Source organism: Capsicum annuum, chromosome 11 (assembly GCF_002878395.1).
Source record: "Capsicum annuum cultivar UCD-10X-F1 chromosome 11, UCD10Xv1.1, whole genome shotgun sequence".
NCBI classification, from domain to species: domain Eukaryota; kingdom Viridiplantae; phylum Streptophyta; class Magnoliopsida; order Solanales; family Solanaceae; genus Capsicum; species Capsicum annuum.
Window position 1 is genome coordinate 44,016,094 of NC_061121.1, and position 72,089 is coordinate 44,088,182.

Consider the following 72,089-nt stretch of genomic DNA (forward strand, 5'->3'; position numbering starts at 1 on the left):
GTACTCCTTAACAGTCATGGAACCTTCCTCAAGTTCATAAACTCCTCAATCTTGGCTTCCCTTATCTCAAGAGGAAATAACTTGTCAAATAATGCATCTTGGAACACCTGCCAAGTCATAGGAGCAACATCCTCATCTCTACCCTTCATCCATGATACAATCCAGTTATAAGCTATGTCCTTCAACCTGTAAGATGCCAACTTAACACTTTCTTCATCAAAAATATGCATCAAATATGTGATATTTCTCACCTCATTAAGGTACAATTGTGGGTCCTCACCAGTCTTGGACCCACAAAACTCTGGTAGATTTATCCTCATAAAATCACAAATTCTAGCTGTAGCTACGTCCCCTCCCTACTGATTAGCAACTGTGGCCTGGTTACTGGCCCGAACATTGGCAGTGACTGCTTGCGCTAATGCCTGAAAGGCTGCTCAAAACTCAACATGAGACACCATCTCATTCAAAGGGTCAACAGATGGGGGTTGCTTATCATTGTTTCTGCGGGCATTCGCTTTTCGGAGGGGCATTTTCTAAAATAGAAGAGCAAGAATTATTAGATGAGAGGGACAACTGTAGGCATGATAGAATTTGAAAGAAGAAACAACTTTTCCCTAAAACATCTTGTAGCCTTTTGCTCATAGATGTGGCGTGTAACACACCGATGGTCAAGACTCTACTCAACGTGTTTTGTCAGACTACCTACGAATCCTTAAAAACTTTAGGCTCTGATACCAAATTTTTAACGACCCGAAACCACCTCCCAGGACATAACACAGTGCTTAAGGCTACAAGTATCCCTAAACTAACTCTTTGATCCTGTTTCTACTAATAACACTCATTTCAAGATGAAATAATTCAAACACTAGCATAGTCATATCATATGAAAGTAAATACGGAGAAAATACTTGGTCTAAATGACCAAGCAATACCGGAAACCTCAACAAAACTACAATCTGATATCTAGTCTGACAAAGCCTCTACTAATCTATGAACTAGAGAGCCGTTGGGAAAGGTCCCCAACTGACTTGAAATTAACTAGAAATAACAACATATTCTCTCAAAATATGGAGATGTCTAAATATAGGTCCTCAAACCATAAGGACTCACCATTGTAGGAATGTAGATAGAGGTACTCAAAAATCACTGACGAGGTTGGGACTGAGCACCAGAACCTACATTATAAGACAATGTAGCACATAGACATATATGTGGATGAACACCTGATAATGTACTGAGTATGTGGGGATGCTTGCTTTTATATAAAACAACATCAGTACTCTTTAATCAAATCATGCATGTAATAAGTAATGACTCATATGGCTTGAATAAGTATAAAATACAAAGCTCATGAATCATGTAAAATGGTACATATAACACAATCTCGTGAGTCATTATACTTATATCTTTAAAATTTGTACTCTTCTCTTATTCTCATTACTCAAGGCTAAAGGAAACTTTAAGCAATACTTTCAACTCATGCATATGTGTCATGGAGAGTAAAACTTCTTTAATGCTCAAGAACTCATAACTCTTTTGAACTCAAATACTTGGAATTCAGAATCATATAACCTTGGAACATACTTAAAGGCTTTCATTCATTATAGGAAAATATCTCCTTTCAAGCTTTATGGAAAAATACTCATATCAAGGAAAAGTATTTTAGTTTTAAAGAAAAATATCTTATCTCAAATCTTTAGTTTTTAAGGAAAAATATTATATCTCAATGGAAAATACTTTAGTTTAGGGAGTTTCTCTTAACCGACATAAACCATGCGAGCTACATGGAGTGCAACGTTTTGTCCTCCTAAGAGACCTCACGTTAGGGAGAGGCATCATACTCTTTCCAGGGAGTATAACCTAGGTTTAGTGATCACTAAACAAACTCGTCCTTGGGCCCAATATCAACTTGGCCTTAGGCCCAATGATAATCATAAATTCGGCCTCAGGCCCAACCTATGGTGGCATGTATTTTTGGGGTAAGAAACCATAGTAAATTACCCACTCGGTGCTAAATACTACTCACTTTAGATTATCTACGCTTATCTCATAAAAATTCACTTTTAGAAATAATCCCATGGTTCACCACGAACCCAATAATCAAATTTTTACTCTCATGTAGGAAAGTAGATTTCAAAGCTCAATGACCATTAGGTCAAAAAATTTCTCAACAATCTCAGAATACTCAAATCATGGGTGCCTATAGCACAATAGTTCATAAAAATGCAAGTCTCAAGTAAGGTTTAGTAACCCACAATTCAATCTCAAGTTAAAACTCATCAAAAGCATAATAGATAGCATATAGATTCATAACCCATGTAGAAATCAAGAAATTTCAGCAATTTGTCTCAAAATCTCAACATACTTCTATACTTCAATATCTCAAATATTTCAACTATTAACTTCTCAAAGATTAAAATCATGGGGTATAGACCCAGCTATAATTTCTCAAGAAAATATGTAAAAATCATGCCACTAGACTCTCAATTCAAGGGAAATATCAAAAGCTTGCAACCAATAACAATGGGTGAAAAACCCTAATTCAATTTCATGTAAAATCTCATAAATTGCAAAGAATTATAGTTTAAATAAGCCTTTGGGCACAAGGGTGAAAGGATTACCCTTGTTCAAAACTCCATATACTCTTGAATGAGGGTTCTTGAAGACCTTGACTTGGGAACCTTGAATCTTGACTCAATTTAGAAAATCTATGGTGGAATTTTGAGATTCTTGGAAAAGATTTTGGATGCTTAGGGTTTTTGTTGAGAGAAAACATGAGAGAGACTTCATAAAATTCTTGTAAATGACTTTGATTTGGTGTTTGCACGGTTTAAGAGGCTTGGAAAAATTCCAAAGTGCCCTTTTTAACATCTGTACGAAGCTGGAAAAAAATTGAATTGGGAACCCAATTTTATGGGCCACCGTGACACGCCACTATCAGGGTGGCTCACTAGAAATTCACAAATGGGAATCTGGTAGTCACCGCTACGCAGAGCCATCGCGTTATCCCATTAGTTAGGACCTGTACTTCAGCGCGATGCATCACAATTGCGCCAGGCCACTGGAAATTGACTATTGGGAAATTGGAGTCCTCCACGACATGCCAGTATCACGGAGTTCCACTGGAATTTGACAATTCTCAAATAGACCCTCTCCGCGATGCGCCAAACACTAAATTGATGCTGTTTTATCAATAGGAGTTAAATTAGCCATAACTTCTTACCCGGGTATCGGATTTGGGAAAATCTTATATAGATGGAAAGCTTATCAAGTTTTCCATGTGATAAAAAGTCAAAATTAGGGAATTTCTATATGCTTCACATAATACTCACTTAGGAAGTCACTTATCAATCTTTTAGGGCTGAAATCACACCTTACTTGACATGCCCTAAGGCTCATTCTACGAGAGAATTTTTGTGCGGTCTTACACTAGTGAAGAATCTATTCCTGTAATAATAGTGTCAAATACATATACCAAAATAAATACAACATGTAGATGTATTTCAAAGAAACAAAGATTAGTCACATTTTCTTTGCTAGTAAGAGAATTTTAGCAAAGTAGACTGAAATTTGTCAAACCAAATTCTGGGGGCTTGTTTTAATCCATACAAAGACCTCTTCAATTTGTATGCATGTAATGTAGGCGGTGAGAACAAACCTAGTGGATGTTTCATATAAATATATTCTTTGAGTTCACCATGAAAGACATATTTTTGATATTCATTTGATAAAGCATCAAATTTTGTGAAGCAACAATGACAAAATAGTTTGCACCATAATCACTTTTGCTATTATTTACAATTTTCCTCATAGTTCACACCATACTCCCGTATGTTATCAAGAACAACCAACCGAGCTTTGTAACGATCAAAAGTTCCATTTAAATAAAGTTTAATTGAATAAACCCATTTACATCTAATTGGACGGACATATGAAGGGAAATATCCCACGTGTCATTTTCTTTGAGAGCCAAAAGTTCTTCCTCTATTGTCTTCTGCTAACATTTATGCTTGAAAGCGTGGGAGTAAAAAGTTAGAACAAAAATGGTGGATAAAGTAGATGAAAATCCATATCAACTAATAGTACGAGATACTCTGGTAGATCACTGAGTTGGCTCAAGAAGAGCAGGCCTTGAAGAATTCTCTGATTTAGTTATGGAGCAGTTTCAGGGGGTGGATCAATATAAGGAGGGGGTAAAGTTAGAACCTATCATTCATATACAAATCCAGGTTTGAACTTCTTAAAATAAGATGACAAATCCTCACAAGTAGGAATAAAAGGAGAAATAGGAGATGACTCAACATGAGTAGGAAAGAAATACTGATCTCATAGAAAACAACATTTCTAGAATCACAAAATTTATTGGAACATGGACCATAATAGACAAAACCTTTCTGTGGAGTACTGTAACCCATCAAAGCACATTTAGCGGATTGAACATAATGTTATTACATTGAGAAGGACGTACATACACAAAACAAATACAACCAAATGTATGAAAATTATCATAACTAAGATTTTTGTAATAAAGATAAAAATATAGAGGTTGAAGATTTAACACTTTAGATGGTAGTCTATTAATTAAGTAAACAACAGTAGACAAAGCTTCCACCCAATATTTAAATTAAATAGAGAGCTCAATCAATAAAGTACGAGTGACATCTAAAAGATGACTATTTTTACCTTCAACAACCCCATTTTGTTATTGTGTATATGGTCAAGAGCATTGTGAGATAATTCTTTTTTCAAGTAATTTTTTTTTGAATTCATAAGATATATTCTCCACCAAAATCAAATCTTAATAATTTGAGCAAGTAGAAAATTGAGTCTCAACATAAACCAAAAATGTCTTGAATATGAAAAATACCTCAAATTTGATATGAAAAAATACACCCATATAAATCGACTATAATCATCTATAAATGTCACAAAGTACTTGAAATGAGAATGAAAAACAATTGGTGAAATGTCTTAAACATCACTATGAATAACTTCAAAACACTTTGTAGCACGACAATCAAAATTAGGAAAAGGAAGAATTTTACTTTTTTCCAATTTATACGTAGAATAATCAAAGGAAGCGGTGAAAAATTATTTTTTATTTCTCAATAAATAAGAATTTGATAATGAGACAACACAATAGAATTTGGATGTCCTAAGTGCTTATGCCATACCTTAGTCTTATTAGGTGTAGAAGTATAAGCAACAGATAGAAAACGAGGAATGAAAAAGTATATAGGAAATAATCGTCTAACTTTAGGCCCCTTCACAATTAACATTCCCGACACCTGATCCTACACAAGACATCCATTACAAGAAAAATTCACAGCACAATTGTTATCTACCAATTGTCCAGCTGAAATAAGACTAGTAGAGAGCTTTGGTGAAACAAAACTATTGTTGAAAGTTTTAGTAATATCTCCAACTTGGTAATGGATAAATTACTACCATTGGCAACTTGAATTTGTGATGGACCATGATACTTAAAAATCTTTTTTAGCATACTAGTTGATTTTTTCATATGAAAAAATTAGATGCAAGATCATTCCTTCGAAGCCTCAAAGCTGAAAAGGCTGATATGATCATTTGTCTTACCATTTTAGGAGTAAGAACCTGTCCAAAAAATGAGTTCTCATTAGTAAAACTATTTATCTCAACTTGAAAAGCATTAACCTTATAGTTTTGAGGACATGTGGGACACTCTTTGATAATGCATTCTTGTTTTTTGCAATAATTACAAAACTTCCTGCCATAATTACTAGCAATATGACCATATTCCTTGCATTTATAGCATTGAGTTCTAGTTATATCCCTACCCTTTCCTTTACCTTGGGCAACAAATTCAACAACAACATCATTAACTTGCTTAAAAGCATTTTGTATTACAAACCGTTGTTCTTCAGACATCCAAAGAGGAGACGAGTAACAATTCATCAAGTTAGAGTGAACAATCTCAAACTCAAAATGTAACTTCATCAAAAATTTGTCTCGTATGCTTTGCTCATCAACTGCCTAAATTATAAAAAGAGATTTGGAAGATATTTTGACATAAATAATATCTATAAAATCATCCCGTAAATTTTGAAATCTAGAAAATAATCTTGAATGGATTGATCTCCTTGAGATTAATTAGCAATTTTATACTCTAACTAAAAATGTCTTGCTCTATTGTCTTGGTTGTAAACATTTTATAAATAATCTCACATGCCCTTAGCAGTTTTGTAAGGTCCGAGATTAAGAAATCTAAGAGGTTCAATTGACCCCAAAGCCATGTCATCATCCGAGCATTCTTAATCTTCCATTCACCTAACTTTGTAGGATTAGTAGGAGTAGGGTCACTTCCATCTATATGCCCTAATAGTTCTTTTTCGATGACACATAATCAAAATTGAAATTCCCAGGTGGAACATTGAAGGAATCAAATTGATGTGAAGCCACGTTCTTGAATAGATATAAATACTAAAAACACTATGACTAAAAAAAACAACCAGAATAAATAAGATCAAAAGTCTAAGATGTTGATGAACCGTCAACACAACCAAAATTTTCAACAAAATTGAAATGAACTAAGATGGGCACTGTGAAACTAGACACCATTTGTAGGGGGGTGCAGATATGTAATAGATTTAATAGATTTATTAGGTTTCTAGTGAATCTATTTTTATTTCTGCGTGGATATTCCTTAAATTTTGTTTCAATATCTTTTAGTGATTTACTTTTTTCTTAAGATATATTCATTAATTTGTTTATTATTTTATCCTGTAGTAATTGCAGAGTTACAAATTTCTGTATAATAATTTATCCTATCTGTACTGTGGTATATATCTAATTCTAGATTTTCAATGTTATTTATTATCTTGTGTTGTTCTTCTCGTAGTGAGTTTTTTAAATTATATAAACTATCACATGTACTTTTTTCTAAATTTTCTAAGGTTTTTTCTATCCACATTAATTTTTCTTTTAGTTTTTCCATTATTTTTCTAATTCGGTTTCTATAATTAATTTCATTATTTAGATTTTCTTGATTTTCTCTTGTTCTTCTAATATATTCTAACATCTCTTAATCTGTATAATATCCTTCTGGGTAAATTTCTTCGTATAACTGTTCTAGCCAATTTATAGTTTCAATTTCGTAGTCTATTACTTTTTCTAATATTATTTTCTTAATATCTATTATTTCTATATTTTTAAGTATATATAAGATTAAAACTTTAAGATAATCTAGGTGATCTATTTTTTTAGAATTGGTTTTATTATAATATTTTGTAGTTGTTTGTTTTATCCTTAGTAGTTCTTGCATATTTTTATTAAGAAATTCTATGTATTTTATATCTTTATTTTCCATGTATTTGTCTATATTTATTTTTATCTGTTTTTCTAGTAACTGTATGTTTCTTATATCTTTTTCTAAAAATTCTATGTAACTTATCATGGTAAGTATTTGTAAGAGTAATTAGGTAGGTATGGTATATAATTTACTCTAGTCATGTAATATTTACCAAATGCTTTTTCTAATATGATTTTTCTTATATCTGCTACTTTTATATCTCTAAGTGCATACAAAATAAGTATTTTAAATTTATCTACCATCACATCAGATAAATAATTATTCATTTTCATAAAATTGCTTTTTTCAAAATATTCCTTTCAACCATGTACATAACAAAATATGGTCATCTTAGATTACTATATACTAGATTATTCTTAAATAATATGTTCTTCGGTCACTATTAACATGGTAATCCAGATACTTTTTCCCTTAAACAGCGCCTCTACTCTGGTTACTCCCCGCCACGGCTTCTTGCCTCATTGGTTTCACCTTTAGGATGACATAGTTCTTTGGGATCTTTCTCCATTTCCGCTTTGTTAATAAACTTCTTAACATATTATTCTTCGAATAATTCTACTATAAAGTAACTAATATGAATTTATTTTATCATATCATGATTGTTGGGAATTATGAATTTAGCTATTCATAATCATAAATAAATATACCTGTTCGGGTAGTTTTGATATTTCTGAAGTTTGTTTCTCCATAGCTTTTTCCATTGAAATATGTCTGTTTAATTAACTGACTAAAATATTTGTTGTGGAATGGAGAGAGTGTTTTCTTCAACGCATGAATGCTTGCCTTTGCAATGCCTTCGGCTTTCTTTATTTATAGAATGAAAAGAAACTTTACAATCTAATCTTCACACGTTTTTAAAATTGTAAAACTAAAAAGTCAAAAAGGGAGGCTAGGCTACTAACTAGCCTACTAGCCTTTAATTTCTTACAAACCTACAAATCTACAATTATTACATCTTACGTAAAGTCTAAACAATAATTCAAGACTTTGTACAATAATTCAACAATATCTTGTCTCCATTGATTTTGTCGTATCTGCTATATCTCCATTATTGCTTCTTATCTTATCTTTCCAGTTGGCATTTTGTCTTCTTTTATTCTAGATGTACTTCTGGAATAATATTATCTTTTTCATTACACCTTGAACATTGGTGATCTGGATATTTGTGTCCAATTATTTTACAATATCTTGTCAATAGTCTGTCTGAAATAAATCCTTTTTTAATTGCTTTTGCGGTAGATTGTTTTTCTGGGTTGAGTAGTGTCATTATCCATTGTCTGACATCTTCCATATCTGCTTGTCGTAGCTCTTTTGAATTAGAGTAAATCATTTGATGATCTCTCGAATAATAGCTCCATATTGGGTTTCCATGAGTATAATTATTTGCTAGTTCTTGGATAATCGTAGCTAGTCCAATAAGTCGTTTGTTTGCGTAGAAGTCTGGTATCTCAATTCTGGGTATCTCTGGTTGCTGTGTAATATCTTCTGGTATGATCATATCTCTAGTTAGTCCTATCTTTACAACTTGTACAACTGGTTTTATTTCGTCATATAGTATCTCTGCCGGTGCAGTATAACACTTTATATAAAATAAATTTCCTTTCGTTATCCTTTTGTAGGTGGTGAATATCTTGTATAATTCTTCCATAGCTGTTAATTCTTCTCCGTCTTGGGTATATATGGTGTTTAATAGTCCATAGTCAAAACAGGTTTTTACTAGGCTTGGTTTAGTTTTGGGTAGTCCAATTAGTTTGTTATATCCTTGTAATTTTTGGGTTATATAGTTGGTGTTTGGTTCTTTGATGTTTGTAGCTCGGGGGTTATGGTTTAGAAAAGTTTGTACTCTGTATATATTTTCTATGTATTTCTGGGCGGTGTAGTTGTAAACTTTTTTATCTTGGTTTAGGCTATCTCGGTATGTGCTAACTTGTGGGGGTATGAATAAGTGGTCTTTTTGTGTTTTTGGTGTAAATGGATTTTCAAATATTTTATTCATATTTACATTCTGGTATCTTGGTCGATTAACTCCTTTGCTTGTACCTGCAGAAGTAGATTGATAAATGTTATGGGTTTTATGGAGTGTCCCAACGTCTCCTTCTAGCTCTGGAACTTTAATGTCTTCCGATCGACATAGCTCTGCACACTGCTGAGTTAGCTGATTTGTATCTATAGACTTCAGTTTATCTTCATTAGTCTTTAGCTTTTCTATCTCATTACCTATACTGTCCACTTTCATTGAAAGCGTAGTTAGGGTGTTAAGTATTTTTTCTAGAGTATCTTCTTCTATTATTTCAGTCTGTGTAGCTTTGTCTTGATATGTAATCTGCAATAACATTTTTGTTAGTACTGATCACTTCAATTGTAAATGTGAAGTTTAATATATTCAAAACTAGTCTCCGAATCTCTTTTGTTGTAACTGAATTTTGTATTTTCTTTGTTAACCACCAGCGTACCTGTGTATTATCTGTTCGTACAATAAATTTGTTATATACAATATATGGCTCAAATGCTAATAAACATTTATATAATGAACATAATTCTTTCCTATTTATTTCCTATTTTATTTCTGTCTCGTTGAACGTACCTGAGTAGTATCTACAATGGTGTTCTATTTTTTCTGCTTCATATCGATATTTAAGTACTCCTCCGTAACTATATTCACTAGCATCTGCTTCTACTATATATATACATTTTCTATTTTCATCTGGAAATTGTAATTTTGGTAATTCTTTACAAAGTAATTTTATTTTTTGAACTTGTTTTTTATCTTCTTCATTATAGTTATATTCTACATCCTTTTTTAATTTTTTCTGTAGTGGTTTTAAAGTTTCTGCTAATTTTGGAATATATTCTCTTACTTGGTTTACTAGTCCTAAAAATGATTGTAATTTCTTTTTTGTATCTAATTCTTCTTTTGAATTTATTATTTTTTGTACTATATGTTGTTGCATTTTTACTCCACTTTTATCTATTTGTATTCCTAAAAATTCTATCTGATTTTTCATAATTTCAGCTCTCTTTTCGCTTAGACTTATTCCCGATTTTTCTATTATATCTGTAAACTGTTCTAATAATTTTAAATGTTCTTCTTTGGTTTTTGTATATAATAATATATCATCTATGTATACTATATAATTAGATAATTGTTTAAAATAATTATCCATAAAATGTTGATATCTACCTGGTGCATTTTTATATCCAAATGGTAACACATTCCATTCATAAAATCCTTGTGGTACCGTAAATGCGGTTAATTCTTTAGATTCTTCTTCTAGCTTTAGGTGGTAAAATCCTGATTTACAATCGAATTTGCTAAAATAATTATATCCTTGTATTTGTCTTATTTTTAATATCTTATTTGGTATTGGATAATTATATGTTATAGTTTTTGCATTTAAATTTCTATAGTCAATAACCATCCTACTTTTTCCTCTTTTTTGTTCACTATGTTTATTTACTATAAATGCAGGACTATTATGTTTACTATTACTTTTTTGTATATATTGCTTTTCTAATAATTCATCTATATGCATTTTAAATTCTTTTAAATCGTCAAAATTATATGTTAATGGTTTTTGTGTTATTATGCTATTTTTATCTATTAATTCAATTTTTATAGTAGTTTTATGTTTTTCCCATCCTTTTAATGGATCTTCACTATATAATTGTTCTAATTTTTTCTTAATTATTTCTATTCTATTTATTGAAAATATAGTTATTTCTGTTTTATTTATCGAAAATACTACTAGTTCTATTGTATCTTCAGTATTTTTTATATTTTCTAACTTTTGTGTAATTTTTTCACTTCCTTTTATCCAATCAGTTTTCTTTCTTATTTTATTATTAACCCTTTTTGCTCTTACTTTCTGTTTACATGGTGTTGTAAACCACCAGTCTGTTTTGGTTATTATATGTGGGTATAATTTATCTAAGAATGACATTCCTAAAAGTATATCTTTTGATGTTAATTAATAATTATAAATTTCTTCTATTGTTAATATCTTATCCCATACTTGTATTTTTACATTCCTAGCTTTATAAGTAATTAAGCTTCCTTCATTATTAAATCCTTTAACTATTATTGGTGTTTTTAATTTATCCCATTTACTTTCTGGTAAGCAATTATATCTACATAAATTAGCTTCTGCTCCTGTATCTATCATAGGCGTATAATATCTACTGTAATATCCTTCTACTACTATCTTCATTAATACATATATCTTCATTTCATGTTAAGGCTCTTTTTAAGAATAACTTTTCTTTGTTATGTGTTAAGATTAATTGTGTATGTTCTATATTATATGGTTTTACCTGTTCTAACCATTTTATTCCTAATATTATATCTGCTTTTTGCATTTCTTCCTTTACTTCGAATTCTATTTTTATTTTTCTAACTCCTATTATTATTTCTTTTTCTGCTATATTTTTACTATTTATTAAACTTCTTGGTAGATCTGGGCACATATCATTATCAGTCTTTATTTCTTCATTTTTTACTAGATATTTTGCTATATAATTTTCTTCTTGTCCTGTATTCAAAAGTATTAGATATTCTTTTTCATTTATTTTTTCTGTTATGTAATATTGGTTTAAATTACTTATTGAATTTGTTTCATAACTTGTTCTTTTTGATGAGCTTGATGATTCTGGTTTTTCATTAGCTATTCTTTTCGTTGTACTTATTCTATCATTTACTATTTCTAAATTTTCTTCTGTATCTATATCTCTATAGCTATAATCATTATAATACATTGTTTTTACAATTTGTTCGAATGGGCTTTCTATTTGTATTTTGTTAATCTTATTTTTTCCTGTTATTTTATGTTTTGTTGTTAATACATATAGATTTTTGCATCTTGCTGTAAATATTTTACTTCCTGGGGTTAATTCTGTTCCTGATATTTTCCAATATAATACGAGTGATTTATCTATATTTCTATCTGTTACCGCTACTTAATAATTTGCACTTATTATAAATTTAAATTTTTGATATATTAGATTTCCTTTTACGGCAGTTATTATGCTTTTTTCTATAGGTTTTATAATTCTATCATCTGCTAAATATAATTCTATTGGTGTATCTATTCCTTCTCTAAAACATGTTTTTATTAATATCTCTGTACCTCCAAGGTGTACATATTTTATTGGATCTCCTTTACTTTTTATATCATTTATCTCTTTATTAATTATTCTTTTTTTTACTAGTGGTATACTAGCTTTGCCTTTTGCATATCTGCATTCTATTACATGTTCTTTTTGGCATACTACATAATATTCATCCTTTTTCCTAGTAAAAATATTTTTTATTGTTGGTATTTTAAATATTTTCTCTACACTTAAATCTAATTCTTTTCCTTTTATTTCATCAAATATGTTACTATCAAATATTATTTTTTGTTCCGTTCCTTCATCATTTAAATATTCTTCCTTTGTTATTATTTTTATATCTTCTTCAGTCATTTGATTCATCTATTTCACTATCTATTTCATTATCTGTTTCGTTTTCTGAAATTTCATATATACTATCCTCACTTTCTAATTTATAATCTATATAATCTATCTGCATATATTCTGTATTATCTATTTTTATTTCTGATATTTGTTTATTTTTTGGATTTTTAGGTAATTTACAATCTCTAGCTAAATGGCCTATTTTTCCACAGTTATAACAAGTACATTCTTTTATAGATTTCTTCTTTCTATATGGTCTTTTGTATTTATAATTTTTTACATAATATCTTTTTCTTGGTTTCTTATATTTATATTTTGATTTTTTATATTTCTTATATTTCTTATGTCTTTTTCTTTTCTTATAATATCTTTCTTCACATCCAAATTGGGGTGCTATTTTATTTTTGCAACATGCTAAATTTCTTATTAATGTTTTTTTCATTTTTAATTCTTCTCTATATTTTTCACATAAGTTTCTATACCATTGTTGTAAAAATTTTATTCTTGCTCCTAACGTATCTAATATTTTTGCTTCTTCCCAATTTTTTATTATTTTTGAACTAAATGGCTCGGGTAATTTAGTAAAATATAATTTTCTTATTTCTTTACTTTCTTCTATACTATATGCTCCTTTGTAATAATATTCTTTAAATGCACAAGTATATTCATCTATATAACACATATTACATATTGCTAATTTTAACATTAAATTTCTATTTGTATCTTTTTCTTCGTCTTGTTCTTCTTCTATTGTTCGTACTACCAAATTCATCTTTTATAGCTATTTCATATTTTTTTAATAATTCTATAGGGGTTAGTTTAGTTGTTGTTGATGATGTTCCTTCTATAGGTTTATTAGTTCTCAATACTTTCTTGCTATTTTCGGTTAAATTTGAAAACCATAGTTTTACTGATCCTATTAATGTTCTTTCTATATATTCTGGTGCATCTGTTATATTTATATTATTATCTAATAATTGTTTTGTCATATATCCTATCCATAATTGTATTGTTTTTTCTGTATCTATTACACAGTCTAGGTCTAAAAAGTTATAATTTTTATTAATTATTTGTTTTGGTATCCATTTGTCATATTCATTATATTTTTTAAAATTATTCTTATAATACATAGGTTTTCTTATTTCTGTTGTTTTAGGTATTATATTTTTATCTTATTTTTTATCAAGAGTATTTATTTCTGTGTGGGTACTTTCTAAGTTTTCCTCATTAATTTCTTTTTGTTTTTCATTGATTTCTAAATTTTTTGTATTTGTTAATATTTCTGTATATGTTTCACTATCTTCGGAATCATAATTATCTGTCTCTGTATCCAACATCTATATTATTTATTTCTAAGTCTTTGTTTTTTATTTCCAATTTTTTCTTAAATTGATTTATCTCGTTCAGTAATTTTTGTTCTCTATCTTTTTCTTCTTTTTCTTTTTGCCTTTGTTCATACAGCTCTTTTAACATTTGTAATTCTTTTTCTAATTCAGCAATCCTACTATTTTTAGTTTCTTCTATTTGTCGTATTTCTTCCGTAGTTTGTTGTTTTATTTTCTCTATTTCCTTTTTCCTATCTATCTCTTCATTTTCTCTTTCTATTCTTATCATTGTTGTCAATTTATCTTCTAATTTTAATTCTTCTTTTTCTAACATTAGATATAAATGTTCACCTATTTTCTTATATCTTCTTCCTAGATTAGAAAATACTATTTTTTTTTTTGATCTTTCGTGATTTTCATATATTTTTTAATCTATTATAAATTCTTCTTTGTTCATTTTATTGTGAATAGTTCATGTTGATATATATATTCTAAACTATCTATTTGTGATTCTAATTTTGATATTTCATCTTTTTGTGTATCTATTGAGTTTTTACTAACTCCGGCAAATATATTATAATGTAGTCTTTTTATTCTTATTTTTAATTCTTTACGTTTTTCAGAAATAATTTGTTTTAATTCTTTGTATTGTTGTACTTTATTCATTTTAAATTATATTTATAATATATTGGCGGATATCTAAATCTAATTTTATCATAATTAGGTAGTATGTATTTCATTCTCCTTGATTTTAAATGGATTATTAATTTTGATTCAATACTAGATATTGATGTAATTAAGTAGGCTAATCTTTGTGGGTTTTCTTTTGTTTTATTTAGACTTATATATTCTGAATAATTACTAATTAAAGATTCTTTGATTTTTCTAAAAGCTTTTCTATTTTTAAATGGTCTTCGCATAATTAATTTAATAATTTATAGGTAAATCTAATAATTCTAACTCTAATTCTAATTCTATAAATCTAATAATTCTAACTCTAATTCTAATTCTAACTCTAGCATATATCTCACTTCCGTATTTTTTGAATTACTGGGCTCTGATACCATTTGTAGGGGGGTGCGGATATGTAATAGATTTAATAGATTCACTAGAAAATTTGTGCTAAAATGTCTCTCAATATTGAGAGTCTTTCTATTAAATAGAAAGTACTCAAAGATTACATCTCTAAAAATCCTCCTTTCCTATCCCTAAAGATCAACTATTCTATCCTTTTGAATCCGCTATTGTATCCCTCCTAATATACTTTTCTATCTCTTTGATTACTACATCATATCTATATAATTACACATATACAAAAATATATAATTACATTAATGTATACAATACTCACTATAATTCATGATCGTTGAGTTATCCATCATGCAAACAACTTATTGAATATGATGTATGGATTAATGTATATTGAATATTGAATGTCTTATCCTACATTTGAGAATAAAGAAAAAGTGCAAAAAGAGTATAACAAGCTAAAAAAACTAGAGCTCACATAAGTAATCAACTTCGTGATGACTCTGGGGTTTCATGGATATGATGTTTCCCGTCAGATATCAAAAGGGGATCAACAAGGCTTTCTTTCCGCAGGAGTGCATCCCTCGATATCAATAGTGTGCCTTAGTTATCTGTGGAACCATCAGATATCATGACAAATTGGGGAACCAAATATAAAATCTTACCCTTATTTGACTCACAAAAATATTTAGAGAATGCAAAAAAGCATAATGATTACATATATCGCCTAACATTTTGAGGATGTTTGACGGTGAGCAATTTTTTCCAAGACATTAATTCCACAATCCTTCAGAATGCATATGTCAGAAGTACTTTTACTTGGATTACATGTATAAAGTAGAGAGAGATCATTTTCCACGATTCCTAGTCTGAAACAAGAATTGTCTTCTCCTGAAATGGGAAGATCCAACCTTTCCCATGTCTTATCTGCTCCATTAAAAGGAATGTGTTAGACATATGTAATTACCAATCACAGCAGATAAAGCCCAATAAAGCTTCTTAATGACTAATATACCAAAAGAATTTAATAGAATGCTCTAAAGCTGGTCACGTAGTGTTCTCCAAGAAACAGTCCTCAAACTGTAAATGTGGACCACATTCCTCATAGTGGGATCATCATAATAGTACGAATTATGACAATAATATATAGATAAAACTTTATAATCATCATGTGACTCATCATATCCAAAACCATCTCTGGTTAAGTAAGAGGAATCCCATGTGGAACTAACTAAGTACTTTAATTTTCTAATAGCGGGGTTCCATATATGTGTACATATATATATATATGTATATATGTCTATCTTTGATTGACCAGACAAATTAACCAATTGACAGACCCCAAAATGGAAGTAGATGAAGTGGTATTTTTGAAGGGAGAATCCATGCCAAATAGCTCAATACGTTGTTGTTTGATATACAGGGGAGGGAGAGAACAAAACATGAAGTTTCTTCCCAAGCATTAAAATATGACCCTACGATGTCTTTTTAATTTGAGATGTATGTAGACACATAAAACTTATTGGATCAAATTCATCCAACATTTGAATTGGATTCATTTTGTTTGGGTTAAAATTAGTTTGGTCTTTACAAAGTTAATAAGTCTATTAAATTCAGTTTAAGGTCCATAGTGAAGCCCAAACTCATACCACGTGCTAAGTGATGTGACATCCCAGTCAAATTAAAGACCAAAAAGACAAGGCCACACACTCAAATGATGTGGAAAGCCAAGTCAAGTTCAACAACCAATGAAACATCACCAAGTGTCCCACCTAACATGTTTTTGACTAATCACAAGTCTCTATTATCACCGCGAATTTAAACGCCTTGTTCATGATCAATCCTTCCATGAGGAGATCGTGGATGATCACTTGCAGTTCCTGGACTTGAGATACAACAAACTTGCTGTCAATCATTTTAAACGTGAGTAATCATGCAGTGAAGAACTTCTTGGTTCTAGCATCCTCAGTCTTGTATTTTCTTTCTAGTGTACCCAACAACTCTTTTACCATCTTTATTCCACTATACACATTGTACAGTTCATCTTAGAGGCCATTTAGAATGTAATTCCTACATAGAAAATCAGAGTGTTTCCACGCCTCCATAACGACAAATTTCTCATAGTCCGAAGTTCTCTCGGGCACCTCTAGAGCTTCTTCAGATGTGAATTTTTGAAGGCATAGAGTTGTAAGGTAGAAGAACATCTTTTGTTCTCACCTTTTGAAATCAACACCTGTGAATTTTCTAAGTTTCTACGCTAGTCCCATTACCTGCGGAGCACTCATACGACTCATTGTGGCAACATTAGTTGCTACCACAGTTATTATAGCATCATTCACTTGACTTTCAGAAGTCATTTTCCTATCAGAACAAAAAAGTAAATTTGGTATATCAAAATACTACTTATAAAGTTGTATCAACTTTAAACACCTCTTGTTTCTAGCTTAACGATGGAGTTTTTATAAATTCCAATCGTCAATCGAGTGATCTTGAACTTGTGATGAAGATTTTATTTCTTCAAACCACTAGTTAAGTTCAATCATAGTAGAAAGCTTAAAGCTTTAATCTCCAGAAATCAAGCAATACAAATTCCAAAATTTATTTCCTTGATATTGTTGTCTTTGGTACACAAAATCTGTATTTAGGAACAAAAACTTAAAAACAAGTTTAAATATAAAACAAGAACACTTATGAATCTATGTAATACCCTTAACACAAGATCAAAAAGACCTTTCATAGAAGTGTGTTTTTTCAGAAAATTAGATGAAACAGAAAAAAAAGGCCAAGTCCTCCGATTTCACAGGGTGTCCTTAAGGAAATAATTCCCCTCATGTACCCGAGGTTATGGAATTTTTCTCTTGGGATAAGATGGCCTAACAATCCGACTGTAGTGGTACCTCAAATAATCGGATTCTCTTCAAACTCACTCAACGATTAGATGATCACACGAAGTATTTCAGAAAGCAAGAAGTGTTTTTAATGCAGAACATTTTTTCGTACCTAAAACTATGAAAAAATTCAAGTTTATATAGCCATTAGGTGTCTCTTTTGAAAAGAGGCAATGGTTCATTCGTAAAGATGTATCCTCTTGAATAGTCATGTCTATTCATCCAAACAGTCATGTCTGTTCAACGAATCAGTGTCTTTTTACTGGATAGTCACAACCATATGGAACTCATCTCTTTTACTGAATTAGTGTGTTATTTCACTGAAGAGTTGCGTCCCTTCTGAAGCAAGATTTCACATATCTGCAGTTTCTATACAACATGCATGCATATTAATGGAGGAGCAAAACTGTTGCATTATTTCCCTTTGGATCAGACTGGAAATTCCTATGTTTTAAATAAATTTTTTCCAAAAATACAGATCTCATAGATCGATCATTTGAAAAATCTAAATCCTAATTCAAAACTGAAGCCAAGACGAGCCGAACCGAGCGAGAGATGACGACGGCGCGAGGCACCTCTTGATTCTTGCCTCACTTACCATATGGAGTAAGTTCTTCATAATATAAACACTTGAAAGTTTCCTTCTCTCACCAATGTAGGAGAATTAGTAAACTTTTCACTTTTTGAGTACACTTTCCATTTTTGAGTGTTATCTTAATTCTTTCCCTCCACTTGGTTCCCTCTATTTTTCATTCACACTTTTGATCTAGAATCCAACAATCCCCCATATGAATGGGGAATGACTACTTGTTTTTGTAAAACTTTACGGACAAGTATGTGATCATCGTGCATATACTGATTGAATCTGGATAAGTGGGTTTTCTTTTGAACTTTCTATAGTGAACATGCATTGTATGCACTCGGTCAATCGGTAGATTTAATATCTTTAAATCATTAAGATTTAATGTAAACCTAGATAACATATGTCACACTACCAATATTTTATCTTGTGTGGGGAAGCTAAGTAGAGATTTTCATCGATGATTCAAACTCTGACTCAAACTTTGAATGCTAATGATGAAAAGCTGTAAGAGTAAGGAAAGTGTAATCGAAAACTATAAAACGGAGTAAACTTAGTGAGTGAAAGAGTATGGTAAGCTTAAGAAATTCTCCAATTTTCTACCACTTGATCCATGTTTAGAGAGGTAAAAAGAAGCCACTTTTATAGGCAAAATTGCAACGATGTAATACCTCGAGAAATTTTTCATTGAAATTTTGTGCATAAATGTGTTGGGTTCTATCTTTTAGAATGAATTATAAATTTTTTATGTGGAATGTATTATATTATGACCCAACATTGCATAGAGTATCGAATAAGATTTCCAACAAAATGTGGATCATCCAAAATAGATACCCGAGCGATGAGTTATGAACATTCCGATCAAATCGTGAATAGTAGTGAACAGTAAAACATGCAGGAAAAAGTAATAAGGCCTGGTGTATTTTTGCTCAAACTTTAAATGATCATAACTTCTTGTACATAATGATCTGGGTGATTTAATATATATTAGTGGCAAGATCTGCGAGTCCTCTTTTCAATGAAATTGGTTTTATCTAATTTGTCTATCGGAGCAAAAAGTTATGGTCGATCTACTTCAACCTATCAAAAGAGAATTTTTGGGTCAACTTCAAACAATCATAACACCTCGTACACAATAATCTGGGTGAGATACTATATATCAATGGAAAGATATAAGAGTCCTCTTTCTAATGAAATTAGTTTCATCCAATTTGGATATCGGAGTAAAACGTTATGGTTGATGTACTTCAAACTATCAAAACAGTCCACCAAAGAACATATTCGAGAATTATTTGATTTTTAGGGGCGTTTTGGTCATTCCACCTAACCCAAAATCCATCCAAACCCAATATTAAAGAATATTAGAAGCATTATATTCTATATTTCATCAAATTCCCTAAAAAAAAATCCTAAGCTTCTACATCCAACTTCAAGAACCTCCAAAGTTCACCATTAATTCTGCAAATTTATTCAAGATTCCAAGTTCCTAGTTCAAGAACTCCAAGAACCATCATTCAAAGTCATGATTAACATCTCAAAAATGAGTATCGATCTGAAGTTCATCATTCAAGGTATGTGGGGTTTTTCAACAAGAACTCTCTTTCGTTCTTGTGCCCAAAAGTAATTTTCTTTACAAAGGCATAATTTTTATTTGATTTTTATGAATTTGAAGCATGAAACCATATCTTATGATGATTATTATGAAATCTTGATGTTTATGATTTTGAAAGATGAATTTACATGTGTGGAGATATAAAGCATGAATCTTGAATGATATTTATCATGATTTTGATATTTGGGTTGTGAATCCCCATTCGAAATTGTGTTTTTTTGAGAAAGTATGTGTTATAAGCACGTTGATGTTGAATATTTGAGATATTTTGAATGATTTGAACTTTTGGTCTTAATGGAGTTGTTTTGAACTCGAGTGTGAAAGAAATCCACAATGTGGTTGATTTTGATAGATGGGAATCATGATGACTCCCGATGTATATTTATATATTACTGAAATTATTTTGTTGTGGATTGTCTTTAAAATGATCTGAGGTAAGTCCGGGAGAAATCTTTAGCACTGAGTGGGAGGTATAAAGCGACCTTACTTTCCTAGAACTACGTGCCTCCGTAGGAGTGAGCCTGAGGCTGATTTATATAGTGATCACTAGTTTGTGTAGATTTGATATCGATGGTCCTATTTTGATGGCAAGGATAGGACGGCTCTCCCCAACGTGGGTTGTACGTTGGACTCCATGTAGCCACATGGTTTATGTCAGTTATAGGATCTCCCAGTGTGTATGTGTTTCCTTGTGTCTACGGTGAATGGTGAAGTTATTTAAAAGTGGAATTATGAAAGTTATTTTTTCGAATGATTTAAATGATATTTACATTATGAGAATTGATATTCTTGATGAACTGAAAGTGATTAACTAATTATATGATGACTCACATATGTTATTGTACTTATTTCATTCTCTCATGATTATGATGATTTTCTTCGGGCTATGTAAGTCTTTCATACATCCTGCATATTTCTTATAAATATTTATGATGATGATATTTATACAACTGCATACACCCCATATACTCGATTCCTTTCCATGGTACTGACCCATATCTTCGGATGTGGGCTGCATTTTCTCGAAATATAGGTTCAGGTGCTCAGTCCCAAGTTCGACAGTGATTCTTCAGGCACACTGTTCTACATACTTATTGTGGTGAGTCCTCATGTTTCGAGGACGTGATGTCTGATGTTGGTTTCATGAAATCGTTTACATTTGATAATTGAGTATGAGTTAGTTGGGGCATGTCTCAATGGGTCGCTGGTTTTATTGATTTTCTTAGAGGATTGTCAGACTAGTATAGATGTAGGGAGTTGACTAATAAGTCATATTTTGTTATCTTTTTGAAATTCTTTTATTCTTGGACGATGATTACTCTGTTGATATTTGAGGGTTATTTATGGAAACCCCGTTGATTTGTTTTGAATTAAATAAAAATGGCTCAAAGGGTTAGCTTAGGGCTACTCATAGCCTAAGAACCGTGTGACACTCTAGGACCCATTTTCTAGGGCATTACAAACTTGATATCAAAGCCTAACGTTTTAAGGTGTCCTAGGGAGTTTGACAAGCCACGTTAAGTAGAGTCTTGATCATCAGTGTGTAGCGCACCACATCTATGAGCAAGAGGCTACAAGATGTCTTAGGAAAAAGTGTGATTCTTTCTTTCAGAAGTCTATCATGCTTAAAGTTTCTCTCTCTGCTATTGATTCATGCTCTTCTTTTTTAGAAATATACCTCCACATCGAGCGAGAATAAATAATGATGGTTAGCAACCTCAACCTGCTGATCCATTGAATGAAAACGTGTCTCATGCTGAATTTCAGGCAGCTTTTTTGGCGTTGGACCAAGCTGTTACTGCAAATGTTCAGTCCAACCCAGCCCCGGCTCTATAGCAGTAGGGAGGTGATTCATCTTCTGCCATGATTCGTCACTTCATGCGGATGAATCCACCAAAATTCTATAGGTCCAAGCCTGATGAGGATCCACAGTTATTTTTAGAGGAGGTGCGGAAGATTACTCAGGTGATGCATGTATTTGAAGAACATAGTGTGGAGTTGGCTGCATATAGGTTGAAAGACCTTGCTTATGACTGGGTTGTTGCTTGGAGGAAATGTAGAGGTGAGGGAGCTATCCCTACAACTTGGCAAGAGTTCCAGGATGTATTTCTTGATAAGTTTTTCCCTTTGGAGATAAGGGAGGCGAAGGTGGAAGAGTTTATGAACCTGCGATAGGGCTCTATGACTATTAGGGAGTACTGTCTAAAGTTTAATTAGTTGGCCAAGTATGCTCCTAACTTAGTGGCTGATAATCGGGCTAGTATAAGTAAGTTTGTGATTGGAGTGTCTAGTTATGTGGTTTAGGAGCGTAGGTCTGCTATGCTGAATAGTGAGATGAATCTTTTTAGGCTAATGAATTATGCACAATAGATTGAGGCATACAAGATTAAGGAGAGATATAGAATGAGAGGGAATAAGATAGCTAGGTCCGAGCAGCACGGACAGTGTCAGACTAGATCGCAGGGAGGGAATCACCCTCAGTATCAGAATCGTTTGTCTATGCCAGCACCGTCATCTGCTAGTTCTCCCATGCCTAGAGGTAGGCAGGAGCAAGGTACCAGGTCATATGCATCCAGGTCCCAGTACAGTGCTGGTAGTAAGCCAAATCATCCCCTGTGTCCTAAGTGTGGTAGGGCTCATTCGGGTGAGTGTTGGGGTGAGAAGAGGGGTTGTTTCTGATGTTGTGGCATGGGTCATAGAGTTAGAGATTGTCCACAGGATGGACAAGAGAATCATGACTATCGCCCTCAGACCCAAACTCAGACTGTTAGTGCTCCAGTTCCAGTGACTCGCCCAGCCCCATCTTAGGGTGCCTTTTCTAGCAATTCTAGTAGGCACCGCCAGAATAGATTCTATGATTTACCATCCCACCAGGAACAGGAGGACTCTTCCGATGTTGATACTGGTATGCTTCGTATATTTTAGTTTGATATGTATGATTTGTTGGATTCTGGATCCAGTTTCTCATATGTTACACCTTTGATTGCTGTGAATTTTGAAATAAGTCTTGAGATTATTCCTCAGCCTATCCTATTTTCTACCCCAGTGGGTGATTCAATTGTTGGCTAGAAAGTATATAAAAAGTGTCCTGTTACCGTTCTTCATAGAGTCTTTTTGGCTGATCTGATTGAGTTAGACATGGTAGATTTTGATATGATTCTGGGTATGGAATGGCTGTATTCTTCTTATGCCTCTATTGATTGTCAGATTCGAGTGGTCAATTTTTAGTTTCTGGGTGCATCTGTGTTTGAGTGGTCTGGGAATTCTGTGTCACCCAAGAGTCATTTTATCTCTTACCTCAAAGCTAGAAAGCTTATTTCTAAGGGGTGTATTTACCATTTAGTTAGAGTCAAAGACACTAAGTCTGAGACTCCAACTCTCCAGTCTGTTAATGTCGTTAATGAGTGTTTTGATGTCTTTCCGGATGATCTCCCAAGGATACCTCCTGATAGAGAGATAGAGTTCGGGATTGATCTTCTTCCTGATACTCAGCCCATTTTTATTCCTCCTTACCGTATGGCCCTTGCAGAACTTAAGGAGTTGAAAGAGCAACTCAAAGATCTACTAGATAAGGTTTTCATAAGGCCCAATGTTTCTTCTTGGGGTGCTCCTGTGTTGTGTGTGAGAAAGAAAGATAGCTCTTTGAGTATGTGCATTGATTACCACCAACTGAATAAAGTCACCGTAAAAACTAAGTAGCCCCTTTCGAGAATAGATGATTTGTTTGACCAATTGCAAGGTGCAAGTTATTTCTCAAAGATAGACCTTCATTCTGGCTATCATCAACTCAAAGTTAGGGAATGTGACGTCCCAAAAACCACTTTCCAAACTCTTTATGGCCATTTTGAGTTTCTTGTTATGTCTTTCAGGTTAACTAATGCCCCAGCAGCTTTCATGGACCTCACGAATCGAGTGTTCAGGCCATATCTGGATATGTTTGTCATAGTGTTCATCGATGATATACTGGTGTACTCCCGTAGTGAGGATGAACATTCTGATCATCTACGAACTGTCTTGCAAACCCTTAGAGATCACAAGTTGTTTGCCACATTTAGTAAGTGTGAGTTTTGGCTAAGGTTAGTTGCTTTTCTGGGTCATATCATTTCTTCTGAGGGTATTAGAGTTGATCCCTAACGGACCGAAGTTGTTAGAAATTTGCCTAGACCTATTTCTCTGAATGATATCCAAAGTTTCTTGGGTTTAGCTGGCTATTACCACCGTTTTGTTGAGGGTTTCTCCTCTATAGCGTCTCTTATGACTCGGTTGACCCAAAAGAAAGTGAAGTTCTTATGGTACAAATCTTGTGAGAAAAGTTTTCAGGAGTTGAAGACTCGAGTTACTTCAACCCCTGTTTTGACTTTGCCTGATAGTGTTGATGGTTTTATGGTGTACTGTGATGCTTCAAGAGTTGTGTTGGGTTGCGTATTGATGTAGAAGGGTAAGGTGATAGCTTATGCTTCTAGAAATTTGAAACCCCATGAGAAAAATTACCCCACCCATGACCTTGAGTTGGCTGCTATTGTGTTTGCTTTCAAAATTTGGAGACACTATTTGTATGGTGTCAATGTTGATGTTTTCATTGATCATAAGAGTTTGTAGTATGTGTTTACCTAGAGAGAATTGAATCTTAGGTAGAGACGATGGTTAGAATTGTTAAAGTACTATGATATGAGTGTGTTGTACCATCTGGGAAAGGCCAATGTTGTGGCAGATACCCTAAGTAGAGTGTCCATGGGTAGTATTTCGCATGTGGTAGAAGGTAAGAAAGAGTTGGCTTATGATGTACATCATTTGGATAGATTGAGGGTTAGGTTGTTTGACTCTACTGAAGGTGGTATGGGGGTTCAGAGTAGTTCCGAATCCTCCTTGGTTTCGGAAGTGAAGGAAAAGCAATACTTAGATGCTAGTTTGGTTAGACTGAAGGAGTCAGTCAAGGACCAAAAAGTAGAAGTTTTCTCCCAAGGGGGAGATGGTGTGTTAAAATTACAGGGTAGATTGTGTGTCCCGAATGTTGATGATCTGAGACAAAGGATTATGGCTGAAGCACACGGGGCGTAATATTCTATTCATCCTGGTGCCACCAAGATGTATCATGACTTGCGGGAAATCTATTGGTGGAGTGGCATGGAAAAAGATATAGCAGCATTTGTAGCTAAGTGTACAACATGCCAATAGGTTAAGGTCGAACACCAAAGACTTGGTGGTATGATGCAAGAGTTTAGTATTCCCACCTGGAAGTGGGAAGAGATAAATATGGACTTCGTGATTGGTTTACCTCCTTCCCAACGCCATTATGATTCTATTTGGATTGTGGTTGATTGGTTGACTAAGTCTGCTCATTTCTTGCCTGTTCATACTTCATATACTGCTGAGGATTACGCTAGATTGTATATCCGAGAGCTAGTCAGACTGTATGGAGTTGCCTTGTCTATCTTTTTGGCTAGGGTTACTCAGTTCACTTCGCAATTTTGGAAAGCTTTTCAGAAGGTTCTTGGAACCCAAGTGCTTTTGAGTTCTGCTTTTCATCTGCAGACCGATGGTCAGGCTGAGCGGACCATCCAGATCTTAGAGCATATGTTGACAGATTTTGCACTTGACTTTAAGGGAAGTTAGGATGATCACTTACCGTTGATAGAGTTTGCTTACAATAACATTTTCCACTCTAGTATTGGCATGGCTCCGTTTGAGGCCTTATATGAGAGGAAGTATAGATCACCCATAGGTTGGTTCGAGGTGGGTGAAGCAGCTGTGAGTGGTCCTGATTTAGTATTTGAGGCTATAGAAAAAGTTAAGTTGATTAGCGAAAGGTTAAAAGCTGTACAGAGTCATCAGAAGTCATATGCGGATGTTAGAAGGAGAGAGCTTAAGTTTGAAGTTGGTGACCTAGTGTATCTGAAAATTTCACCTATGATGGGGGTGAAGAGATTCAGAAAGAAAGGGAAGCTTAGTCCCCGTTATGTTGGTCCTTACAAAATTCTTAGCCGTGTTGGTAAGGTAGCTTATGAGGTCGGGTTGCCTTCTGAGTTGTCCTCTGTTCATCCAATATTCCATGTCTCCATGCTTAGAAAACATATTAGCGATGCTGTAGTAGTGGATTCCTCTGTGAGTGCTCACATTCAAGAAAATCTTTCTTTTGATGAGATTCCTGTTGAGATTCTTGATTTTAGTGTCCGAAGACTAATGAACAATGAAGTTCCCTTGGTCAAGGTGTTGTGGCAAAACCAATCTGTTGAGGGTGCAACTTGGGAAGCTGAGGCGGATATGCGATCCAAGTACCCGCACCTATTTTCTGCGAACGACGATCAAGCCGAAGGTACCGTTCTTTCCTAAATCATGCACTTTTGATAAAAGTTGTAGCAATTCAGCTGTCATTTATTATGTGTTCAGCTATAGTTTCTTGAATTTATGCATTCTATGTTGAATTCGGAGTAAGAAAAGATGTGGTGATGAGTCTAACGAATGGTTTAAGCTGTATGATCTATTCCCTATCTAATCTTTTGATGACTAGCGTCATTCGAGGATGAATGTTTCCAAGGGGGGGATGATGTAATACCTCGGGAAATGTTTCGTTGAAATTTTGTGCGTAAACGTGTTGGGTTCTATCTTATAGAATGAATTATAAATTTTCCATATGTAATGTCTTAGATTATGACCCACCATTGCATAGAGTATCGAATAAGATTTCCAACGATATTTGGATCATCCAAAACGGACACCCGAGCGATGAGTTATGAACATTCTGATCGAACCTTGAATAGTAGTGAACAATAAAACATGCAGGAAAAAGTACTGAGGCCTGACATATTTTTGCTCAAATTTTAAACGATCATAACTACTTATGCATAATGATTTGGATGATCTACTATATATCAATGGAAAGCTCTGCGAGTCCTCTTTCTAATGAAATTGGTTTCACCCAATTGTCAATCGAAGCAAAAAGTTATGGTCGATCTACTTCAGCCTATCAAAAGCAAATTTTTGGGTCAATTACAAATGATCATAACTCCTCGTACACAATGATCTGGGTGAGATACTATATATCAATGGAAATATATGAGAGTCCTCTTTCTAATGAAATTGGTTTTATCCAATTTGGATATCGGAGTAAAACGTTATGGTTGTTCTACTTCAGACTATCAAAACAGTCCACCAAAGGACAGATTCGAGAATTATTTGATTTTTAGGGGCGTTTTGGTCATTCCCCCTGACCCAAAATCCATCCAAACCCTATATTAAAGCCTATTATAAGTATTCTATGTTATATTTCATCAGACTCCCTCAAAAAGAAAATCCTAAGTTCCTACATCCAACTTCAAGAACCTCCAAAGTTCACCATTAATTCTGCAAATTTATTCAAGATTCCAAGTTCCTAGTTCAAGAACTCCAAGAACCATCATTCAAAGGCATGATTAACATATCAAAAATGAGTATCGATCTAAAGGTCATCATTCAAAGTATGTGGGGGTTTTTCAACAAGAACTCTTTTTCGTTCTTGTGCCCAAAAGTAATTTTCTTTACAAAGGCATGATTTTTATTTGATTTTTACAAATTTGAAGCATGAACCCATATCTTATGATGATTATTATGAAATCTTGATATTTTTGATTTTGAAAGATGAATTTACATGTGTGGAGATATAAAATATGGATCTTAAATGATATTTATCATGATTTTGATATTTGAGTCGTAAATCCCCATTGGAAATTGTGTTTTTTTGAGAAAGTTTATGTTATAAGCACGTTGATGTTGTATACTTTAGATATTTTGAATGATTTGACCTTTCAGTCTTAATGGAGTTGTTTTGAACTCGATTGTGAAAGAAATCCACAACGTGGTTGATTTTGATAGATAGGAAGCATGGTGGCTCCCGATGTATAATTATATATTACTTAAATTGTTTTGTTGTGGATTGTCTTTGAAATGATCTGAGGTAAGTCTGGGAGAAATCTTTAGCACCGAGTGGGAGGTATAAAGCGACCTTACTTCCCTAGAACTACGTGCCCCCGTAGGAGTGAGCCTGAGGTTGATTTATATAGTGATCACTAGTTTGTGTGGATTTGATATCAATAGTCCTACTCCGATGGCAAGGATAGGACAGATCTCCCGAACGTGGGTTGTACGTTGGACTCCATGTAGCTCACATGGTTTATGTCGGTTATAGGATCTCCCATTGTGTGTGTGTTTCCTTATGTCTATGGGGAATGGTGAAGTAATTTGAAAGTGGAATTGTGAAAGTTATTCTTTCAAAAGATTTAAATGATATTTACATCATGAGAATTGATATTTTTGATAAACTGAAAGTGATTGACAAATATATGATGACTCACTTGTGTTACTATACTTATTTCATCCTCTCATGATTATGATGATTTTGTTTGGTCTATGTGAGTCTTTCATACATCCTGCATATTTCTTATAAATATTTATGATGATGATATTTATACAACTGCATACACCCCTATATACTCGGTTTCTTTACATGGTACTAACCCACATCTTCGGATGTGGGCTGCAATTTCTTAGAATGTAGGTTCAGGTGCTCATTTCCAGGTTCGATAGTGATTCTTCAGGCACGCTGTTCTACATCCTCTATTGTGGTGAGTCCTCATGTTTCGAGGACGTGATGTCTGATATTGTTTCATGGAATCATTTACATTTGATTACTGAGTATGAGTCAGTTGGGGCAAGTCTCAATGGCTCGCTGGTTTTATTGATTTTCTTAGAGGCTTGTCAGACTAGTATAGATGTTGGGATTTAACTAATAAGTCATATTTTGTTATCTTTCGAAAATTCTTTTATTCTTGGACGATGATTACTCTGTTGATATTTGAGGGTTATTTATGGAAACCCTGTTGATTTGTGTTGAATTGAATAAAAATGGCTCAAAGGGTTAGCTTGGGGGTACTCGTAGCCTCAAGCACCGTGTGACGCTCCGGGACCCATTTTCTGGGGCGTTACAAATGACTTCTTGGAGAAGCCTCAAATTTTGAATTTGAGAAAATGACAGTTTTAGAGTAGCGGTGAAGGAAAATTACTCTTCATATAGCCGACTTGATGCCTAATTAAAAGAAGAATGGACCAAAGACCATTGAACCTCCACATCCCTTCCTTTTTAGAGGTTTAAAGTGGAGAGGAGAGAAAGTATATATAAGGTGATATAATAGCTACGAGATGGAGAAAGAGAGAAAATTTGGAAGGGAAATGCAAAGACCACTGATATTTGCCATATTTGATGGTCTGAGGGAGGTTCAATATTTCTAGTTGATGTTGGTATCATTGTCATTAGGTTACTTTTTTGTTGTATCAGTAATTTTACTATTGTTTTAATCAGGTTAAAGGGAAAGGTCACATGGTTGGCCGGGTCAGAGAGTTGTAATTGGGCTAGGGTGGTTTTGGTTGTTGGGCTAGATATAGGTAGTTTTAGTTAAGTTTTAAGGGCTGAAAATTAAGTATAAACAACATAAATCCCATCCTAAATGAAACTAATTACATAAGATCCCGAATTGACTTTCTCACTCCCAGATTTGGGAAAATACATATACATGTCAATGTACCTCATACGTAAATCCAATGTTTGAGGAAATTGTTTTTCCTTAAATTATGGAAATAAAATCAAATCCAATTATTCTTTTACCTTAATAATGACAGTAATTAATGTTCTGATTTTGTGGATGCTTTAAAATAGTACTTATAATTCAAATTCAAAAAATATTCGGAAATATCTCTCTTTATCTCCCTAAAAAATTAACAACGCCACCATTGGTTTACGGTTGTAGTCGCCGTTCACCACTCCTTTCCTATTTCTCACAGCAGTGAACATGCAAGAGCGACCAACCACCAAGTCGATGTTGTTTCTCTTTCCTCTACCACTATCAAAAACACCGGCGCCATCACAAATAGTCAAGGGACCCTTCACCGCTCCACACCTGTTACCTACGCTAGTGAACACGCAAGGGAAATCAGTCACCAAGATCGACGTCATTTCTCATTCATCTTCCACTGTGGCCACCACCGATGCCATCTGAATAACCAACGACGCCTCCTGTAACACCCCATATTTTTTAGCTAGAAATCGTACTGTCGTTCTTATGTTTGTAAACTCTAATCCCATGATTTTTTTTGAATACATATTTCATGATCTTTATTCTAGTTTTAAAAGTGTTTATGAGGTAGATAATATTCATAGAAATCTCTTAGAGCAAAGTTGAGCTAATAGCCCTGGATTCAGCCAAACTTTTGTATTCGACTCTACAAGAGTCAATTTTGAATATTTATAACATTTTACATATTTTGAATTTTGCATCTCAATACCCATTAAATTGTAGATAATTGAATAAAATTTTAATGATACTAATTTTTCCTTAATCCGACACCTGAGTGAAAAGTTATGGCCATGCAAAAGATCATGTGTCGCAAGATAAATTGCAGAGGGTCACTAGAAAGGTGTGCGATTGGCCATGCGACGCCCACTTGGAGGGTGTAAAATTGGCAATGCGATCCCCACTTGGATGCTGTGCGATTGGACATGGGTCACATGGTGATTGCATAGTGCCAAAAGTGTTCCGTTTTGACTTAAGTTAAGGGCGTTGAAGTTTTTTCACACCCCTAAACAGTCCCTAATTACTCCAAAATGAAATAAGGGAGTTTTAAACACGTTAACTCCACTATCTTGACCCAAAACAATCAGTATACGACTCTAAAACCCTTCACCTCATCCCAAGAACAAAATCCAAGTGTTATCTCTCAAGAATTAAGAAGTTAAGTTCCAAATTCAAAGTTCTCTCTAAGGGATTCTTCCAATCAAGGTATGTGGAGTTTATGAACAAAGATACTATTTCATCCTTGTACCCAAAACATATTTTAAAGTTAAATATATATGAATTGCAATTAGGGTTCATACCCAAATTATCTTGTTTTGAGATTATGGATTTATAAAGTGATGGAAGTAGTAAAGTGCATATTTGTTCTCATTTATTTATGTCATGACTTGAAGAATTCTCTTTTATGATTTGAATATCATGAGTATGATCTGAAACATTGATTAAAGATTTTCAATTGAGTTTTAATCATGATATTATGTTACAAGCAATATGAAAGAAAACATGAGATTTAAAGGCTTTAAGTGCATCAAGATTACACGTTCGCATTTTTATTTTTTAGATTCGTATTGTGATTTTGAATTCATTATCTTGACTGAAATAATTGAAGTATTACAAAAAAAATATTGAGCATGAAGTTTTGTTACGAATTTCTAAGAATTTAAGTATATACTATAAGTCCTAAGTACAAGATTTTAAGATTTCAAGAAGATTATACTCTTAAGCTTCTTTGATAAGTCGATACAAAGATATAAAGCAAAGATTGAACTTTTGATCTTAATATAAGAAATGGAATCCACAATTGTTCATCCTGATTATAATTTAAATAAAGAGAAGCATAATTGGTTTTCATTCTATAAACCCTTAAGCTATTTTAAGGTGGATTTCCTAAAGTATGAGCATATAAGTAATATGTGAGTAGTATTTATCATCGAGTTGGGTATGAGACCGAGGTCACATGCCCCAGAACTATGTGACACCATAGGTTTATGTCCCAATATAGGTTAAGTATAATGATCTCTCAAGTTATGGTTCTATTCCGATGGCAAGGGTAGAACAGCTCTCCCCAATGTGGATTAGACGTTGGACTTCATGATAGCTCACATGGTTTATGTTAGTTAGAAGAACCTCCTAAAAGAGAAATTTAAAATTAAAGCCTTTACAACTAAGTGTTATGGCTCACAAAGCTTATATTTATGCTTCATTACTCATGTTTTATGATTTTGCAGTCCCTGTGTTATTCAAGTCCAAGGTGAGTCATTTACACTTAGCATGCATCATTTAAAAGTCTATGAGTATATTAAGTTATTATTTTACTCATGCATTCACCCCCACATACTTAATACATTTCAGAAGTACTGACCTACATATATGTCTATGTGCTACATTGTCCCATAATGTAGTACCAGTTGTAGTCCACACTTTATAATCAGACAGTGCACAACTTCTAGTCCGTAGGTGATGAGTCCTTTTGATGTGAGGGTTTGAGTCAATCATAGTTCGAGTAGCATCTTGATTTCATTGTTCAGTTGTATTGATTAGGGATAGCTGGGGGTCATGTATCGGCTACCTATAGTCAATATTAGTAGAGACTTCATAGATAGCCAGTAGAGTTGATGTATTTAATTTTAGTTTTGTTTTGTATAACTAAAGCTGTAATCATTTGAACAATTTTGTTTTGAAGATGTTAAGCTAAAGACATTTCTTCTGCTTATTACTTTAAGTTTTATGTATTTAAATCAGTTGCTTAAGAAATATGCCAGTTCATGGGTAAGGTTGGGATCACTTGTGGTCCTAAGCACCATGTTACAGCTAGGGGTAGTCTTGGGTCGTGTCAACCTTAGAACTAGAGCCAAGAGTTCAAGTTTCCTAAGGTGTCTATGAAGCCGTGTCTAGTAGAGTCTTACGAAATAGTACTAAGAAGTCAGTACTTTTCTTTGAGAGACTATAGGGCATTTAAGAAATGTCTTATTTCTTTCATACTCTAGATTATGCAGTAAAGTTGTTCTTTCAGAAAATTTTGTCGATTCGTGTATTACTCCATAATTCTCAATCTAGGACTTTTTGAGATAACATGAGTACTAGATTCCAATTTCTCTGAAGATGATGCTCTCAAATTTACTAACAGTAACTTCAGGAGTCTCACATGGGGCTTGAGAAGAGATCGCTAGTATATTATATGTCCCTTAAGTTGAAAGCTTATGTCCTCATCTATATGAGTTGTGCGGTTAAGACAAAATATGTTATGTATATAGATTCCTCATTAGCCCCTTTTGTCCAAATAGTGCTCATGATAGGAGATTGTATGAACCGAGATTGTTAAATAGAATCTCATATTCGAAGGACATTATTACCTAGAGTATTATGATTCGGTCATGACCTAAGCGGAGGCTTTGGTTGCAATGAGTATCCCAAACTATAAAAGCCCAAGCGTTCTTCTCTCTCTGACAATCATGCACACCCTTCATATACTATAAAGAAATGGGAAAATAAAATAAAATGACAACATGGTCAATCTCTTAATTCAACTGAAAAATATGAAATTAAGTTCATAATATTCAAAACACATGGTATAAATCTGTGAAATCTCTAATAACTTGAGAATAACTCCTGTCTGAAAATTGGGAAAAGGCCCCCAGTTGGGCTATGAATCAAAATATACTAACAATGTTCTAAAACAAGTGTAAGACCCCATAAGTTTCTAAGCTTGACTCAGTCCTTTAAGGCCTACTAAGGGGTCCCAGACTTAGAAAAATTCAGCTAAGCATTTATACTTAGAGTCATTTTATCCTTTGTAGTTTGGAAACCTTAGTTCAAGACCTTCCCGACCTTATTTTATAAATTTTTAAATTGATTCATGATCAGGTCACTTGTAGGCCATCTCGGGTGAGTTTTGGGTTTTTTTTGAATAACATAAAGGCGAGTTTGGATGCTAAAAATAGTGAGGGGTCATGATAGCCCTGCATCGTGAGGCCCAGTCAACCCAGCTAGGGGTTGCATCACAATACATAACAAACCCAAGTAGGGGTCGCAACACGAGGGGCTGCCGAATTCAGTATTTTTTAGTTATGGGTTATGGGGATAAATGGGTTAACTTCATTACCCTTATTCACCCAAAAACATGAAATTAAGACCCCATTCACCAAAATATACTTACTTTCTCTTAAACTCTCTTAATAACAAGCATTAGGGTTTTCAATTCAAGATTCAAATCTCAAGAATTCTACCATTAATCTTCCCAAAATCAAGCATAAAGGTATGTGAAGTGTTCATCCAAGGGCCTCTTTCACCCTTGGAGTTAAAGAAACCCTTTTAAAAATCTTAAATTATGATTTTTGTGTTATGGGTTATTTGATCCATGTTAATATTGTTGTATGATCCCCAAGATGATATCTTTAATAAATTCTATGAATTTATGTTAGCATGTATGTTGAAATCCTACAACATTTGATTTCGGAGTCAGTCCTGAAATCCTAGAAGATCCTTTCTCAGTCTCAACCCCAGTGGGTAAATCCATCATAGCCCAGTGGGTATACAGGAACTATCTGGTTATGGTATCTCGGAAAGTCACTTCAACAGACTTAGTCAAATTAGAGATGACTGATTTTGATGTCATTCATGGATTGGCATCATTCCTGCTATGCCTCAATCAACTGAAGAAATAAAATTATTCGGTTTTAGTTTTCGAATGAACCCGTCCTAGATTGGAGGGGTTGTACTTTAGAACGTAGGGTTCAGTTTATTTCTTACCTTCGGGCTAGAATAATGATAGATAAGGATGTGTTTACCATCTTTTTCGAGTTTAGGACTCTAAATTAGAAACCCCTACTTTTGAATTAGTGTCAGTAGCCTATGAATTCCCAGATGTGTTTCCCAAATATCTTCCCAGAGTTTCTCCCAAAAGGGAAATTAATTTCGGAATTAATCTTCTTCCAAATACTCAGCCTATCTCTATTCTACCATACAGAATGGCTCCAGCAGAACTCAAAGAATTAAAGTAATAGTTAAAGAGTTTCTTAGATAAGATTCATCAGACCCAATGTGTCTCGGTGGGGCGCACCAGTATTATTCATGCATAAGAAAGACGGTTCTCTCAGAATGCGTATTGAATACCGTTAGCTAAACAAAGTTACAATAAAAAATAAGTATCCACTTCCCAGAACCAATGACTTATTTGACCAACTTCAGGGTGCCAGTTATTTCTCAAAGATAGACCTCAAATCAGGCTATCATCAGCTTAGAGTTAGGGAGTGTGACATATCGAAAATAGCCTTCAAAACTCGATATGGTAACTTCGAATTCTTAGTCATGTCCTTTGGTCTTACCAATTCCCCAACAACTTTCATGGACTTGATGAACTATGTGTTCAAGCAGTACTTGGACATGTTTGTCTTAATCTTCATAGATGATATTCTTGTTTACTCCTACAATGAGTGTGATCATGGAGACTATCTCAAAATAGTATTACAAACTGTCAGAGACCATCAACTATTCACCAAATTCAGTAAGTACAAGTTTTGGCTAAGGTCAGTAGCTTTCTTTGGCCATATAGTTTATAGTGATGGCATTAGAGTTGATCCTCAAAAGATCAAAATAGTGAGAAACTGGACCAAACCCATCTCTCTATTAGATATCAAGATTTTCTTAGGTTTGGCTGTCTATTAAGGATAGTTTGCTGAGGGATTTTTGTCTATTGCATCCCCTATGTCCAAATTGACATAGAAGAAGGTCAAATTTCAGTGGTCAAATTCTTGTGAGAAGATTTTTTAGGAGTTAAAGACTCGACTTACTACAACTCTAGTTTTGCACCTACCAGATAATTTCGACGACTTTGTTGTGTATTGTGACACTTCCAGAGTTGGATTGGATTGTGTTCTCATGCGGAGAGGTAAGGCCATAGCCTATGCCTCAAGATATCTTAAACCCTACAAGAAGAACTATCCTACTCATGATCTTGAGTTAGAAGCTATGTTTTTTTCTTTAAAGATTTAGAGGCATTACTTGTATGGTGTGCACGTGATGTGTTCACAGACCATAAGAGGTAGTAGTATTTTTTTACTCAGAAAGATATTAACCTCCGTCAGAGAAGGTGGTTAGAGTGGTTGAAAGATTACAACATGAGTGTGCTGTACCATCCAGACAAGGCCAATGTAGTGGTTGATGCTCTCAACAGTCTGTCTATGGGTAGTGTTGCTCATGTTAAGGGAAGTAAGAAAAAGTTAGCTCAGGAAGTTCATTATTTAGCCTGACTATGTGTCTGCTTAGTTGATTAAACTGAAGGTAGTGTGTGGGTGCAGAGTTACTCCTAGTCATCCCTAGTTTTCGAGGTGAAGAAAAAGTAGGATAAGGATCCTAGTCTAGTCCAGTTAAAAGTCTCAGTCAAAAATTAGAAGGTAGAGGTTTTCTCCCAAGGGGAGATAGAGTATTGCGTTTTCAGGGTTGTATATGTGTGCCAAGTGTAGATGACTTGAGGCAGCGAATTCTTACAGAGGCGCATGGTACGTGTTACGCTATTCATCCAGGGGCCACGAGGATCTACCATGATTTGTGGGAAATCTAATGGTGGAGTGGGATGAAGAGAGTTATTGGAGAGTTTATAGCTAGGTGCTCTACATATTAGTAGGTTAATACTGAGCATCAGAAACCTAGAGGGTCTATGCAGAAGTTTAGTATTCCTACTTGGAAGTGGGAAGAAGTGAACATGGACTTTGTGATGGTTTTGTCTTATACTCGTCATCAACATAACTGAGTTTGGGTCATTGTAGATAGAATAACCAAATTAGCTTATTTTCTACCAGTTCATAGCTCTTATTCAACCGAGGATCACGCCAAACTCTATATCAGGTAGTAGGTCATATTGCTCGGTGTTCTATTGTCCATTATCTCAGATAGAGGTACCCAGTTCACCTATTATTTATGGAAAGTTTACCAAAAGGGTCTTGGTACTTGAGTTCACCTCAATATAGCCTTTCATCCTCAGACAAAGGTCAAGTAGAAAAGACCATCTAGACTTTAAAAGATATGCTGTGAGTATGTGCATTTGATTTTAAAGGTAGTTGGGATGATCACTTGCCTTTGATTGGGTTCGCATATAACAACAGTTATCATTCCAGTATTCAGATAGCTCCGTTTGAGGAAATTTATGGGAGGATATATAGATCTCTCATTGGTTGGTTTGAAGTGGGTGTGGCCGCATTGATAGGGACTGACTTAGTATTTGATGTCGTAGAAAAAGTTCAGTTGATCAAGAAAAGGCTTAATATAGCTCAGAGCCGACAGAAATCATACATAGATGTGCGAAGAAAGGATCTTGAGTTCAAGATTTGTGACTATGTGTATCTAAAAATCTCGCCTATGAAAGAAGTGAAGCATTTTGGTAGGAAGGGGAAACTAAGTCCTTAATATATCGGTCCTTATCGAATTCTAATCCGTTTTGGAAAGGTATCTTATGAGCTTGAGTTACCTTCAGATCTATCTTCAGTTCATCTAGTGTTCCACGTTTCCTTGCTGCAGAAGTGCATAGGTGACCCAATAGTTATAGTCCCTGTAGAGGGCGTAGATATTTAGAACAACCTCTCTTATGAAAAGATTCCAGTCCAAATCCTTGACTATTAGATTTGTAGACTGAGGAATAAAAAAGTCCCTCGAGTCAAAGTTCTTTGTCAGAATTAGTCCATTGAGGGAGCTACTTGGGAAGAAGAAGTAGACATGCGAACTAATTATCCTCATCTATTCTCCGCTAATCTAGACTCAGCTTAAGCTTATAGTTTTCTTTAAGCATATTCAGTTTCATGTTCAGATTTAAGTTACAAAATTGGAACCAACTACTATTGCATATTCAGTCACATGTTTATGAGTCAGTCCAGTCATGTACCCATGCATCCGATATACATGTCTAGTGTACATGCTTAGATTATCAGTAATCCCAGCCATGCATTCATGAATCACGTTAAGCTAAACTCATGTATCAGATATGAAAGTTCAGTGTGAAATTTTAGTATGTTAGTGATATAAGTTGTATAATAATTTTTCATTGCTCATCTACAGTAGGTAAGTTCAGTTTCTCAGTTCTCTTAGCTTAGTCAGTCTCATTTAAGGATGAATGTTCCCATAGGGGAGATATTGTAAGCCCCGCAAATTTCTAAGCTTGACTCAGTCCTTTAAGTCCTACTAAGGGGTTCCAGACTTAGAAAAATTCAGCTAAGCATTTATACTTAGAGTCATTTTATCCTTTGTAGTTTGGAAACCTTAGTTCATAACCTTTCCAACCTTATTTTATCAGTTGTTAAATTAATTTATGATTAGGGTCACTTGTAGGCCATCTCGTGTGACTTTCGGATTTTTCTGACTTGCATAAGGGCAAGTTTGGATGCTAAAACAGTGAGGGGTCACGATAGACCCATATGGATAGGCCCATTAAACTCATCTAGTGGTCATGTCACAATAGGTAATCAACCCAAGTAGGGGTCGTGAATGAAGGGGCTGTCGAGTTCAACATTTTTTAGTTACGAGTTATGAGGGTAAATGGGTCAATTTACCGATCCTTATTCACCTAAAAATACAAAATTAATCTCCTATTAACGAAAATATACTTACTTTCTCTCAAACTCTCTCAAGAACAAGCATTAGGGTTTTCAATTCAAGATTCAAATCTTAAGAATTCTACCATCAATCTTCTCAGAATCAAGCATAAAGGTATGTGAAGTGTTCATCCAAGGGCCCCTTTCACCCTTGGAGTTCAAGAAACCTTTTTTAAAATCTTAAGTAATCATTTTTATGTTGTGGGTTGTTTGAATCCATGTTAATCTTGTTGTATATCCCAAAGATGATATCTTTAATAAATTCTATGAATTTATGTTAGCATGTGGGTTAAAATTCTTGAAATTGAAGTGATTAAAGTAGCCATGATGTGTTGAATTATTATTCATGACAAGTATAAGAATATTCCTCCCATGTGTTTGTTAAAATGTCTAAGTGAATTTAATGTGCAAATTTGATCTATTGTTGATCTTAGTTATGAATTCATGAATGAACTACATGTCTAAATGACTCCCATGTTAAAGCTATGCCTGGAAAGTGTTTGTTGAAATGCGTATGTGAATTGTTAGTGTATTTATGACATGATAGCATGTATCCCTATACAAGTTCAAGTTCAAAACTTACAAGTGTTTGATGAAATGCATTAGAAAGTGAATTGTGAACATATGGCTATTGTTGTGCCTTTAAGATTTATGTTATGCTTTACTCTTTATGCTATTGAGTCGTGGGGGTATTTAATAGCCAATAATTTAGCTGTATAACTAGAGCCAGTGTCATTTATAGCATAGTCTTATTTAGCTCACGATCAGTAGTACTCTTAGTCAGTTTCAGAACTCAGGAAAACTCAGTAACTCAGTACTAATCCAGTCCAATTTATAACTTAGTAAACTCAGTTAGTTAGAAAGATTCAGTAGTATTCCATCAGTCAATAAAATTCAATAAACTTAGTCCAATTCAGTTAAACAGTATAATCAGTAACAGTTCAGTCAAGCCTAGTATGAACTATAAAACCAGTTCAGTGTCAACCAGATGGGAGTAGGATTCAGCACTGAGTAAACCCAAGGATAGGGACTCACCTATCAGCAGAGGGTGTGATCCTTGGAAGTAATCCTTGCATTCCATAACTAGGTAGCCAGTGTAGGTTGAGACATCAAACCTGCCAGATGAGGGTTGATGAGGTGTTTTAACCTGTCAGATGAGGGTTCCATCATTTTCATTAGAGTACCTGCCAGACGAGGGTATCCTTTTAGTGTCTTTACCTATGGCGTGGTCCCAGCACCCTTCCAACTAGGTTTCAAGTTAGACCCTAAATCTAATCAGAAAAGGGGCATTTCGGTTAGATGATTACCTCCCATAGTTTTAGTTTTAGGTTCTATCTCAGATTAGAACTCAGTTCAGTTCTACAGATTTAGGACTATCAAATATAGTTACTCAGCTCAGTATGAAACTCAGTATAGTTCGAAAAATTTCATGACTATCAGATATAATCATTCAGATAATTAGTAACACAATATCAGTATACTTAGATATCAGATAATCAGTATTCAGACTCAGTATTCAGTATTTCCATGATTTGAATTACAGTCTACATATTAATGCATGTGCTCTTATTGAATCATACTCACGTTATTTTACTAGTATCATTCATGCATTATGAACCCATGTATTTCATCCTACCTCACTTTGCATACCAGTATATTCAAAGTAACGATGCATACTTTTCTCTTGCGCTATGGTGTCTTATATCATAGGTTCAGATGCATGGGCCCCAGAGCATCCTTAGTAGTACAAACATTCAGCGGACAGAGTAGTGGTGAGTCCTCATATTTTGAGGACATGATTATCTTTAGCATTTTAGTTATTTTACCAGTCAGTCGGAGTTAGTTAGGGACATATCCCATCAACTCCATATTTCAAATAGTTTAGAGGCTTATCAGACTAGAGTATTTTCAGATAGTTGTTTCTATCAGTATTCAGTATTGTTTTGAGATTTGAAACTTATGGTAGTTTTCTACATTTATTCCTTTATATTGGTATTACGTATCATCACTATTTAGTTCTCACAACAGGTACCAGTCATGGGTCTGCTATTGGTATTTTATTGAGAAATAAGTACTAATGAGAAGTTACGTACTTTATTCAATCATTAGTAACTCTTGGAATATTATTGCATTAGATATTACTTCTCAATTCTATATGTAAGATCATATCATGATGTAACGCCCAAAAAATATACCCTGGATCCAACATGGTGCTTACGATCCCAAAAGACCAAAAGCTAACCTATGAACTAGTATCTGCTGTGAGCACTGAATAATGATAACAAAATACACATGTGCGGAATAACTGAATACGCCTTAAGATTTTAAATATGAAAGCAATATAACTGAAAACCCAAAAGTCTGAAACATATGTAAAATTATTATAAATCTAACTGAAAAGACCAATAACTGATTGACTGTCTAAAATGTCTGAAAGCCTCTAAAACTGCCTGAAAGAGAGTTGATGGGATAGATCCCAACTAACTCTAACTGTCTAACTGAAATAAAATACTAAAATGAACTAAAATAACAACCATGTCCTCGATAAATGAAGAGTAATCACTGCTGCTGCTGCTGATACATTGGAATGTCTAAGTACGATCAGGAACCTGAGCATCCAAACCTATGATATTAAATATTATAGCATAAGAAGCGAGTATGCGATCAGTACTTTGAATGTACTGTCATGTTAGATGAGGTTAGAATAATATGCATGGGTTCATGTGCATGAATAATATCTGACTGAATGAATAACATAAGGTACCTAAATTTAAATACATAAAAACTGTGAAATCTGAGAATATATGTCCAAGTATATAGTATGATTTTGAAATAGTCTGTAACTAAAATCCTGACATACAGATAACTGAATTACTGGTAACTGTATGTTATGGTCAATAAAAATTGAAACTAAATGCTACAATGAATATTGGTCTGAGACTGTGAGAGCTATCATCTAATTAACATGCCCCAATATAAGCGAACTTGGGTCCAATCTCTGACCCTAGTTTGAAGGGTCACAGTACCGTGCCATGAGTACTAACAATGGCTGTGTGAATCCACTAAACTGATATCCCGAAGGACTAGGGTGTCAAGCCTAAATGGACGGGTGACCCCTGAGAGGAATTCAAGCCTAAACCGATGGGTGACTCCTCATATCCTACACTGACTAAGTAGTTGTAAAATACAGGGACTACTATTAATGACTTTACTTGACTGACGGGGAAGACATCATCACTGTATTTGCTCGGTGCTAAATCCTATTCCCAACTGAACTGACTCAAAATACTGAACTAATCTATGTTTAACTGATTATGATTACTGATTGAACTGATAATGGTCATAATATATCTGAAACCATTTTGAAGATACTGATACTAAGTAAACAACTAAGTTTTTGGGTATTCATAACCCCTAGGAATTGATAACAATAACAATAGAACCATACTACAACATTGAGGACATCATAAGTAGTCATTGTTCAAAGCCCATTCATCTAGGCATTTCCTCAAACACATAGGGGTCATGAGTTAAAGCATGCGTTAAGGTAAATCATGTAATAAGCAAATTAATTCAATATTAAATGTGGGTTGAGGATTTAATTTGTGAGTATTACCATTAGGATTTAACTTCTAATTCGTGTTTTAAACAGCTTCGGTTAGGGGAAAAGGACCCAACTGCCCTTAACCTCTTTTCCCTATTTAAATGACCCTCATGGTGCAAAATCTAGAAAGGTGGAGTAGATCTAATGATGTGAACCCCAAAAAGGTGGAGTAGATCTCGTGACACGAGGCTATCGCGACAACTTACTGCCTCTCACAAAAAAAATCATAACTTTTTGCTCGGGTTTTGGATTAAGGGAAAATTGGTATCATTTGAAAGATAATTTGAGTATCTACAATTTGGTGGGTCTTAAAATGACAAATTCCACATATACATAAAGTTATACTCGTTGAAATATTGACCTTGGGAAATCAAACACCAAAACTTGGGCAGTTTAAAAGCTCTTAGCTAGCCTTACTCTAGTGGCTCTTAAGAACATGTTTTATGCATCATAAGCTATCTTATCACTAGTATAATGAATATGACACATGCATGCAAATATTAATTATGGGATTAGAGATTACACACATATCTCCAATGATTTATTTTCTAGCTTTGAAATATGCGAGGTGTTACATTTTTCCTCCCTTGGAAATATTCATCCTTGAATGAGATTGACTGAACTGAGAATACTGAGGGACTGAGGCTTCATACTAAATATGCATAATCGGAAGCATGATTATATGTCAGAACTAGTTATTGAATGCATGCGATGATATAAAATTGATTATATGGCTAAAATTTTGAGTAGACAAGAGATAATCTAAGGAGAACTTGCTACCTTAAGCTAAGTCTGAACTTACGAAGAAAAGATGAGGGACTTGCTTCATATATCAGCTTCAACCTCCCAAGTGGCACCCTCAATGGATTGATTCCTCCAAAGGACTTTAACCATGGGAACTTTTTTGTTCCTTAGTCTATAAACCTAGTGATCAAGGATCCCAACTGGAATTTCTTTGTAAGAAAGGTTTTTCTGAACATCTACACTTTCTAAAGGAAAAACTATAGCTGGGTCACCAATACACTTCTTCAAAAAAGAGATATGGAATACTGGGTGCACTGAGGCCAAATCTGTAGGCAATTCGAGCTCATAAGAACCTTTCCAAAGTGGCTCAAGATTCTATAAGGGCTAATATATCAGGGAATGAGCTTCCCCTTCTTTCCAAACCTCTTCACTCCCTTTACGGGAGAGATCTTTAGATATACAAAATCTCTAATCTCGAACTCAAGATCCCTTCTCCTCAAATCACCATAAGATTTCAGTTGGCTTTAGGCTATCTTAAGTCTTTCCCTAATTAATTGAAATTTATCTAATGCACCAAACACCAAATGAGTCCCTACCAAAGTGGTCTCACTTATCTCTAACAAACTATTTAGAGATCTATATATCCTCCTTATAGAGCCTCAAATAGAGCCATCTAAATAATGGAATGATAGCTATTAATATTAGAGAACTCAATTAAAGATAGTGATCATCCCAACTACCCTTAAAATCAATAACACATGCTCTCAACATGTCTTCTAGGGTCTAAATAGTCCTCTCTGCTTGACTATCTATTTGAGGGTGAAAGGCTGTACTGAGGTGGGCTTGGTTACCAAGACCCTTCTAAAAGGATTTTCAAAAATGAGAGGTAAACTGAGTACCTCTATCAGAAATGATGGACAACGGGAATCCATGAAACGTAACCAACTCTCTAAAGTAGAGCTTAACATAGTCCTCGACTAAATAAGAAGTATAGAATGGCAAAAAATGGGATGATGTGGTCATCTTGTCCACAACCAAATTGAATCATGCTAATAACGAGTACGATTCAAACCTGTCACAAAGTCCATGTTCACCTCTACCCACTTCCAAGTGGAAATACAGAACTCATGCATGGTGCAACTAGGCTTTTGGTGCTCGACCTTAACTTGCTGATAATTTGAGCACCTTATTATAAACTCTGCAATATCCCTCTTCATACCACTCCACCAATAGATTTTTCATATATCACGGTATATCTTCGTGGCCCTTGGATGAATAGAGTAATGTGTGTCATGTTCTTTTACAAGAATTTTCTATCTCAATTCATCAACATACGACACACACAATCTACCCTGGCAATGTAATACACCATCTCTCCTTTGGAAGAAAACCTCTATGTTCTGATCTCTAACTGACTCCTTCAACTTAACTAGACTGAGATCCCTATCTTTCTTTTCTTTCACTTCAGCAACCAAAGAAGATTTCGAACTATTTTGAACCCATACACTACGCTCAACTAAATTAACCAAATAAACATCTAATCTAGCAAACTGATGAACTTACTTAAATACTTCTTACTGTCCGGGTGGTACAAAATACTCATATCATAGTCTTTTAAAAACTCTAACCACCTTATCTGACGGAGCTTCATATCTTTCTACAAAAATACATACTGAAACCTTTTATGATGCGTGAACACATCAACATGCACCCCATACTAATAGTTCCTTAAAATCTTTAAGGCAAACACAACAGCTACTAACTCAAGATCATGGGTGGGGTAATTTTTTTCATGGGGCTTAAGATGTCTAGAAACATAGACTATGACCTCACCCTTCTGCAACAAAACATAACCTAAACCAATTTTGGGAGCATCACAGTACACGATAAAACCCTCTGAACCATCCGACAAGGTCAAAACTAGGGCTGAGGTGAGTCGAGTCTTCAACTCCTGAAAACTCTTCCCACAAGAACCTGACCACTGAAACTTGACTTTCTTCTGAGTCCATATGGACACGGGGGATGTAATATACTAAAATCCTTCAACAAACTATTGGTAATATTCAGCAAAACCCAAAAAACTCTTGATATCTAATAAAGATATAAGTCTGGTCCAGTTTCTCACAACTTTGGGCTTTTGGGGGCCAACTCTAATACCATCACCAGAAATAATATTGCCAAGGAAAGCTACCGATCTTATCCAAAACTCACACTTACTAAACTTGGCGAATAACTGATGAGATTTAAGAGGAAGCAATACAATTCTAAGGTAGTCTACATGATCATTTCATTGCGGGAGTAGACAAGAATATCATCGAAGAAGACTATGATGAACATGTCCAAGTACTATTTGAGCACTCTATTCATCAAGTCCATAAAACCTACTGGGGTGTTCGTAAGTCCAAAAGACATAAATAGGAATTTGAAGTGACCATATCGAGTTTAAAAATTTATTTTTTGAATGTCAAATTATCTGACCCTGAGCTGATGCTAGCCAAATCTGAGGTCTATCTTAGAGAAATAACTGACACCCTGAGTTTTTCAAATAAGTCGCTGATTCTAAGGAGTGGATATTTATTCTTGATGGTGACTTTATTCAATTGATGGTAATCAATACAAATTCTAATGAAATCTTCTTTCTTACACACAAAAAGGACTAGAGCGCCACACGGGGGAACACTGGTCCTAATAAATCCTTTATATAAGAGGTTTTTTAAATATTCTTTCAACTCTTTGAGTTCAGCTGGAGCCATTCTATATGGTGGAATAGATATAGGATGGGTATCTTAAAGAAAGTCTATTTCAAAGTCAAATTCCCTTTTTATGGGATATCCAGGAAGATCTTCAGGGAGCACATCTGGAAATTCCCTCACTAGTAAAATAGACTCAAGATTATAGTCTCTGAATTAAAGTCTTTGACTTGAACAAGGTGATAAATACACCCCTTGGCTATCATTTTTCTCCCTTTAAGATACGAAACAAGCTGACCCCTAAGCGCTGAAGTACTATCCCTCCTTTCAAGGACTAGTTTATTCAAAACCTGAAATATAACAACCCTATTTCTACAATTAAATGAGGCATAACAAGAGTAGGTCCAATCCATGCTGACAATGACATCAAAATCAGTCATCTTTAACTTTACAAGATCTACTAAAGAGACTTTATAGGATATTGTGATCAGAAAGTTCATGTATACCTATTTGGATATAATATAAACACCTGCTGGAGTGGACACTAAGAAGGGTTCGGTTAAGTTTTCAGGACTGACAGCGAAATTAACAACTATATAGGGGGTTACAAAATAAAGTGAAGCTCTAAGGTCTAACAAACTATATATATGTATATAAAAGATCTGTAACATACCCGTAACCATATCAGGAGAAATTTCCTGATCCTGTCGGGCCTAAAGTGCATATAGTTTGGTTTGGCGCTGACCGCTGGTGGCAATGGAGGTTATGCCCTACTGAGTTAGGTGATCTGTTGGAGCGGATGATAGATGTGACTGGCCCTATTGGTGAAAATCCCTTTCCTTCTGAGCAACTACACGACACTCTCAAATCTGATGGCCTAACTGACCACACACAATGCATACATCACTGCTAGCTCTACACTCACCTTGATGGTTTCTACCATATTTCTGGAAAGAGGATTTGTGCAACCACTATTTATATGTAATATCCCGTGCTTCTACTTGTCTTGAAATCATCCCAAGAATGTTAGAAACTTACTTTGAATTATGAATCCATTTTTGCACACTTGAAATTTTTAATATTTTTACTTTTTATCATGTGGAAAATTGAATTAGATTTCTAATGATACTAATTTCATCACGATTCGGTATCGGAGTAAAAAGTTATGGACGTTTTACTCAGAGCTGTCCGAATTGCCCAGGTACGATGGCCAGGTTGACGAACCATCGACCTAGCAATAAATCGTCGCCTTGACCATCGCAGCTAAGGCAATGAGGCAACCTTTTGGATAAAGTGTGACGGATAGGTTGATAGACCGTAGAACTTGCGATGGACCATCGCCCAAGCCATCACTATAAGTCAGTGAGTTTTTTTTGGTCCACGTGTGATGGTTGAAATGACGAACCATCGATCCTGTGATGGACCATCGCACAAGCCATTGCAGGTTCCATTCAAAAAATTTTAAGTTATTTTGAAGGGTATTTGGGTATTTTTCCATCTGTTTTAATCCCTAATTATATCAGACCAAGGCTCATAAGTTCATTATTCATTCACAACGTTAAATTAGGGTTTTCTCTCAAATATAATCCCCAAGAACAAGATCCAAATCCTTCTAAGGGTATCCGCTTTTAGAGGTCAACTTATTTCCTGCCTTTGGGCATAGAAAGTGATATCTAAGGGATGTGTCTATTATCTTGTTCGAGTTAAGGACACTAGTTCTGAAACTCCCTGTCTTGAATTAGTTCCAGTCATGAATGAATTTTCATATTTCATTCCCAAAGATCTTCCATGAGTTCCTTTCAAAAGGAAAATTGACTTTGGTATTGATCTTCTTCTAGATATTCAGCCTATATCTATCCCACCATACAGAATGGCACTAACAAAACTCAGAGAATTGAAAGAACAGTTGAAGGATCTCCTAGATAAGGGATTCATCAGACCCAGTGTATCCCCATGGGGCACACCAGTTTTATTTGTGCGCAAGAAAGATAGTTCTCTTAGAATGTGTATCAACTACTGTCAGCTCAATAAAGTCATGATCAAGAACAAGTATCCTCTTCCCATAATTGATTACTTGTTTGACCAACTTCAGGGTGCTAGTTGTTTATCTAAGATAGACCTCAGATACGGCTATCATCAGCTCAGAGTTAAAGAATGTTACATTCCAAAAATAGCCTTATATACTTGTTATGGTCACTTTGAATTCCTAATAATGTCCTTTGGTCTTACCAATACCTCAACAACTTTCATGGACTTGATGAACCGTGTGTTCAAGCAGTACTTTGACACGTTCGTCATAGTCTTCATAGATGATATTCTGGCCTATTCCCAGAGTGATCATGATCATGCAGACTATCTCAAAATCATACTTCAGACTCTTATAGATCATCAACTATTCTCCAAATTTAGTAAGTACGAATTTTGGCTAAGGTCAGTAGCATTCCTTGGCCATATCATTTTCGGTGATGGCATTTGAGTAGATCCTTAAAAGACTGAAGCAGTAAGAAATTGGCCTCTCCCTATCTCTCCATGAGATATCAGAAGTTTCTTGGGTTTGGCCATCTATTACAGACGGTTTATTAAGGGATTTTCTTCTATTGCATCCCCTATGTCCAGATGACTTAGAAGAAAGTTAAGTTTCAGTGGTCAGATCCTTGCGAGAAGAGTTTTCAGGAGTTGAAGACTCAACTTACCTCAGCCCCAGTCTTAGCTCTTCTAGATGTTTTAGATGGGTTTGTGGTCTATTGTGATGCATCTAGAGTAGGTTTGGGTTGTGTTCTCATGTAGCATGGTAAGGTCATATAGCCTACGCCTTCAGACAGCTCAAACCCCATGAGAAGAATTATCCGACTCATGATCTTGAGTTAGCAGCCGTAGTATTTCCCTTAAAGATTTAGAGGCATTATCTATACAGAGTTCATGTGGATGTGTTCACAGATCATATGAGCCTTCAGTATGTCTTTTCTCAAAAAGATCTCAATCTTCGTCAGCGAAGGTGGTTAGAGCTCTTGAAAGATTATGACATACGTGTTCTTTATCATCCGAGAAAGGCCGATGTAGCGGCCAACTCTCTCAGTAGACTATCTATGGATAGTGTTGCTAATGTTGAGTACAATAAGAAGAAAGTAGCTCAAGAAATCCATCATCTTTCTAAAATAGGTGTTTACTTAGTCGATATAGAGGAGGGTGACATATGGGTTCATAGTAGTTTAGAATCATCTCTAGTTTCCGAGGTGAAAGAAAAGCAAGATAGAGACCCCAGCCTTTCCAAGTTGAAAGAGTTAGTCAAGGATCAGAAAGTAGAGGTTATTTCCCAAGGGGGAGATGGTGTTTTGCATTGTTAGGGTTGTCTATGTGTTCCAAGTGTAGATGACTTAGGGTAGCGAATTCTTGTAGAAGCGAACGATGTGTGCTACTCTATTCATCCAGGGGCCACAAAAATGTACCGCGACTTATGGGAAATCTATTGGTGGAGTGAGATGACGGAAGATGTTGTATAGTTTGTAGCTAAGTGCTCTACCTGTTAGCAGGTTAAAATAGAGCATCAAAATCCTAGTGGGTCCACGTAGATGTTCGATGTTCCTACTTAAAAGTGGAAAGAAGTGAACATGGACTTCGTAATGGATTTGCCTCATACTCGTCACCAGCATGATTAAGTCTGAGTCATTGTAGATAGAATAACCAAGTTAGCTCATTTTCTTCCAGTCCATACCTCTTATTCAGCCGAGGATTATGCCAAACTCTACAGCAAAGAGTTAGTCAGATTGTACGGTGTTCCGTTATCTATTATCTCTAACAGCGTACCCAGTTTACCTCTTAATTTTGGAAAGCATTCCAAAAGGATCCTGGTACCAAAGTTCATCTCAGTACTGCCTTTCATCGTAAGACAGATGGTCAACCAGAAAGGACCATTCAGACTCTAAAATATATGTTGCGAGCATGTATAATTGATTTCAAGGGTAGTTGGGATGACCACTTGACTTTGATTGAGTTTACCATACAACAATATTTATCATTCCAGTATTCGGATGGCTCCATTCTAAGATCTCTAGGGTAGGAGATGCATATATCCAATCGGTTGGTTCAAAGTTACTGAGGCCTCAGTTATAGGGCCTGACTTAGTATTCGATGCCTTACAGAAAGTCCAATTGATCAGAGAAAGACTTAGAGCTGCTCAGAGCCGATAGAAGTCTTATGGAAATGTGCACAGAAAGGATCTCGGGTTTGAGATTTATGATTTTGTCTATCTAAAAATCTCTTCCATGAAGAAAGTGAAGAGATTCGGCAAGAAGGAAAATCTTAGTCCCCGATATGTCGATCCCTTCAAGATTCTTAGTCGCTTTGGCAAGGTAGCTTATGAGCTCAAATTCTTTAAAATATAGCCTCAGTTCATCAAATCTTCTATGTCTCTTTGCTCAAGAAGTAGATAGGTGACCCAAAAGTTGTAGTCCCTATTTAGAGAATAGATGTTCAAAACAACCTCTCTTATGAAGAGAGTCTAGTCGAAATCCTAGACTATCAGAATCGTAGATTAAGCAACAAAGAAGTCTCTCTAGTCAAAGTTCTTTGGCAAAACTAGTTAGTAGAGGGCGCTACTTGGGCAGCAGAAGTAGATATGAAAACCAAGTATTCTCACCTCTTCTCCGCTAACTCAGATCTAGCTCAAGGTAACAGTTCTTCTTAAGCTTTTAAGTTTTATGTTGAGGTTTAGTTACAAGCTTGGTATCTGTTTCATATTTAGAATTCTATGACAAACTTGGTATTAAATACCATTGAATATTTAGTCATGCATTTATATGTCAGTTTAGTTATGTAATCATGCATCGGATATGTATTCTCATTGTGAGAACCTTAGTTCATCAGAACACTCAGTCATGTATTCATGAATCAGTTATACATGCATAAGATATGTATGATCAGAATGATATATTCAGTTATCATTCATGTCAGTCCTGAGATCATGTTTCAATTGTTCATGTTTAGTATGTACGTCAGTTTATATTCTCCTATCTCACTCAGTCTTATTCAAGGACGAATGTTCTCAAGGAGGAGATATTCTAATACCCCGTACTTCTACTTGGCTTGACATCATCCTAAGAATGTTAGAAACTTACTTTGAAATATGAATCCATTTTTGAACCCATGAAATTTTTAAGATTTTTACTTTTTATCATATGGGAAATCGAATTAGCTTTCCAACGATACCAATTTCGTCCAAATTCGGTATCGGAGTAAAAAGTTATGGACGTTTTACTCAGAGCTGTCAGAATCGCCCAGGTGCGACGGCTAGGTTGATGAACCATCGACCTAGTGATGGACCGTCACCTTGACCATCGTAGCTAAGGCAGTGAGGAAACCTTTTGGATAAGGTGCGATGGACAGGTTAATGGACTGTCGAACTTGTGATGGACTGTCAACCAAGCTGTTGCTATAAGGCAGTGAGTTTTTTTTCGGTCCACGTATGATGATCAAAATGATGGAATGTCGATCCAGTAACGGACTGTTGCACGAGCAATTACAAGTTTGGTTCAGCGAATCTTAAGATATATTAAAGGGTATTTGGGTATTCTTTCACCTGTTTTAACCCCTAATTATATCAGACCAAGGCTCATAAGTTCATTATTCATTCACAACATCAAATTAGGGTTTTCCCTAAAAGATAATCCCCAAGAAAAAGATCCAAATCCTTCTTTAATAAACTAAGAAATTCAAGTTCTTCAAGTCCAAGAACTTTAAGAAACTCCCAATCAAGGTATGTCAGGTGTTGATTCATGTGTCCCTTTCACCCATGAAGCTCAAGAATCTCTTTTAAAATCTAAGATTTGGGTATTTGTAAATGTTCATTATTTAAATTGAATTGAAATTCATGTTTATGATGTTGTATGGTTATGATTCATATTTTAAATTACATATTACAATGATTGACCCTAGTATGTGATGATTTGCATAATAACCATGATAAATCCCCTTCAAATTATAAGTTGATTGATGTATCCATGATTATTGGATGTGTTGATGATTTTATAACCAAAGCATGCTTCCTATGTGTTTGATTAAATGCCTATGTCAAAGAAAAGTTCCATACTAGTATGATAATATGAAATCCCCATTCACGTACAAGTTTATACATGTCAAATGTTTGATGAAATGTCTTACTCAATGAATTATAGAATGTTGATGTTAGTCATGTATTCAAGAAAGTCATGATTTGTCAGTTTCTTTCCATGGAGTCCTGGGGTACTTGTACCCAAAGAATATAGCTGTGTGCTTAGAGTCAGTGTCATGTTTTCATAATATCCTCAGTCAAGCCATGATCCATAGAATTCAGTCAGTCATGTGACTCAGGAAAACTCAGTACTGCAGTAATATTCTGTCAGTCAATGGAACTTAGTTAATTCAGTTAATTTAGTTCAGTATTCCATGTTCAATGTCAATTCAGATGGGAGTAAGAATTAGCACCGAGTGAACCCAAGGATGGAAACTCACCTGTTATATGAGGGTGTGATTCTTAGAAGTAATCCTTGCATTCCAGAACTACGAAGCCAACATAGCTTGAGACTTCATAGCCTGCTATATGAGGGTAGATGATGTGTCTTAACCTATTATGTGAGGGTTCCCACTGTTCTCACTAGAGTTACCTATTATATAAGAGTTACTCATAGATTGTCCTTACCAGTGGCATGGTATTGAAACCCTTCCAATTGGGGCTACAGATTGGACCCCAACTCAGCCATAATGGCATATTAGGGGAATGTCTGTTAGATAACTACTTCCCACAGTTGTAGTTTCAACTCAAGACTATTAGATACAATCATTCAGTCTTAGTATTAGAACTCAGATAGTCGTTCAAATTTAGGATTGTCAGATATAGTCAACTCAGAATAGTATAGAACTCAGCTAGTTCCATCAGATTCAGGACTATCAGATATAGTCACTCATGTTATCAGTTATATCAGTCATCAGAACTCAATTATCAGTCATGTTAGTTATCAGTAAATTCATGTTATCACGATCTCAAATATAGTTACTATGTATTCATGTATGTATTCTCATGTTCATGATAGTCAGTTAGTCAGTATTGTTCATGCATATGAACCCCATGCATTTATCCTACATCACATGAATACTAGTACATTTAAAGTACTGACGCATTTGTGCTGTGGTGTCTTATACCATAAGTTTCAAAGCACGAGCTCTAGAGCATCAGTAACATTCCAGTCTCAGCAGTCAGAGATAGCAGTGAGTCCTCATCCTTCGAGGACATGACTATTTCTTTATTATCTCATTAATTAATTTATTAGTTGGAGTTAGTTGGGGACATGTCCCATCAACTCCTTATTCAGACAGTTCGGTCAGTTAGAGGCTTTTCAGACTATCATATTCAGACAGTTATTTCAGTGTTTTAGGTATTTCATACCCCATCCATATTTTATGATTTATCAGTTATGTTTTAGTTTTGAACCTTAAGGCCTTTAAGTTCATGTTTCCATATTTATGCAGTATATTATGTAGTGTTCAGGTACAGATATTAGTCATGGGTTAGCTTGTGGTCCTTCGGGGTCTGAGCACCGTGTAGTGTTTTGAGTACCAGATTTGGGGCATTACATTATACTACCTAAGGACTTAGAGCCTAGCGCCTTATCTCGATTGTCATTTTTGAACTTTGGCACAGGAGCACTAGCTGAAGATTTCTAATAGAATTGGGGACGACTACCGGCCTCTGACCTCGACTGAGAAAAGTTGAAACTACCTATCCTAGACTTCTTGTTTTCTCTTTCTCTCATCTTAACTATATCCTACTCAATCTACTGAGCATGGAACATAATCGTAAACAAATCCATCTCCTTAATCAACATTGAGGTCCTATACTCCTTGACCATACTATCAGATTCACCAGACACAAACTTGCTTATCCTAGACCTGTTATCAGCCACCACATGAGGGGTATTCCTTGCCAGCTGAGTATACTTAATTTAATACTCTTTCACCCTCATAATTCCATGCTTCAAGTTAATAAACTCCAGCACCTTAGTTTTCTCAACTCTAAAGGAAATAATCTATCTAGAAAGGTTGTACCAAATTCTTTCCATTCAACAGGCCCTGCATATGTGCCTCTATCTTCCTTCCACTACTTATACTAGGAGTAAACTACATCCTACAACTGGAAAGCACCTAATTTTGCACTCTCACTAGAAGTGACACCCATAATGTAAGTTACCTTTTGAACCATGTTAAGGAACTCCTACGTATCCTCATCAGACTTGAATCCTGAAAACAAAAGAGGATTTATTCAGGTAAAGTCCCAAATCCTAGCTGCGACTGAATTAGCCATTGGATTGGATGGGATAGTAGCCTGCTAATTATTCTGAGCTACTACAAAGTAAGCTAGAGTAGTGATTACATGTTTGAACTCCTAATGAGAGACATGCTCATTCAGGGGATCTTCCTGAATAGATGAAGGTGCAGGCTGATTTCTATTTATCTTTTCATTAGTCTTTCTAGGAGGCATATTTTTTAAATAGAAAGAAGATTGAATTAGAAAGAGATTTTAAATTAATCTCATGCTCATTTGTACGATATGAATACTAAAATAAGGGAAACTTATCCTAAAACATCTTGTATCCTCTTGTCTATAAGTGTGGTGCGCTTCACACACATGCACAAGACTCTACTTAATACATGAATACCCAATATTTTAGCTAGCTCAATTTAGCCTCTAGAATTTAAAAGAATAGCTTCAAAAATGAATAAAAGTTTTTGTAATTGAAATTTTCCACATTTAGACCCTTCATTATGTAGATAGTTGAATAATCTTTCCATCGATACCAATTTTACCCAAATTCGATACTCGGTTGAGAAGTTATGGTATTTTTAGTAAAACAGTAAGCTCTCTGGGCAAACATCACATCGTTGTGAGGGTTAAATTACCAATTGTCAAAATCCAGTGGACCTCTGCAATTTTCCTGTGTCATTGACAAGCCTAATTTCCTAGTTGTCAATTTCCAGTAGGCCAACACGATTATAACGCATCACGTTGATGGCCTAAATGGTATTTCAAATGAGCACCACGATAGCTCTGCTTCATGGAGAACTTTCAGTTCCCAATTGTCCTATTTCTAGTGATCCACCGCGATAGTGGAGATAGCGGTGACATGTAAAATGTGGATTTTTGTTATCTTTTCCAGTTTTGAATAAAGTTTAAAAAGTGTCACTTTGGTCAATTCCCAAGGCCCCAATTCGTCATAAACAAGGAATTTAGCATACTTAAAGCACTTTATGCTTATTTTCATCCATTCTCTCACAAAGAAAAACCCTAGAGCTCCAAAGATTCTTCTCCAAGAAATTAAATTCCTCCACTGTTTCTCCAAGAAAGCACCAAATTGAGGATTCCCAAGACAAGTTAATCAAGAACTCATCTTCAAGAACATAAATAAGAATCAATAATTCAAGATTCTTCATGTAATCATCTACCAAGGTATGTGGGGTTTATGAACAAGGATCGTCTTTCATATTTGGGCCCAAAACAAAACTATTATGTTAAATTTATATGATTTTGAATGATTATACATGAGTTTTGAATTAGGGTTCATACCCAATGTTGCTATTTGCAAGATTATCATATATTTCAAGTTATTTAGAAGTTATATTCCATGGTTATTTACATATTTTCATGCCCATTGCAGTAATTTCTACATTTTGAGATGAATTATCATTGTTTTCATTATCAAGCATGATTATTATGATATTTTGACATGAGATTGATGCATCGGTTACTAACCCAAGATTGAATATTGTTATTTTAAGAATGATTATGCTTTAAGCATCAGATGTTCACCTTATTTTTAGATTTTCAGTAAAGATTTGATCTTTTGATCCTCAGATAAGATTTGTAATGTACTTTACAGATTTATTATAGATTACATAAATCAGATTAGCTTTACTTACAAATTTAATCAAATAAATATAAAATTGGTTTTTAGAATAGACCCTTATGTTAGCTTTTAAAGTTGATTTCCAACAAAATGAGCATACGGATAAAAAGGGAGTAGTATTTAGCACCGAGCTGGAAGTGTAGGATTAACATCCCCTATCTTCCACAGAACTATGTAGCCAACATAGGTATAGATTATAAGATTATTTCTATTTCTATATGGATGACAGTTACAGATGTGATCACTTAGTTTAGGTTATACTCCTTGTCAAGAGTATGACACCTCTATCTATTGTTTGGTTTTCCCTTAAGGAGAATAAGACGTTGGACTCCATGTTAGCTCACATTGGTTAGGTCAGTTTGGAGAGCCTCCCTACAAAATACAAATTTTAGAATAAATTAATATTAATAGAAAAGTTTTGAAAAAACTAAGTATAAAGGTTTACGCTTTACATAGATTTTTCTTTACAAAAAAGCTTTAGCTACAGACTTTAGTTTTTAGATTTTAGATACAGAAGTGAGCCTTTTTACACTTGGATAGTATGATTTACAGACATAACATTACCACAACTTTCAGAACTAAATGCTTTGACTCACTAGATTTACAAATTATGATTTGCTATTCATGATTACAATTTTAGTTTTTATATATTTCAGCTTATATGAGTTATTTACATTTACCATGCTTTGTTTTACAAATTACGATGATGAGATAGTGTTTTACTTATACGTTTAACCCTATATACTTAGTACATCCTCAAAGTACTGATCCACATATACGTTTATGTTCTACATTGTCTCATAATGTACGTTCAGGTGCTCAGTTTTATCATCTTGAGTTATTTAGAGCATCTTTACCTACATCCCAAAAATTGGTTATTCCTCATAGTTCGGGGACTTAGTTATTTAGTTTATTTTAAGCTTAGAAATATAGATGATTCAGTATTTCAGATAGTTCGAGTTAGCTGGAGGTTTGTCCTAGTGACTCTCTCTAGATATTAGTAGTAGAGGCTTGTCTGACTACTAGATTTGATTCAGACCTACAGTATTTGTTTTTTTAGAGATTATATTTAGATTACTCTTAGTTATTTCAGACAAATTTCCATAATTAGTATGACTCTTATTTCTATGTTTCGTTTATTATGAGATTCAGACTTAGTAGAAGGCAGATAGGGTTAGCTTAAGGCTACTTGTAGTCTTGAGCACCGTGTGACGTCTCAAGACTAAGTTTTGAAGTGTTATAAACTTCGTATCAGAGCCTAAGGTTTATAATATTCCCAGGGAGTTAGAAAGGCCGCGTTAGGTAGGGGCTTGATCATAGGTGTGAAGTACGCCACATTTAAGAGAAAGAGGCTATGAGATGTTCTTAGGAAATTAGCTCTCTATCTTATGATCTGTCAAACTTACAGTATCTTTACCTGTTTTTAACTCGTGATTTTATGTGATTGTTGAATATGCCTCCTCGTTGAGCTAAGACAAGTAGAAATGATAACCCGCTATCCTATCCTGCTGATCCTCAGAATAAGAATATATCCCATGCTGAGTTTAGGGATGCCTTTCAGGCATTGGCCCAGGTAGTAACTGCCAATGTTCAGGAAAATCATCAGGCTGTAGTTTCACTTCAGTAGAATGGGGACTTTGCAGCAGCAAGGATTAAAGACTTTATGAGAATGAATCTGCTAGAGTTATTTGGGTGAAAAGCAGGTGAGGACCCACAACTTTATTTAGGTGTGGTGAAGAAGATCACACAGATTATGCATGTTTCTAAGGAGGAGTATGTAAAGTTAGAATCCTATAGGTTGAAGAATGTAGTGTATGATTGGGTAGTTATGTGGAAGAATTTTAGAGGTTAGAATATAGCTCTTATGAGTTGTGAAGTATTTCAGAATACATTTCTAGACAGGTTTTTTTCGCATGAAACAAGAAAAGCTAAGATAAAGGAGTTTGTGAATTAGAGGCATCTCTCAATGATAGTGAAAGAGTACTGCCTTAAGTTCAACAGTTGTTTAAGTATGACCCTGATACGATGGCTAATCCTAAGGAAAGCATGAGTAAGTTTGTCACTAGAATATTTTGCTTGGTAGTCAAGGAGGGTAAGCCTGGCATGCTTGTTGGAGATATGGATCTTGTTAGGTTGATGATTCATGCTCAGTCGATTGAGGTATAGAAGTTGAACGAAAAAGCTAGAAGTAATAAAAAGGCTAGAATAGGTCAAATTGAGTATGGCCAGACGAGGTCTCAAGGGAGAAGTCGTTCATAGTTATAGAATCATTCATCTATACCAGCACCATCGTCATCTAGTGCTCCCACTCCCAGAGCTAGATAGGAGCAGTGGGGTAAGTCTTATATGTCCAGATCTTAGAATAGTATTAGTGGAAGAACTAGTTATCCTCCATGTGCTAAGTGTGGTGAGAATCATCCTGGTGAGTATTTGATGGGATAGAAGGGTTGTTATGGTTGTGGTAAGTTGGGTCATAGAATTAGAGAGTGTTTGTATGCTAAACAGGGAAATAGAGATATTCATCCCCAGACTCAGGCTACTAGTGCATCAGCTCCTGTAGGTCGCCCAGTTCCTCATCAAGTTTCATCATCTAGTACTGGTGGTGGTCAACGTCAAAATTGGTTTTATGCTTTACCATCCCATCAGGAGCAGAAGGATTCACTAGATATTGTTATTGGTATGCTTCATGTATTTCATCTTGATGTTTATGTGTTGTTAGACCCTGGGTCGAATTTTTCTTTTGTGACCCCATTAGTTGCAGTGAATTTTAAGATAAGTCCTGAAAAGATCCCGAAGCTATTTTTGCTTTCTACCCAGTAGGTAAGTCAGTTTTTGCCAAACAGATATATAGAAAGTGTTCTATCACTATCCTCCTTAAAATTTTGTTAGCAAACTTTATAGAGTTAGATATGGTTGACTTTGATCTTATTCTTGACATAGATTGGCTTTATTCCCTTTATGCATCCAAAGGTTGTTGCACCTGAGTAGTGAAGTTTTATTTTCCAAATGAGCCAGTGTTTGAGTGGAAAGGTAATTCAGTATCTCCCCAGAGTCATTTCATATCTTATCTTAAATCTAGAAAATTGATTTCCAAATGGTGTAATTATCACCTAGTCCAAGTTAAAGACACTAAGTCGGAGACTCTAACAATTCAGTCAGTTAGTGTAGTCAATGAATTTCCTGATGTCTTTCCTAAAGATTTGCTAGGGGTACCTCCCGATAGGAAAATAGAATTCGGTATTGACCTTCTTCCAGATACTTTGCCTATTTCTATTGCTCCTTATCATATGGCTCCAGCTGATCTTAAATAGTTGAAAGAGCAACTCAAAGATTATTTAGATAAAGGTTTTAGAAGGCCTAGTGTTTCTCTATGGAGCACTCCCATCCTATTCGTCTGAAAGAAAGATGGTTCTTTTCGAACGTTCGTTGACTATCGTCAGCTGAATAAAGTTACAGTCAAAAACAAATATCCTCTTCCTAGAATTGATGACTTATTCAACCAACTCCAAGGTGCAAGTTAGTTCTCCAGGATAGACCTTAGATCTGAATATCATTAGATTAAAGTAAGGGAATGTGATATTCTAAAGACAGCTTTCAGAACCCGTTATGGTCAGTTTGAGTTTCTAGTTATGTCCATCGGGCTAACGAATTCCTCAACAACCCTCATGGACTTGACGAACAGAGTATTCAAATAGTATCTGGACATGTTTTTTTATAGTCTTTATCGATGATATTCTTGTCAATTCTCCTAGTGAGAATGATCATAGAGACCACCTTAGAATTGTGTTGCAAACTCTTAGAGATCAAAAGTTGTTCACCAAATTCAGTAAATGTGAATTTTGGGTAAGATTAGTAGTTTTTTTTGGTCATATAGTTTCCAGTGAGGGAATTAGAGTTGATCCCCAAAAGACAGAAGCAGTAAGACATTGTCCTAGACCTATTTCTCGATTAGACATTAGGAGTTTCTTGGGTTTAGCTGTTTCTTACCAATATTTTGTGCAGGGTTTCTTATCTATTGCTTCCCCTATGTATAGATTGACTCAGAAGAAAGTTAAATTTCAGTGGTCAAATTCCTGTGAGATGAGTTTTCAAGAGTTAAAGACTCGACTAACTTTAGCCCTAGTTTTAGCATTACCTGATGGTACAAATGGTTTTATTAGGTATTATGATGCCTCAAGAGTTGGTGTGGGTCATATTTTTATGCAAAGAGGTAAGGTCATAGCCTGAGCCTTTAGACAACTTAAGCCTCACAAAAAGAACTACCCGACCCATGATCTTGAATTAGCTGGTATTATACTTGCTTTGAAAATTTAGAGGTACTATCTTTATGGGGTGCATGTTGATGTGTTCACGGATCACAAAAGCTTATTGTACATGTTTACTCAGAAGGAGTTAAATCTTCGTAAGAGAAGGTGGTTAGAATTATTGAAAGATTATGATATGAGTGTGTTGTATCATCCGGACAAGGCCAATATGGTGGAAGATGCCTTGCGTAGACTTTCTATGGGTAGTAAGCTTATGTGAAGAATGATAAGAAAGAGTTAGTATGAGAAGATCATCAATTATGTAGATTAGGTATGAGGTTGGTTGATTCAGCTGAAGGGATTGTTTGTGTCAGAGTAGTTCTAAATCTTCTCTGGGTTCGCAAGTGAAAGAGAAGCAAGATAAGGATCCCAATTTGGTCAAACTGAAAGAGTCAGTTAAACACCAAAAGGTAGAGGTTTTCTCCCAAGGGGGAGATGGTGTTTTGAGATACCAAAGTAGATTGTGTGTGCCAGGTGTTGATGATTTTTGGTAGAAGAATAAGGTGGAAGTACATGGTGTGCGTTATTCCCTTTATCCAGGTGCTACCAAGATGTACTGCGACTTGTGGTAAATCTATTGGTGGAATGGTATGAAGAAAGATATAGCAGAGTTTGTAGCCAACTGTGCAACTTGTCAACAGGCTAAGGTAGAGGTCCAAAGGCCTGGTGGTACGTTGAAAGAGTTTGGTATCCCCACTTAGAAGTGGAAAGAGGTGACTATGGAATTTGTAACTAGATTACCCCATTTGCGTCATCAACATGATTCAATTTGGGTAATAGTAGACAGATTGACTAAGAGTATTTCTAGTCAGTTCATACGTCCTACACTGCTAAAGATTATGCCAATCTATATATTAGAGAGTTAGCTAGACTGCATGGAGTTCCTTTCTCAATGATCTCAGATAGGGGAACTCAATTTACCTCTTAATTTTGGAGAGTCTTTCAAAAGGATCTTGTACCTAAGTTAATCTTAGTTCAGCTTTTCATTCGTAGATAGATGGTCAGGCAGAGAGGACTATTCAGACCCTAGAGGACATGTTGAGGTCATGTGTTTTTGATTTTAAAGGTAGTTGGGATGAGCACTTACCATTGATTGAGTTTTCTTATAATAATAGTTATCATGCTAGTATTCAAATGGCTCTGTTTGAGGATCTTTATGGGCAAAGATGTATATCGCCAGTTTGTTGGTTCGAAGTGGTTGAGGTCGCTTTGATTGGGCAATACATGGTTTTTGGAGCCATGGAGAAATTTTAATTGATTCGAGAGAGATTAAAAATAGCCCAGAGTCATCAAAAATCTTATGCAGACGTAAGAAGAAGAGATCGTGAGTTCGCAGTAGATGATCTTATGTATTTGAAAGTTTCACCCATGATGGGGGTGAAAAGGTTTGACAAAATGGGGAAGCTTAGTCCCCGTTATGTAGAACCCTTCCGAATTTTGAGCCATGTTGGGAAGGTAGCGTATGAGCTTGAGATACCTGAATATTTATCCTCAGTTCATCCAGTATTTCATGTGTCCTTGTTGAAGAAGTGTATGGATGATTTAGCCATTATAGTTCCTCTAGAAAGTACAGATATTCAGAATAGCCTCTCATATGAAGAACTTCCAATAGAGATTCTTGATCATCAGATCTGTAGACTAAAGAACAAAGAAGTTCCCATAGTCAAAGTTCTATGGCAAAATTAGTTCGTTGAGGGATCTACTTGGGAAGTAAAAGCAGACATGCGTACCAAGTATTCTTATCTCTTCTCCATGAACTCAGATTCAGCTGAAGGTAATAGTGTTCCTTTTTTCAGTGCTTTTCTAGTCTCAGGTTCAGCCATATAACTATTTTCACGAAAAGTCATGCACTCACAGATCAATTCAGTAACTTAGTATGTTTTAGATTCAGTCATACAATTTATTTTAGTTGTGCATGATAGCTTATATACTCATATTCCTCAATATTTTCAGCTTAACTAGCCACATTCCAGGATGAATGTTCCAAAGGGGGAGATATTGTAATATCCCGTATTTTTCCTAGCTCAATTTAGCCTCTAAATGTAAAAGACTAGATTCAAAAATGAATAACAATTGTTATGTGTGAAATTTTCCAGATTTAGACCCTTAATTATGTAGATAATTGAATAAGATTTGCATCGATACCAATTTCATTCAAATCTGATACTTGGTTGAAAAGTTATGGCATTTTTAGTAAAGCAGTTTAGGAAAACACTGCATTGTGGTGAGGGTTAAATTCTCAATTGTTAAAATCCAGTGGACCTTTGCGATTGGCCCGCGTCTAGGAGAAACCTAGTTTCCCAGTTGTCAATTTTCAGTAGGCCAACGCGATTATACTGCATCATGTTGATGGCCTAAATGGCATTCCAAAGGTGCACCGCAATAGATCCACATCGCGGAGAACTTTTAGTTCCAAATTGTCCTATTTCCAGTGAGCCACCGCGATAGTAGCGCATCACGGTGGCATGTTAAGTTAGGAATTTTGTTCCCTTTTCCTGTTCCAATTAAAGTTTAAAAAGGGGCACTTTCGTCAATTCCTAAGGTCCCAATTCACTGTGAACAAGGAATTTAGCATATTCAAACCACTATATGCTTATTTTCATCCATTCTCTCTCAAAGAAAAACCCTAGAGCTCCAAAGCTTCTTCTCTAAGAAATCAAATTCCTCCGTTGTTTTTCTAAGAATGCTCCACATTGAGGATTCCCAAGACAAGATAATCAAGAACTCATCTTCCAGAACTCAAATAGGAATCACTAATTCTAGATTTTTCATGTAATCATCTACCAATGTATGTGGAGTTTATGAACAAGGATCCTCTTTCATCCTTATGCCCAAAACCAAGCTTTTATTTTAAATTTATATGATTTTGAATAATTATACATGAGTTTTGATTAGGGTTCATACCCAATGTTGCTATTTGCAAGATTATGCTATTTCGAGTGATTTAGAAGTTGAATTGCATGGTTATTTTCATATTTTCTGCCTATTACAGTAATTTCCAGATTTTGAGATAAATTATCCTTGTTTTCATTAGCAAGCATGATTATTATGATGTTTAGACATGAGATTGATGCATGGGTTACTATCTCAAGATTGAATGTTGTTATTTTAAGAACGATTATGCTTTAGGCATTAGATGATCAGTTTATTTTTAGATTTTCAGTAAAGATTTGGCTTTTGATCCTCAGATAAGATTTGGAATCCACTTTACAGATTTATCATAGATTACTAAAATCAGATTAGCTTTACTTATAGATTGAATAAGATAAATACATAAATGGTTTCAGAATAAACCCTTATGCTAGATTTTAAAGTGGATTTCCAACAAAATGAGCATACAGATAAAAAGGAAGTAGTATTTAGCATTAAGCTGGAAGTGTGGGATTAGCGTGCCTTATCTTCCACAGACCAACATAGCCAACTTAGGCATAGATTATCAGATTATTCCCATTTCTATATGGATGACAGTTACATATGTGATCACTTAGCTCAAGTTATACTCCTTGGAAAGAGTATGACACCTCTCCTCATCATGAGGTTTTCCCCATAGGGAAACAATATGTTGGATTCCATATTAGCTCACATAGTTTATGTCGGTTAGAAGAACCTCCTTACAGACAACAGATTTTTGAATAAAGTAATATTAACAGAAAAGCTTTTAGAAAACTAAGAGTAAAGGCTCACACTTTACTCAGATTTTCCTTTACAGAAAAGCTTTTGCTCCAGATTTCAGTTTTCACATTTCAGATATACAAGTGATCCTTTTTACACTTAGATAGTATGATTTAGAGACAGAAAACTAGCACAACTTTCAGAACTAAATGTTATGAATCACTAGATTTACAAAGTATGATTTGCTATTCATGATTACAGATTATAGTTTTCAGATATTCTAGCTTATCTGAGTCATTTACATTTGTTTTACAAATTATGATTATGAGATAATGTTTTACTTATGCATTCACCCCTATATACTCAGTACATCCTCAAAGTACTGATCCACATATACGTCTATGTGTTACATTGTCTCATAATGTACATTTAGGTGCTCAGTTTCAACAGCGTGAGTGATTTCGAGCATCTCCACCTACATTCCAACAGTTGGTCAGTCCTCATAATTTAGGGACTTATTTATGTAGTTTATTTTTAGCTTAGCAGTTTAGATGATTCAGTATTTCAGATAGTTCGAGTTAGCTGGGGATGTGTCCAAGTGACTCTCTAGACATTAGTAGTAGAGGCTTGTCAGACTGTTAGATTTTATTTAGACCTATAGTATTTGGTTTTTAGAGATTATATTCAGATTTTTCTCAGTTATTTCAGATGAATTTCCGTATTTAGTATGACTTTTATGTCTATGTTTCCTTTATTATGAGATTAAGACTTAGTAGAAGGTAGACAGGGTTAGTTTATGGCTACTTGTAGTCTTGAGCACTATGTGACATCTCGAGAACAGGTTTCAGGGTGTTACAACATGATTTTCAGATTCCCTAGGACACTCTAAAACCATACACTGTGATACGAAGTTTGAATGCCTCAAAAATACACCCTGGACGCCATACGGTGCTTTCGTTCCTGAATGACCACAATCTAACCAATGAACTGGTACCTACTATGAGCACTGAATAATGATAACAAAATACACATATGCCGGATAACTGAATACTTCTTAAGATTTTAAATCTGAAAGTAATACAATTGAAAATGCAAAAGTATGAAACATATACGAAATTATTAAAAATCTAACTAATAAGACATCCAATTGACTGGCTGTCTAAGATGTCTGAAAGCCTCTAAAACTGTGTGAAAGAGAGTTGATGGGACAGGCCCCAACTAACTCCAACTGTCTAACTAAAATAAGATACTGAAATATAGTAAAATAACAACCATGTCCTTGATAGATGATGTCTCACCATTATTGATGATGCTGATACACTGGAATATCTAAGTATGATTAGGAACATGAGCGTCCGAACCTATGATATTAAACATCATAGCGCAAGAAACGAATATGTAATTAGTACTTTGAATATACTGGCGTGCTAGATGAGGTTAGACTAATATGCATGAGTTCATGTGCATGAATACTAACTAACTGAATAAATAACATCAGGTAACTGAATATAAATGCATGAAAACTGTGAAATCTGAGAATGCATAACCAAGTATATAGTATGATTATGAAATAGTCTGTAAACTGAAATACTGATAGCTGAATAACTGGTAACTGTATGTTATGATCAAGCAAACCTAAAACTAAATGTTGTACTGAATACTGATCTGAGACTGTGAGAGTTATTATCTAATCGACATGCCCCAATATGAGCTAATTGGGTTCCAACCTGTGACCCTAATTAAAAGCGTGTCAGTACCGTGCCATATGTTTAATAATAGCTGTATGGATCCACTAAAATGATATCCCAAAAGACTAGTGTGTCAATCATAAACTAATGGGTGACCCTTGAGAGAAAGTCAAGCCTAAACTGACAGGTCAATCCTCATATCCTACGCTGTTTACGTAGTTCTAGAATACAGGTACTACTACTAACAACTCTGCATAAATGAAGGGAAAAAAGTCATCCCTACATTCGGTCGGTGCTAAATCCTACACCCAACTAAACTAACTCAGAATACTGAACTGATCTAAGTTTAACTTCTTATGATAACTGACTGAACTGATTATTCTCATAGCATATATGAAACCATTTTGAAGATACTGAGACTAAGTAAATAGCTATGTTTTTGGGTATTCATAAACCCAGGACTTAATAGTAATAACAATAGAACCATACTACAACTTTAAGGACATCATAAGTAGTCATTGTTCAAAACCCATTTATCTAGGAATTTCCTCAAACACAAGGGGTAAAGCAGGAGAATATTTAAATCATGTAATAATCACATAAATTTAATATTAAAATGTGGGTTGAGGATTTAACATGTGAGTAACACCATTTGAACGAATCAAAGGCAACTTCAATGAAAACAGTTTGTAAACATGGTGTATAATCAAAATTTACAAAATTTCATGGATAAAATTCATATTAACATGTAAAAATCATAACTTTGAACTTGAAAATGGGTTCTTGGACTCCATGGGTAAAAAGGACCCATGGATGAACATCTAACATACCTCAAAATCTTAAATCTTGAAGGAGAATAAATTTTCTTGAAGGTTCTTGAATGGTGACGCTTGGATTTTTGTTCTTGGGAATGAAAGAGGGTTTCTTGAGAGAAATTTGGAGTGAAAGTGTTAAATAATGCCCTTTTAGGAGTTCCAATTCCTATTTTGGATGACTTAGGTAGGGGGAAAAGGACCCTATTGCCCTTGGCCCTTTTTCCCTATGTAAATGACCCTTGTGGAGCAACCTCCATAAAGGTGGAGTATACTTCATGATGCGACCCCTATAAAGGTGGAGTAGACCTTACGATGCGAGTCTATAGTGACAACTTACTTCCTCTCACAAAAAAGGTCATAAATTTTCACTCGGGTATCAGGTTAAGGCAAAATTGATATTGTTGGAAAGATAATTAGATTATCTACAATTTGGTGGGTCTTAAACTTAAAAATTCCACATATAGATAAATTTATACTCATTAAAATCTTACCTTTGGAAAATCAAACACAGAAACTTGGCTGATTTAAAAGCTCTTAGCTTGCTTTGCTCTAAGTGACTCTTATGAACATATTTTATACATTATAAGCTCTCTTATCACTAGGCTAATAAACATGAGACATGCATGAAAAATTTTAATTACGATCTTAAAGGTTACACACATAGGAACAATGATTCATTTACTAGCTTAGAAATATGCGAGGTGTTACACATAAGCATTTCAAGCAAGTTCTAATCTCTCAACATGAATAAGTCCTTTATATATCAATAGAGTTAAGTCGGCTCAGAAACTAGTTTCATGATAGAAGTTTTAATCTTTCAACTTAGTTATATCCTTCGTTAGAATACATTCCATGTCAACATAATTTCATACTTCTAAAGTCTTAATAAGTTCCTATCCATCATTTGAGGATGAATGATTTCAAGGGGGATATAATGTAACACCCCACATTTTTAAGCTAGAAATTTTACCATCGTTCCTATGTTTGTAAAATTTAATCCCATGATTTATATATGAATACATATTTCATGATATTTATACTAGTTTTAATAGTGCTTATGAGGTGAAAAATGTTCATAGAAATTACTTAGAGCAAAATTGAGCTAATAACCCTTGATTCAATCAAGTTTTTGTATTAGATTCTATAAGGGTCAACTTTGAATGTGTATAATATTTTAAATATATGAAATTTTACACCTCAATACTCACCAACTTATAGATAATTGAATTATCTTTTTAATGATACCAATTTCATCTTAATACGATACCCGAGTGGAAAGTTATGGACATGCAAAGAGTTGTGCATCACATGACAAATCACAGAGGGTCACTGGAATGGGTGTGTAATTGGACATGTGACACCCACTTAGAGTATTTGCGATTTTGGATGCATCACATGGTGATTGCATAGTGCCAAAAGTGATCTGTTTTTACTTAAGTCAAGGACGCTGAATTCTTTTCACACCCCCAAACTGTCCCTAATCACTTCAAAATGAAATAAGGGAGTTTTAAACTCATTAACTCCACTCTCATAACCCAAAACAATCAGTATATGACTCCAAAACTTTTCCTCTCTTCCCAAGAATAAAATTCAAGTGTCATCTCTCAAGAATCAAGAAGTTAAGTTCCAAATTCAAAGATCTCTCCAGGGGATTCTTCCAATCAAGGTCTGTGGAGTTTATGAACACGGAGACTCTATCATCCTTGTTCCCAAAAGTTGTTTTAAAGTTAAAGAAATATGAATTGAAATTAGGGTTCATACCCAAATTATCTTGTTTTGAGATTATGGATTTATAAAGTGATTGAAGTATTAAAGTACATATTTGTTCTTATTTATTTATGTCATGACATGAAGAATTCTCTTTTATGATTTGAATACCATGAGTATGATTTGGGACACTGATTAAAGATTTTCAATTGAGTTTTAAGCATGATATTTTGTTACAAGCAATATGAAATAAAGCATGAGATTTAAAGGCTTTAAGTGCTTCAAGATTACGCATGCTCATATTTTGATTTATAAGATTTATATTGTGATTACGATTTCATTATCTTGATTGAAATTATTGAAGTATTTTAAGAAGATTATTGAGCATGAAGTTTTTTATGAATTTCTAAGAATTTAAGCATATACTATAAATCCTAAGTACAAGTTTGGAGATTTCAAGAAGATTATACTCTTAAGCTCCTTTGATAAGTCTTTACCAATATTTAAAGCAACGATTGATCTTTTGATTTTAAGATAATATATGAAATCCCCAATTGTTTATCCTGATTATGATTTAGTGAAAGAGAAGACGAAATGATTTCATTCTATAAACCCTTATGCTATTTTAAGTGGATTTCCTAAAGTATGAGCATATAAGTAATATGAGAGTAGTATTTAGCACCAATTTGGGTATTAGTCCGAGGTCACATGCCCTAGAACTACGTTCCACTATATTTAATAGAAAAGATAAGAAAAACATTATTTTCAAACTGTTAATGTTAAAAATAAGAAAAATATATTGGAAAAATATTCAAGAATCCTAAGCATCAAGAAAATAATGTTTATGAAAAATAAGATCCAAAATTGGGTGTTAACAAATGTCACTCAAAGCCTCTTTAAAATCAAACCTTAAGGATGACACCCCAGAACTTCTTTATCATAAGGCTGCAAGACAACTACTTCCACACTAAATTTAGAAAAGGCTAGTTCTACTTTCGCCAGGTATGAAATTAGATATCTCCAAACCTCTTTCTTGTCAAGCAGTAAGGAAAGGATACACCAAATTGTTCAAACCCAATCATGTGGACCTTCTTGGTATAATATTGAGACCATTTTCATAACCTGCAAAAAAAAAAAAGAAGACATATCCATAATGTTGACTGCATAAAGCTTCTTGATTCTACGCGAATAATGCCACTATGTGAAACTTCAGTCTAGCAGTACGTGCTGCCACTAATAAGAAAAAAGTTAAATTTGATATGATGGACTACATAATTCCATGACGCTTCAAATTGTCATGGCAAACATTTTGCTCTACGTTCAATAGATGTGGTGGATATTGATGTCAATTATGCCAAATCATGAACCCTTCTCCAATTTTGGCGTTGAACAGAAGCCTCAAGTAATACAAGCAAAATAGTTTTGCGGATATCAATATGTGGTTCTTAGGTTATCTTTCGATTCGCCTTATAATCAGCCAAAAAAGAGAACCCAATGATGATAAAGCACACATGATGTTAACTGAAAGGAGATTCTTGGAGCTATACGATTGATGCTAATTGCACGAGGCTTCAGTTCAACATGAAGGATGGTAGTTACGCCAATGTGATGAGGCCTCAAGCTATGATACAAGTCAAATTGCCTCCGGACCTTTGGATGAGATCAAACACCTCGAGCATCATAAGTATCTCATCCAAAGGTCCGAAAGAAATTTGACTTGTATCAAGCTAAAACCTACCAAAGAAATTAAATTAAAAGGTAAATCTGACAAAGAAAAAAGGAGTATCAGAAGGTTTAAACAGCGAATTCAAAAAATTATCAGAGAAAATACATAAGCTTTCTGATGGTGGTTTTCACGTATGATGTATCTCTATGAGTCTATTTTCCAAAGTTGTAAGCTGCTCAAAATTTTGATACTGCTAAGTGGAGATACAAAATTTATCATGATGCTACACAATGCTGATAAAACTAGCGAACCAAGATTTGAAGATTGGTTTCGGAGAAATAGCAGGGACGATGATGGTGCAATCTGATTGTGATTCCAAATAAGATGTATATTTGCAAGTCTCTTTTTACATGCAAAAAAGCACTCTTGGTTTCAATATTTCTAAGTCTAGATATGAGAATTTTTGTGAGGCTACACAAAACATGAAAAAGCGATGAACCAGAACTAAAAGTTCAATTTTAGAAGGATACCTAACCAGATCTAGAAAAAATATGAGCGTGATTATCACATATAACGTAGCTTCATGAGTCTACTTTCCTTCACCATAAGCCGTTCATTATTTAGGCAGTCCCACAAAGCATTATTAATTTTTTCCACAAACGCTTCAAGCTCCCTGAAAATTCAGTCGTGAAAAAAGGAAAAAAGAGAAGAAGCACGTGAGTCGTATTGCTTCTCAAACTGAATTACAATGACCTAATGAGGTGATGATTCCCTTTTAGAGACTTTGAAGGTCTCCGATTTATTTTCGATGAGGAATTTGCTGAACAATCTATTTTCAAAAAGGACTAGGCTGTCCAATGTCAAAAATAAGTCAAATTCCTAATCCTCTTTGAAGTGTGATAACATCATTATTCAATCCTATTGAAATTTGATATAAGACTAATGCTCAGATCCTACATGATTTTGATATATTTAGTTTTAAATGGGATTTGTACCCCTAATAAAGGGAGTCACATTATTCTACTTGAATTATTTTGACTTGGAGTCGGGTTTTGAAAAAATGCTCAAGTCTTCTGAAAAAAGAAGAGCCTTTGGTTTGTATTAATTGGTTGGCTTTAACGCGTCAATGAGGAAATTGCGACATACTTGAAGAGTTTGACTATATTTTCTTCTCGTCAAATGACAAAAAAAAAATTCATCTCGTTTTAATAAATTTACACTCCAACAAGACTTGAAGTAGGGGGCATCAGTAGAAATATAAGCAAATATGGATTCAATTCAAATATTAATTTGATCCAATAAATTTTGAGTTAAAATCAGTCTTGGCTTTACAAGGTTAATAAGTCCATTAAATTCAACTCCAGGTCCATCTTGAAGCCCAAACTCATGTCACGTGCTAAGTGAGGTGGCATCCCAATCAGATTAAAGACCAAAGATAAGGATAAACATTCAAAGGATATGGCAACCAAGTCAAGTTCAACAACAATATTCACCAGGTGTCTCAAATGACATATTTTTGGCCAATTACAAGCAACCTTATCACACAACATTTGCAATAAGCTTGATAACTCAATGAAATAATCAGAATGAGGCATAAGAGGTTATTTACACTTGGAAGGCCTACCCTCTACAACTATAAATAGTAGGGTTACATAATTTTTTAAGGTTATTTTGCAAGCATTGAAGAAAAAAATCTTCATTCACAACTCTTCAAAGAATTGACCAACAGAGTTCTGCTCGGAGATCAATTCGATAAGATGAAGTGATGTCCGACATTCCTGGAGATCCAAACGTATTTCTAGGAGGTTCAAATTATCCTATATTCGAGAAACACGTTACGAAAGACCCTCGAATCACGAGAAAGCTTAAGAGAGAAGAATCAAGAGAATAATTGAATTGTACTCACAACATGCACTTTACTAAAATTATTTATCTTTTATTTATTTTTGCTTGCAGTTAATTTTCAGCACTACAAAATTTTTTTGAAAACAAATGCGTATTTGCAAAATCAGGATGAGAAATTAGTTGATTCAATGATTTTTAAACGCACAGAAATCTCAACAATGACTTGGAAGGAAGTATTAAGAGGATATCAATTATGATATCATTTGGGATTATGGAATAATCAGTGGTTGGAGTTGCAAGAAATGGAAACACGGTGAAGCAGAATGATGTTTTGTCAAGTGAGGCAGATCGGACTAGAAGACTAGTGCCAATTGGCAAACACAAGTCCCGAAAGGGGAAAAAAACCTAATATTAGAGATGTCAATATGGGTCGGTTAGCAAATCTAGACTAGCTCATACGGATTTTGGAGTTTGATGTGTAAGATCAAGCTCGCCCATTCTTTTGATGAGCTAGAAAAGAGCAAGTTCAATCCATTACTATGTGGGTTGCAGACTGCAATGGCCAATCCACTTTTTTCAAAATGCTATTTTTTTTAATATTTTATTAATTTGAAAATGTTGACATAAATATTTTATAAGAAAATATTATATATGATATGACTGCTTTCTAACCAAATGTCAACTCTACAAACAAAATAATCCTAATAATACTTATTAAATTTGAGTTCAAGTAAATATTTATTTGTATGACTTCACTCTGGAATCATGTCACAGAAAATGATCTTGTTGGACATAAAATTTTTGGGAAATTAAATAACCTTTGACATGATATAACTCAAACCAAATAGGGATATTAATAAGTAAAATAGAAAATTGAACAAATAGTGAGTAACAATATAAATGGCTAGATATAAATATTAACTTAATTTTGTTCCTTGTGATCAAAATTCCAAAAAACAACAATATTCTACCCATTAAAAGTGAAAATAAATTCTTCAAAAAAAAAAAAAAAGAGAAAAACTTTCACAGCCCACGGACCGGCCCAATCCACGTTACCCAAGCCCCCCCTCC